This window comes from Littorina saxatilis, linkage group LG8 (assembly GCF_037325665.1).
Source record: "Littorina saxatilis isolate snail1 linkage group LG8, US_GU_Lsax_2.0, whole genome shotgun sequence".
Taxonomy (NCBI): Eukaryota; Metazoa; Mollusca; class Gastropoda; order Littorinimorpha; family Littorinidae; genus Littorina; species Littorina saxatilis.
Genome location: NC_090252.1, coordinates 72999537 through 73071625, shown reverse-complemented (window position 1 = coordinate 73071625; position 72089 = coordinate 72999537). Strand labels below are relative to the sequence as shown.

Genomic DNA, 72089 nt, shown 5'->3' with positions numbered 1-72089 from the left:
TTATTGAAACAATCCCAGTGCACTAAGGGATTTATAGAGCAAATCTCGAAAATAGTTATTGAACTCAGCGCGCTATGCGCTTCGTTCAATAATGAATTTTCTCGATTTGCTCTATAAATCCCTTAGTGCACTGGGATGTCTCAATAACTTTAATTATATTGATTGCAACAATAAATATCGAACAGGTTCACCAGAGGATTACAACACGCTTATCTAAACCATACTGACTCACCTGTTTCAATGTTGAGATCGACCAATGCAAAGGACACATTGACTGTTGACTTTGATGACTAGTAAACGCTTAGCAACAGAATGGCTGAGCTACCGTCCTTTCCTCTATAATGACTCCTTTCCCTTCCCCTCCTCTGTCTGTGTGTATCTGTCTTATTGTCTCTGTCTCTGTCTCTGTCGGTCTCTGAGATGACTCCTTTCCCTTCCCCTCCTCTGTCGTATTGTCTTATAGTCTTATTATTTGTGTTTCTGCATGTTTCTCTCTGTGTCTCTGTCTCTCTCTGTGACAAGAAATGAACTTTGTCCAAACACTTCAGGACCCTACGTGAAGTATGTTACACTGCACTTGAGATTGCCACAAGTTCTCAAACGTCGTATAGTTGTGTTCTTTTATTCTACGTCGCCCGTCTTCGCAGCAACAGAAAACAACTCGTCAAATTGAGTTCGAGGATTTATTCAGCATTCAATACATACAACTGCACAACGTAGCAGAACTCAAATAGAAGCTTTTTTAACATTCAAATCGCGCTGGCATATATAGTAAATACTCAATCTCGAGAATATTCCAGACCGAACACGATACAACTACATTATACGAGCCGTGCATGGACTAAACTAGCGACATTCTCTTATGACGTACATCAAAAGCGCCGACACACTTAATCCGAACGAACGCCACGAACTCACGACTAAAACAGCATGGTAAACAACTTGTTTTGACAGGACTAGAAAGTTCACCTGCATTCTCGTCCAAGCATAAATATTGTGTTTACAAAATATAATATCGGTACTTTCCCACAAAGTACAAATAAGTCAACTACATGCAACACACAAAACTGAACCAAAGCTCAGCAACGGCAGCGTTTCCTAACATTACCCCCAACACCAGAAGAAATTTACCTAATTTCTTTCAATCATTGAAACGCTACCTGTACACATATTATGTATACATAACAGATTGAAATCCAGGTATGTACATTAGTCTGTTGGAGAATGAACACCGTTTTACTCAAATACTCGGCTGAGAAAATCTGCTCCAACATTGTCTGAACCTTTGATCGATTCCACTCGCATATCAAAGTTCTGCAAGTACATCACCCACCTCATGATACGATTATTCACAAACTTCGCAGAGTTCAGGTAGGTGAGGGGTTTATGATCAGTCTGAAGCACGAATTTCACCCCTTGGAGGTAGAGTTCAAATTTCTTGATTCCCCACACGATGGCTAAACACTCTTTCTCCATGGTCGAGTAGTTCTTCTCGGCTCCTGACAGCTTCTTGCTGGCATAGCTGACCGGAAACGGTTTACCTCCATGCTCTTGCATCAGCATGGCGCCGATCCCTTCGTCCGATGCGTCTGTACGCAAGATGAACTCTTTGGCAGTATCAGGAAGGCGTAGCACCGGGTCTCGTGACATCAGGTCGCGCACGGTCTGGTATGCCTTCTCCTGAGCTGGTCCCCAAAGTATTCGGTTGGGGCATCCTTTTCGGGTCATGTCCGACAAAGGCGCCGTTATGGCGGCGAAGTTTGGAATGAACTCTCTGTAGTACCCAGCCAATCCAAGGAAGGATCGCACCTGCTTCTTGGTTTCAGGACGTGGCGCATTGAGGATCTTGGTGACGTTTTCCAACAAAAGCCCCTTTTGACCTTCCTTCAGTGAATGACCTTTGAAGTCAACGTTGTCGGTCCCCAAAATGCACTTGCTGGGTCTCACGGTCAGATTAGCTTTTGTCAGGCGGGAAAACAGTTCCTTCAAATTCTCCAGATGCTCCGTAAAGGTCTCCGTGTGGACTAGCAGATCATCCCAGTAGTACACAACATTCTTCATTCCTTTGAGCATTTTTCGCATTCCCCTCTTCAGGGTAGCACCACTGTTCACCATGCCAAAAGGCATCCGCAGGCACTCATACGTTCCGTCTGGAGTTGCAAAGGCGGTCTTTGGTATGTCCTCTTCGCGCACAGGAATCTGCCAATATCCCTTGCTGAGATCGATCTTTGAGAAGATCTTACTGCCAGTCAACCGTCGGAACAGATCAGCCGCCGTCGGCATTGGTTCAGGGTCAAACACGGTGATCTTATTCACTTTCCTGAAGTCAATGCATACCCTGTTTGTACCGTCTTTCTTCTTGACAACAACAACGGGAGATGAGTAAGGGGATGATGACTCACGGATGACCCCCATCTTCAACATGCTGTCGATGTCCTTCTTCAAGGATTCCCGAGCCTGAAACGGGATAGGGTATGGTTTTGAACGAACAGGAACGTCAGATGTGAGGTGGACTTCATGTTCGACCAAGGACGTAGAGCCTGGAACATCAGAGAACCTATGGGTGAAGTCGCCCATAAAATCATGCAGCTCCTTCTGCTGGTCTTCTGTCAGGTCAGGTCCTAACTTGACGTCATCCACTCCCTCTTTCTTGTGGAGGTCTCCCAACTCCAGTAGTTCCTCACCGTCGAACTCGTCTAGTTCAGCTGGTTCTTCCGCACTTGCTGTGACCTGTACTGCTTCCGGAAGTCTCTCCACATACAGTTTCAGGAGGTTAGCGTGGTAGATCTTGGACTTCTTGCCGACATTCACCTTGCAGTCGTTGATCCCTACCACGGCCTCAACCTCGTATGGGGCTTTCCACTGCATCAGTAGTTTGTTGTGATCAGTGGGAAGCAGTATCAGCACTTTGTTACCTGGTGTAAACTTCCTGTTTACGGCTTTGCGGTCGTAGTAGTGCTTTCCGCTATCCTGAGACTTTCTCAAGTTTTCTCTCGCAATCTCGAGAGTCTCCTCCAGTTTCTCTCGCAACTCGAACACGTACTGGTAACTGTTCTTCACTTCAGGTGTGTCCACATCTTTCGTCCACAATTCCTTTAGTATCTGCATCGGGCCTCTCACGGTCCGCCCGTACATCAGCTCGAACGGGGAGAATCCAGTGGACTCTTGTGGCACCTCCCTGTATGCAAACAGCAAGGCATTGATGTAGCGATGCCACTGCCTTGGCTGCTCACTGCATAGTTTCTTCAGCGTGGACTTCAGCGTCGCATTGAATTTTTCGACCAGCCCATTGCACATCGGGTGATAGGGTGTCGTAGTCAAGTGACGAATGCTCAGCAGCCTGTTGACCTCTTCCATGCATTCAGAGACAAACTGTGTCCCCAGGTCTGTGAGGATCTCTTCAGGAACCCCAATTCTGCTGAAAATGTCCACAAGTGCCTCGGCAACAGTCTCGGTGTCAATTTTCTTCAGAGGCACGGCTTCTGGGTACCTGGTTGCATAGTCTACCAGGGTCAGTACCCAACGATGACCCGCTTCACTTGGCGGTTTGATCTCGCCGATGAGGTCAATGGCCACCCTCTTGAAAGGTCGGTCGATCAAAGGCATCTTCTGCAACGGTACTTTCGGGACCCTTCCTCGAGGTATGGTTTTCTGGCAAATATCGCACGATCGGCAGAATCGAGTCACATCTGCATGCAGTCCTGGCCAGTAAAACGCAGCCTGGATTCTGTCCGATGTCTTCTTGACACCCAGGTGACCTCCCATAATAGAGTCATGGGCCACCTCCATCACCTGGCGCCTAAGTGGTTGAGGCACCAGAACTTGACGTAATGGCTTCCCACCGTTGACTCTCGCGTGCTGGAACACTCTGTACAGGATCTTGGCCTTCACTTCAAATTGCACAGTGCCTTCGCCCTTAGTCATCTCCTTGACAGGACGACTCCTGTACTTTGTCAAGGTCAAATCAGCTTCCTGTAGCTGAATCAGCCGATCCCTGTCCACGACGGCAGTTCCAGAACTGTTGGTGACCCTGAGTGGCGTAGTTGTTTTGTCCTTCTTTGCCTGGGCTCTGGTCGTCACAGCGCTTACAACCTGCGGCTGGTCGCGGCGATGCACAGTTGCTCTGTCATCTCGTAACAGTTCGCTGATATCTTCATTCGCGAATGGCAGTGGGTCTTCCTCCTCAACAGCAGGCTGAGCTGCGCCCATTCTCCATTCGACATCAGGGTCATCAGGACGTCTCGCACCCCCAATGTTCCCAATTAATAGATCGTACAAGGGCTTCTTCAGGCAGACGGCCTCAACTTCTCCGGTGAAGTATGGAGTATCGATCTGGATTTTTACCACTGGTGCCCTCACGCATTTGCTGTCAGCCATGAGCGTCCACTTGAAGTCACCAGTGAACTTCTCTGTTGGCACCAGATCCTCTTTGACAATGACTCCATTGCAGCCCGAATCTCTGAGAACAGTCACTTCCTGCTTCTCAACAAATCCCTTCGACACGGGCATGTTCGACACTGACACAGCTGCGCTGGCGACGACAGAGATTGACTTGCCATTGGCGAGTAGAAGCTGGCCATCAGAAATACATTCTTCCACGTCCGATGGTGTAGCCACTTGCTCGGCAGCCCTTGGAAGTATGACGCTGCTCGCACATACTTGTTGGTTCGAGCCACTCGTTTGCCTCTTGTCGTAATATCTCCGTCGATGTTCTTGCGCTTTGTCATTGACATGTCCGTTATTTTTCTTTTGGGGACAGTTGGCGACTCGGTGGCCCTTGGCATTGCAATGGAAACACGTTATGTTCTGCCCTTCATTGGATGATGGTGCGGACTCAGTTTGTCCCTTGGCAGGTTGGTTTCCCTGGTTCCCGCTCTTCTGGAAAGGTTTTGATGACTTTGACGTCCCCAGGGTCCTTCCATGAGCAATGAGATAACGCTCAGCAGCATCAGTAATGTCCTTCAAACCCCGCAGTTTTTGCTCTTCCAAGCGGGTCGCCAGGTCCTTCGGGCAGGCATTAAGGAACTGCTCCTTCACGATCAAGTCCCGCAGACTCTCGTATGACTGCTCTTCACCTGATAACTCCACCCACTTCTGCAGGTATGACGACAGGCGCTCCACAAACTGGCTCGGTGTCTCTCCAGACAATGGCTGGCATTCGCGGAAGCGTTGACGGTAGCCCCTTTCAGTGAAGTTGTAGCAACGCAACAGAGCTTCCTTCAGTACATCATAGTCTCTGGCGTCATCGTTTGAGAGTCTAGTGTAGACCTCAAGTGCTGCCCCAGTCAAATGTGCGCTGAGTTGAATCGCCCAGTCGTCGCGCTGCCATCTAGCACTCTCAGCGAACCTCTCGAATCTTGCAAGGTAGCAGTCGATCTGGTCCTTCCCGTCAGTGAATGCTGGAAGTTTCGGTGCCCTGTGTAACATTTGCTGCTGGTTATCTCTTTGGCGTGGTGCCTCGTGCTCATTTTGAACACGCACCATTTCTGTCTGAAGCTCTAAGCGCTTCGTCTCCATTTCTATCTGGAGCTCCAAGCGTTTCAGCTCAATTTGCCTTTCTTCACGCTGTGCTTCTCTTTCTCTTTCTTCACGCTCACGCTGCGCTTGTCGTTCTTCACGCTCACGCTGCGCTTGTCTTTCTTCACGATGCGCTTGTCTTTCTTTTTCTTCTCGCTCACGCTGCGCTTGTCTTTCTTTTTCTTCTCGCTCACGCTGCGCTTGTCTTTCTTCACGCTGCGCCAGCAGTCGTGTCTGGGACTCGACGAACTCCGTCAACTGCTTGCCTTTTAGTCCCAGTTCAATTCCTTTTGCCCAGAACTTAGCCATTCTGGTCTTTTCCGGTGCGTTCGTCTGTATTCTTTCACAGCCCCGAACGTAGACGAATGTAGTCTTCTAAAGAACACAGTCTCTACTGCACCTCCGATGCTTCTCTCGTCGCTGTTCACCTTCGTAGACGCAGGCTGCCACCCTCCTCGTCTAACGTGACGGCGCACTCTGCTCACGATACGTACACGACGTACCTCAGTCGTATTTCGTAGTATTAATGCACTAGCTCCGCGACGAAGTCCGTCTCGTCCAAACGGCAGCTAACCTCTGTAATCCCGATACACTCCGGCGTCGCTCACCGTATCGAGCTGCGGCGATTACCAAACTCTTCCCACAGTCACACCGAATCCACGGTTCCGTAGTCTCAATACTGATAATCCTACGGCAAACTAGCAGCACAAACGTTTTTAAGACCAGATATACGTCTTTTCTCATGAAGTATAAATAAACATCTGTTGTCGCTAGAATGGTTGTTAAAACCAACAACCGGTGCTTTTTAACAATGTATTATTATTTTTATATACACTGATTCTTTCGAATGCAGTGTATGTCAATGGGCATGGCACTTACAACTTTGTTGCGTCAGTGCAATCTACTCTATAATTCTTAACTCATGTCAAATGAACTTACATTTTTCATTTAAGCAATGTATTGTATGCAAATTAATGATATGTTCTTACTTTCATTTCTATTATAATCATGTAGCAGTAGTTTGTTTTCTTTACTTGCTTATTCTTTAGCAATTTTAGACTAGTCCCTCTTTAGGGCGAGGGCCAGATGTAAAAAAGCAGATCACTGCTTACTCTATTACCCTCGTAAAATAAAGAATTGTTCTTGTTCTTGTTCTTGTTCTCTTTCTCTCTCTTTCTCTCTCTCTCTTTCTCTCTCTCTCTTTCTCTCTCTTTCTCTCTCTCTCTTTCTCTCTCTCTCTCTCTATTTCTCTCTCTTTCTCTCTCTCTCACACTCTCTCTCTTTCCTCTCTCCATATCTCTCTCTCTCTTTATTTCTCTCTCTCTCACACTCTCTCTCTTTCTCTCTCTCTGTTACTCTCTTTCTCTTTCTCTCTCTCTGTCTTTCATACTCTCTTTCTCTTTCTCTCTCTCTCTCTCTCTCTCTCTCTCTCTCTCTCTCTCTCTCTCTCTCTCTCTCTCTCTCTCTCTCTCTCTCTCTCTCTCTCTTGAACATGAAGTAAAATTATGAACGTTAGCATGCGTAACAAGGAGAATATTATACACTATTTATCAACAGGCAAATCAATAATGAACAGAAATCCTCTTCTCAACAAATTGCACACATTTTAGATACAAAAAACAGAAACATGTATTTCGTTATTAAGGTGCAGATTCGGTACAATGATGTGCAATAACCATATATTCTTCAAATCGGCTGCTTACAACGGGAAAACAAATCTTTGAATATATGGGCCATAAATAATTTATAATAATAATAATAATAATAATAAGAACATTTATATAGCGCTAAATCAAAAACTTTCGTTAAAAAGGCTTGCTCTAAGCGCTTGACATCTAAACTAAAACGTCATTCACACTCTTTACAATGATGTACAAGAACTTCATGTCACACTCTTTCATTCAGTATAGCACCATTCACACAGTTGTTATTCTGTACAAGACAATAAGTTAGTCTAACATTTAGAATGTTCATAAGATGAAAACAAGAGAAAACCAGACTGATTAAAACAACTGCTTAGTGCTAACAAAGCATGAATCTTAATGATAACGTAATACATGTTTAACTGTTAAGACCATAAAAAAACCTATATGCTAAAATAACTTCGAACTTTTAAGAACTTCTTATAAGATACACAGCACATCTAGATAAACACCAGAATGATAAAACAAAAGGCAACTCGTTAAAACTATTAAATGCATCAATGTCTAAAACACGAAAGACTCAAATATAAGATACACAATTCTCTAAAATTGTTTATTAAAACTGAAACCGACCTGCTCAAAGTAAACCATACCCACCCCCTCCCTACCCACCCCCAACCCTCCTCCTACACTAAATACTAATTATTTCTACTCTTAACTTCCCAACTACACGTTATCCATAAACTATGCACAGGAACATGTGTGTCAGCATTATGTGGCACCGACATGACTTGTGCATATCTAGCCTACAGCTAAGGGTTAAAGTTAAAGGACTACTGCAGTGAAAAATTATATTTATAATAATTTAAAACAAAAGACAAAAATAACAAGCTGAATAGAGATGGAACCGTTACAGAACAGGATGGCAAAATGTTGCGACTTTAGGAGTTGTGTTTCAGGAAGAGGTGAGTTTTGAGTGCTCGCTTGAATGACTGTACTGACTGAGAGTGGCGAATGTGAGAGGGGAGAGAGTTCCATTGAGTAGATGCGCAAAATGCAAAAGTGCGTTGTCCATATGCTTTTGATTTTGTGTGTGGGATGACTAGGGTGCGGCTATCAGAAGAGGAGCGGAGTTGTCTAGCAGGAGTGTATACAGTGAGAAGTTCAGAGAAATAAGCAGGAGACGAGGCAGAGAAGAAGTGAAAGCAGAGAGTGGACAGTTTGTATTCAATGCGGGCTTGGATGGGTAACCAGTGGAGTGTGCGGCGAAGTGGTGTGACATGATCTTTTTTTCGTGCTTTGAGGATCAGGCGTGCTGCAGAATTTTGAACTTTCTGTAGTTTGTGCAGGAGGTAGAGTGGACAGCCAGAGAGAAGAGAGTTACAGTAGTCAAGTTTAGAAAGAACAAGAGAGCAGACTAGAGTGTTTGTAGTTTGAACGGACAGAGTATGGCGGATGGTTGCGATCTTGCGGAGTTCAAAGTATGCGGACCTACAGATGTTGGAGATGTGCTTGTTGAGTGTCATGTCTGAGGAGATGGTGAAGCCGAGGTTTCTAGCTGAAGAAGAGAAAGAGATGTCGGTATTGCCTACTTGGACAGACGAAGGTTGAGAATTTGGGAACTTAGTGGACTTTTTCATGCACAGAAGTGCCTCTGTCTTATCATCATTTAGTTTTAACTTATTTTCTACCATCCATGACTTAACATCTAAGATACAGGTCTGAATGGTCTGGATGGCGGCATGTGTCTCAGCGGGGGAACTAGGCTTATACAACTGGGTATCATCAGCAAAAGACTGGTTTGAAACGGAATGATTTTGAATGAGGGCAGACAAGGGTTTGGTATACATAATGAAGAGGACGGGGCCAAGTACAGAGCCTTGAGGGACACCGAAAACAAGGGGGGCTGGGGCTGATCTCTGGCCATCGACAAGCACAGCCTGAGTTCTGTCCGTAAGGTAGGACTCAAACCATGCCAGCGCTGGACCAGAGATGCCATACAAGGTCTGGAGCCTGCTCAGCAGTGTGACATGATCTATTGTGTCAAACGCTGCCGAGAGGTCCAGTAGGGTGAGCACAGACACATCACCACCATCCAGAGCAGACAGAATGTCGTTGGTCACCTTGAGCAGGGCAGTCTCAGTACAGTGAGAAGGACGGTATGCTGACTGAGAATGCGAGATCAGATCATGAGTGTTCAAATACACTAACAGCTGCTTTAAAACTACTTTCTCAATGATCTTTGACAAAAATGAAAGGTTAGAAACAGGGCGGTAGTTCTTTAAGACATTTACATCGAGATTGGATTTCTTAAGGAGCGGTTTCACAAGTGCAGTTTTGAACAATGATGGAAAAACACCAGACAACAGGCTATCATTAACAATCTGGGTGAGAACAGGCAACAGAAGATCAAGGTTTTCAACAAGTAATGGTGTGGGCAATGCATCAAGTGGACAAGTTGTAGGTTTGGATTTCAAAATAATCTCTCTAAGGTCCTTCTCACTGACTTTCTGGAATGCTAAAAACGTACAGGCAGGGGAAGCATCAACATGAGTGGGTGCAGCAGAATTAACAGCTAGCGTGTCAAGTTCTGATCTAATATCAGCTACTTTCTGGATGAAAAAATCACTAAAAACATCAGGCAGCTCACTAACAGGAAATACAGTGGGGAGTGGGGACACCTTAGTGCGGCCAGTCAAGCGGTTGCAAATATCAAACAGTTTCTTGCTAGAAGAACAAGTGGCAATCTGAGTCTGCAGAAAAAGTGTCTTAGCGGAGTGTACGATCTTGGTTACAACGTTCTTGGTGTAGTTAAAAATCTGCTTATGTACAGTGAGACCCGTCTGAAGGCACTTGCGCTCGGCACGCCTACGCTCACACTTTGCATCACGCAGTTCCTCACTAATAGCAGGATACCACGGTGCTGACTTGGACGGACGGACACGGCGACGCAAACTGGGAGCATGGACATCTAGAGCGGCACTGGATTGCTGGGAGGCAAGTCTTCAGGAATTTGGCAATGAATTTCAAAGAACTGAACCTGCAGTATCAAAGACAACTCGGGGTATCGGGGTGACTAATGTATTGGAATGTATTGGAATGTTAACTCTTACCAGTTTACTCCCTTGACATATACCTTATTCTAAGGACAAACCCTTTAATGCACTCAAAATAACAACACTAACCGTTTATTGATTTAATTATCGTTGCATGTTGACAGATGTTTAAAACGATCATTACTTTGCTTGCTATGAACATGGTTTTCATGATATATTGTTGGTAAGCATGTGCTCTGTTTGCCATTGTTGCAAACTTTCGTGATTGCCAGTCAGGAATCGTCGCAAGCTGATATTTCAGCACAGCTGTGACATTTGAGACGCCAGATGCAGAAGACATTATCATTCTTGTCCAAAGTTTTTGAAAAGGTAGTTTTGAAGCAGCTGTTGTCATATTTGAACACCCATGATTTGATCTCGCATTCTCAGTCCGCTTATCGCCCTTCTCAATGTACTGAAACAGCCCTACTTAAAGTAATCAGTGACATTTTGTCTGCTCTGGATAGTGGTGATGTGTCAGTGCTTACCTTACTTGACCTTTCTGCAGCGTTCGACACGATTGACCATGTCACGCTTCTCCACAGACTTCAGACTCTGTACGGCATCTCCGGTCCACCGCTGGCATGGCTTGAGTCATATCTCATTGGCAGGACTCAGGCTGTGCTTGTCGATGGCCAGATGTCTGCTCCAGCCCCACTTTCTTTCGGCGTTCCTGAAGGTTCAGTACTCGGTCCCATCCTTTTCATCATGTACACTAAGCCCCTCTCCACACTGATTCAAAACCATTCTGTTTTAAATCAGTCTTTTGCTGATGACACCCAGCTGTATAAACCCAGTCCCCCTGCAGAGACACATTCCGCCATCCAGACCATTCAGACATGCATCACTGATGTTAAATCTTGGATGGTCGATAACAAACTTAAGCTGAATGATGATAAGACTGAAGTCTTACTGTGCAAAAAGAAGAACACTACATTTCCCTCTCCCCAACCTGTTTCTGTTCAAATAGGCAACACCGACATTCTTTTCTCACCATCAGCTAGAAACCTTGGATTCACCCTTTCATCTGACATGACCCTTAACAAACATATATCTTTAGTCTGTATATAGAGCAGCCTATTTTGAGCTTCGTAAGATCAGCACCATTCGCCACACACTCTCCTCTCAAACAACTAACACTCTTGTCTGTGCCTTTGTTCTTTCTAAACTTGACTACTGCAACTCTCTTCTCTCTGGCTGTCCTCTGTACCTCCTGCATAAACTACAAAAAGTCCAAAACTCGGCAGCACGCCTCATTCTGAAAGCACGAAAACGAGATCTGGCAACACCACTTCTTCACACACTGCACTGGTTACCTATTCAAGCCCGCATTGACTACAAACTGTCCACCCTCTGCTTTAACTTCTTTTCTGGCTCGTCTCCTGCTTACTTCTCTGAACTCCTCACCGTCTATTCTCCAGCAAGACAACTCCGTGCCTCTTCTGACTGTCGCATCCTTACCATTCCACACACCAAAACCAAAACATACGGACAACGCACTTTCACTTTCTGCGCACCCACACAATGGAATCCTCTCCCCTTTCACATCCGCCACTCTCAGTCACCCCAAGCATTCAAACGAGCACTTAAAACACGCCTCTTCATGAAATACAACCCCTGATTTTGTTTTCTCAGTCAATCAGTAGGCTACATGTAGTGTATTTGTTGTTTTAGTGATAATGTGATAATGTATTCACACATCTAGGGCTGTTTTCAGTTTTGTTGATAACATGTTTTGTTTGATTAAAGGAAAATTCCAAGGTTTAGGGTCACTTTTGATATGTTGACCCTCTTAATTCATCAACCACAAATGCGTGTCTAAAAATGAACACAGAAATCCAAAAAGTATACTTTGACTCGTTTTTTGGTTGTTCTGAATCGTTCCATCGCGCGCGCAGTCTTGGCTCATGACCTTGTGCACATACGTGTGCTACGTCACGAGCCTTGAACAACAAACATGGCCGGCTCAAGCAGCGAGGAAGACAAGTGGAATACGGACCGGTTTTCAGCCAGCCTGAGGTTTTAGCGTGCCCGTTTGAGCCTCTTCGTCGTCAAAATGCTGGCGAGGCCACAAGGAACTGCTTGAAACAGAGCCAGCATAAGCGGCAATACGAAATGGTATGTGATTCTCTTTGTTGTGATGTTGACACACTACTAGTCCGTAGTCGCTACCTCTTGCATGCTAGATCGAAGTCAGGTGTGTTTTTCACAGATCAGTTGATGTGCTTCCACAGATCTGTAAGCATGTAAAGATTATTGATTTATGCTATTATTTCAGGCATCTGGTGTTGTTTATTTTCCTATCTTTAATCAAGGATTTCGTCCTTGAACTGCCCAGTTTAGAATAAATGTTTCCACAGTGATGTTCACACGCGACTATCCTTATTTTCTCTTGGAATTCTGAGTAATTTTTCAGTCACACAACAAAACATGTAGACAGCAAGTTAACATTGCGCAAAGTCTGTTTCTTGCGGACAAAACTGCAATTATCCTGGTATTTTTATTTGCGACAGTAAGACACTACATGACATCGACACCACTAAACAGTGAAACTTTTTTGAAATGGCGGTGGGCTGCTTTCATGTGCTAATACTAATAGTGATCCTGACATTTTTCTTGCGAAACGGTCAAAGGGAAGTAATAAATTAATTTAGTTTTTTTAAACGAGCACACGTGATTTCCGATCTCAAACTAGATCTGAAATTATAAGATTTTCTGAGCAATGGCGAAACGCTGATGGCTAGTGATATCGCAAGCCGTTTTGGAAGCAAATAAGCACTGTCGGACATGTGCTGAAACACGATTACAGCAGTTCAAACTTTTTGATCATTGATTTTTAGGAGTACGCAATGTCGGACAGTCACACTACAAAAAGACAATGCGTTAGTGCATAGATCGGTATTCTCAAACGTCACGAACAGACAGTACGTTACTACTATACGATTTTACTGTATTAACAAAACCTCACAGTCCCATTAAAAATGTGTGGTGTGTGCCGAAAAGCAACCATATGAGATTCAGTCAGTGGGACCCTGAATCTACCTGGGGTTAAATCGGGTTATTGACTCTCATTGCATGAATTTTTAAACTGAATATATACATTACATGTACCACTGTTCGTGTTGTTTTTGTGATCCAGTGCAATTTCTGTGTATACCTTAGAATCTCAAGGTAATTTTTGAACGGGGCATACAGATGATACATGTTGCCATGATCACAGAGTGATACGTGTATTTTGCTTATCAGGTGTCAGTGCAGAAACTCCAAGAGGGAACGAAATTCAAATATCTGGAAAACCTGGATGAGGAGATAGACAGCCTAACAGCACATCCTCCTATGTTTGCTCGGACATCTACTACCTTCAAACTGCATACTATGCGTACACACAGGAATATGGACGACTCAACATTGATCAAAATGGGTAAGTAACACAACACAAACAGATGATTTCCATTATGATAGATTTATTTATCTGAAAGTAAAATTGACAACAGAGTGTACAATTTGTTTTCAAATACGAACATATCACATTGGGTTAAAAAAAAAAACCACCATCATATATCATTAAAACTATTCTTTATTTCTAAACACATACATATCAGCATAGTTTATTCATGTAAACATCCTCATTTCGGTTCCCAGTCTATCTGAAATCAAGGTAAGATATATGCCCAAAAAAATAGCGATCACACAGTGCTTCAGCATGAATTTGAAAACCTGCTCTACGTCACATAGACACAGTGTGTCTTATGATTCTATCCATCCTCTCCAAACAAACTCGTACACGTTTTCTCTTGTACGAATGTCTTAAAAGCTCAAACTAAGCTGCTGTTTTATTCTGTCTTGCTTTGCAGGAAATACAGGCACGTCGCTTACGCATAACAGGCAGCTGGTGCGCTAGCGAGTGGGGTTTCTCGGCAGGAGCATCAGAGTACCATTACCAACCTGTGCAGTCAAAACAATCAGAAATACTTTCCCAAACGGATGAAGAGTGGGGTTCAAACTCCCTGAGCTACAGAAGGCTGAAATATGCTTTTACAAATCGTGTGACTGTGTTGAACAGATTCCTGCATGGTTTGAAGATGATACTGGGTTGTCACGTGGTCCGGTACATGGTTCACATTCTGCAACATTTTGTTCCAGACTTTTTCCACTGTTGGTCTACTCCTGCATCGGGTAGTCAGTCCATGAGCCGGTCAGCATAGCCTGTGTCCAGTATTGTCCGTTTGCCTGTTGTCTGAAACATGGTTGTTTGGAAGTAACTAACGATCTCTGCACACATTTTAACATGTGAATAAGAACAGAAAAAGTTTGTCAAAAGTATGTACATAGTTTAATTTGCATTTACTTAAAGGCCAGACTTTCTTCTCGTTCATTATTTCTTCATAAAGATTCTGAAAATTAACAAAATGTTTCCCCCTATCAAGGCCCCCTAACTTTTTTTTTAAATGCAGGTCGGTTTGTTGTCATCTATGCATTACTACCTCTTGCCACCCGTGCGGTCATTGCCACCAGGTATCTCAACAATCAAACCGTCTATACAGGCTTAAAGGCACGTCCTTTTTCAAAACAGGATTGCTCACTACACAGATCTGCGAAGACTTTTACAGAAAAAAATCTCTTGACTTGAACATATACCAGGAATAAACATCCTGACTGGTTTTTGGAGCTGCCGGGATTTTTTTAGGGAATGTTTTACACGTGTGGCGTTAAAGAAATTAATTCATAAAATTCTACATTCCCAAAGAGAGTACCCATACAGAGTGTTCAGTTCTGGTATTTTTCAAAACGGAAGGATGGCCATATCCCATGTAAAAGCCTGGTAAGATTTGAGATTTTGAACTCAATCGTTTACACGGGAAGGGCTGTCCATTTAAGAGGACGCATCCATGCCTGGATGAGAAATACACTGATAACACAGAAAAAGCACGAGTTTAACCTGCATATTCACAAAACTGGTTCAGAGGCCCGGTAAAGGGAACACATGTTAGTTATTTTAAGAGAACATCACGAAGACCTAATTATTAAATTAAAGCTTTTCTGCACGAATGTACATCTTCTATGAATTATATTCTAAAACGCCACATGTGTAATTCATTCCACACACAAAATCCAGCTCCAAGAAGCAGTGAGGCTGTTGATTATTGGTATGTGTTCAAGTCGACAGATGATTTTTCCTGTGTAAACTGAGCCTTGGCAGATCTGATATAGTGAGCAAAGACCTGCATTTTTTTTAAACGTGTTCAGAGGCCTTGAAATGGTAAAACATATTGTTTATTTCAAGTAGTCTTTATGAAGAAAAAATTAACAATAAGGAAGGCAAATGGGTTGAAATGCAAATTAGATTCCTTTTGACGATTTTTTTATGTTCTTCTTCATGTGTTACATTATGCGAACGTAGATCGCAAGATATTTTCGAAAAAATTCATAGATAAGCCAATCTGCAAACGGACACAAATTCACAATATTTATGAAGCCAATAAATTTGACTCAAGAACAAAGCTTATGTGTTTGAGGTGATGTGCATGGGTATGAATGTTGAATGAGTCCGTCAAAGATACCCTCCATGTCGCCTTTATACAGTGGAACCTACCATTAAAATTATACCACCTTAAATTACCTTGCTCTTTCAAATGTACTGCTTAAACTTCTTGAACATGCAACTCTTGCTGTCTACCATAAAGACCATCAGGTCAACAACATACTCGTGAATGTTTTGTTTTGGTCTATAAGTATAATTAAAAATTTCAGAAAATATCCTTTTTTTATATTTTTTATTCGGAAGCATATTAACTTTATTTGAAACTACTTCGACAGATATAGTTTTGCAGGTTGACGGGAGGTGAGTTACGAAAGAAATTCAATCCATATGTCGCTCAGCACAGAAAGCATAAACGATTAACATGAGTAGAAATGAACTTGTACATACTTGTTTTCATAATGTATTATTTGGATGGTATCTGTCAAAGACACTTTCTCGTTTTTTTGCAAAGCTAGAATAAGGCACTAATTTTCAAAACAAAACAAAAATCTTACGATGAATGGCACGTTGGTTTTCTCCTGTGGTGATTCTGGACGGTAGGAACAGGACTGGTCAACAGTTGCGTTGTGATCACGGAGAACCGGGAAATCTGAAATGGTCACGGTGTCAGTGTCTAGTGACCTGTTCTGACCAGTGGCCGTGAGTGATGATGAAAGGTCTGGAAGTAAAAGAAGAGAGAAAATGAGTGTGAGTATAAATCAATTCGAAAGTATGCTTCTGATCTATACAGTACACTGAACATTTAGACACCCTCTGGAAGTCGTCTGGATGTGTATCCATGTTGTAGCAATTAGACTGGTTTTGCGTCTCTCAGTCAATGCAGAAAGATTAATTCCCTGCACAATTCGTAATCTTCTTGTCTCTAGCATGCAGGTGTCTGTTTACCTTATCGGGTGCACATCCACCAAAAGTTTAGATCTGGTAAAAATAGCATTAAACCATGATTCCAGCAAACGCTGCCAATTTCATGAATTGATATCAGGGGATAGTTTGCGACAGAATAGAATAGATAACGTGACACACACATTGTCTTACGTGTCCACAACCCTGACTACTGTTTACTCTTACTCTTAGCTCAGCTCAGACCGTTCTGTAAGTTGTAACTCTGTAGATCTTGTCTGTGGCGCATCTGTACTCCAGCGAATATCAGCTGGACCCAGACACACTGTTCTGCACCAATTCGTATTCGCTGCGCAGCAAAACAATGTTTACGTATGCATGAAAATAAAAGCATGTACTCTCAGTCTGACCTTCAACGTATTCCTTCTTGTGAGATAATCCGCTGTTCGTATGTCGCCTCGGAGTTTCGATGGCTCGTCGTAATACTGCCCTCTCCAGACTTTTATGAAGGGAAGACACTGCCAGGGGTCAAAACATGTGTTTCAGGGATGAAACGCCAACTTTTGTGCTGCAGAAAAATGGCGAAATCTGTGTCCAGAAAGTGCCCGACACTTTGAAATCTGCACGCTTGTGCTGCACACATCTCTTCCATTTCCACAAGAGACTCAGAGTTTTATGAGGGAAAGTGTGCTATGAAATGCCTGGGGACATTGACGAGTTGTTGCAGTTTGCGGCTGCTCTCCACCGAGGCATTCTTTTCGGGCATACAGTGGTGACTTTTCTGTGTGAAAATCAAGCTGTACTAGTGGTAGAATCAACACAATAACTTGTGACGTCACATTGCACCGACGTCACAATGCACCGAAAACCACGTGACCACTACTTGACCCCAGGCGCCTTGTCTTGGTTAGCCCCGCAACACTAAATCTTCAACTACAACAACAACAATTTTTTTTCAATTTTTAAAATATTTTTCCAGAGATGTTTGTAACATTTGGCATTCGATTTTCAAGTTTTTGGGCATATTTAAAAACCTTGGACTTTTCCTTTAATTATTTAGCTGGTATTTCCTTGTTTTACTACCTATTTTATTCATGTTTTTATTACTTAGTGGAAGAATTTTTTGTGTAATGTATGTTTGATGGTGTATGCTTTTAATTAAGCGTTGTTGACTATGAATGAATGTAGATGTAAATGCTTGTATAACTGTGTTTTAATTTTAAATGTGTCAAGCGCAAAGAGCATAATTGTAAAGTTATGATGTTGCGCTATATAAATGCTCATTAATTATTATTTAAGTTATTGAGACATCCCAGTGCACTAAGGGATTTATAGAGCAAATCGAGAAAATTCATTATTGAACGAAGCGCATAGCGCTGAGTTCAATAATTATTTTCGTGATTTGCTCTATAAATCCCTTAGTGCACTGGGATTGTTTCAATAACGATATTGTCAGTACCGCCATAGAAAAAAGAAGATTCCAAACGCACATTTTGCAATGCGCATTTGAATAGGCATAACTGTGTGGTCAGGTCGTGCACAGTAAAGATCTACTTTTGTGTGGGGTGTCTCAAGTGTGTCGTGCTTTCGTCACACGCATTTTAATTTCTGTTGGTAAATTCCAGTGTAGCGTTAATCTGAACAGTGATGATCTTTCAGAGAGACCTCATTTGAACTCGGAGAAAGGCTCTTCATTATTTGCGATTCGAAACCTCCAGTCGAGCTTCGACGGATTGACTATGCGGAGTGACTCCCCTTGAATTGACTCAAAGCGGGACTCGACGGTTCGCACATTTTCAAAACAAATGTGGCACATTTCTCGTGTTCTATCTTCGCTCATCGGGGAGTCTGATACTAAACATGAACGGTAAGAATGCTCTGAACCCTACACGTATTATATCCCCATCGTTTTTTCGTTCACATTTGCCCAACATGTTAATTTGCTGAGCGGGGTTAATGTCGTCTGCTAGGCTACCTGCCAACCTGGGCAATGGAACGACTGCAGTCTGCACTGAGTCTGTACGCATGAGGCAGGCTGCTAATAAATCTTATATATGGTAAGAACGTTCTGAACCTTACACGTTTTCGATTACGATTGTTCTTGCTTTGAAATAATAATTCTGAAACCATTCATTTACTGAACTGATGTAGTCGTATTTCTGTGTTGTCTGCTACAGAGTCGATCGAGTCAGTCTTCCAAACTGGTCTAGCTGGTACGTTATCGGAATAACACTTGTGTTTTCTGTTAGCCGCTGGGAATTGTATACTAACTCATCATTTGGTAATGTGGATGATAAGCTACATGCCACTAACACGGCATATGAGAAGAATCTATGCAAGTCGGCGAAAATTAGATGAAACACAGCGGCTTCTATTTTTTTAGATCACTGGCACTGGCACAGGCACATGCAATCTGTCAGAAAAAAACCCACTTCTGCTTTAATTGAGAAGCAGGGAATTTATGGTCATTTGGTATTGTGGAGAATATAAGCTACATGTCATTAATTAATTCTGAGGATGAGAGCACAGTCTTGCTTAGGCAAAGGGCGCAAGAATACGCTCTGTGGAAAAGTTAGCGCACTCCAAGAGTGCGCTAACAGTTTTAGCGCATCGCCATTAGCCAATCAACTGGTTCACATCAGTCATGTGACACCAGTACTTACTGACAATTATTATTATTATTATTATTATCCAAGCGGAGCGCGGGCGGAGCCCGCGCGTAGCGAGGTAGTTTTTTTTTTCATCTCCCAGCACTGAAAATTTTTTTGCCAAGTGGTGTCTGTCTGTGAACATTGTTCTAGAATTCATCTTTTAGCACAATATTAGCGACACTGTTTGGACAATTCTATTAAAATTAGGCGTACAAACTGATTTTGTTTCGGGGAATCCTCTCAGAGGATCAGAATTTTCATATAATATCATCGGAAGCTGTTACAACGGGAAAATGTGAAACTTTTGTCACTTTTTAACATGGAATTTCATCTTTGAGCGTTTCAAGCGGACTTTAATAAAATAGTTATTTGCGAATTAAGCAGCGGAAGACACTCACCGGTTCAACATGTGTATGGTCATTAAACCTCAAAACATTTCAGTAAGTGGTTTAGACAAACACCTCCGACATGTGAGGGTGACTGGTTTGTAGCTGAAGAGGTTTTTTTCTAAAGTGTGTTCTAAATACAAATGACGTACTGGTAATGATGTAATGAGTTGTTCTAATCTTGTTCTTGGAACTCTTGCTGTTCCAAGCTTGTTCTTAGCAAGTCTTGGTGACGAGAACAAAGACTATCAATGAAATCTTTAGAAATAACCTCTGACAACGACGACGATGACGACGACGACGACGATAACAACAACAACAACAAATGACATCGACGACGACGACGACAACAACAACAACAACAACAACAACAACAACAAAAACAACAACACGAGAACAACAACAATCACGACAACGAACATGACAACAACAACACCAACAACTACGACGACAACTACAACGACTGGGTTATGATGACATCACCAATGATTTAAAGGCCGTTAAAAAATCGTTAAATCCTATTTCTTCACTGATTCTTATGAAATTTTAAAGGTAGGTTTGTTGTCCCCAACTTATTTTCACTCCATACTTTTCCAGAAGAAAAACATAATTTTGGCAGTTAAAAACCGTTAAATTTCAATTCTTCATCGATATTTATGAAATTTTGTGGGTAGGTTCGTTGTCCCCAACTGATTTTCACTCTATACTTTTCCAGAAGAAAGACATAATTTTGGCAGTTAAAAAACGTTAAATTTCAATTCTTCACCTATCTTTATGAAATTTAGTGGGTGGGTCCGTTGTCCCAAACTGAATTTTAAGACATACTTTTCCAGACAAAAAACCTTATTTTTGGCAGTTAAAAACCGTTAAATCTCAATTCTTCATCGATATTTATGAAATTTTGTGGGTAGGTTCGTTGTCCCCAACTGATTTTCACTCCATACTTTTCCAGAAGAAAAACATAATTTTGGCAGTTAAAAACCGTTACATTTAAATTTTCACCTATCTTTATGAAATTTAGTGGGTGGGTCCGTTGTCCCAAACTGAATTTCAAGACAAACTATTCCAGTCAAAAAAACTTATTTTTGGCAGTTAAAAACCGTTAAGTCTCAATTCTACACCGATATTTATGACATTTTGTGGGTAGGTTTGTTGTCAGATTTGACATGATGGCAGAATTGAAAGTGTGAGATATCCTGATGTTTCACAATTTATGCTGCATAATTCAGCCCCATAGGCGCTTGAATTTTAGGTGGAGTTGGGTTTTTTTTCAGCCCAAACTAGTAACCCCCACATGGTTTTCATGTCCCTTTCTGAGAGACTTCAAGAAGTTTCAATTTGACGTCATGATTAGCCTGCCGCATTAGCAAGTATGAAAACACGTCATCGATGACACATTTTAAGACAGAGAGAGAGAGAGAGAGAGAGAGAGAGAGAGAGAGAGAGAGAGAGAGAGAGAGAGAGAGAGAGAGAGAGAGAGAGAGAGAGAGAGAGAGAGAGAGAGAATCATGTACACACAGATGGACGACTTCGCTTGGGGTATGTACTGCCCGGCAGTACACATCTACTTTATTATTATTATTATTATTATTATTATTATTATTATTATCATTATTATTATTATTATTATGTAAGTAATTGTTTTGCTTCATACATCATTTAAACAAAAAAGAAGGTGACTTCAGTTGAATGATTTGCAGGTCATGATAATCATAACCAGTCAAAGAACAGTGATTTGAAAGGAGTCATTTAGGTTTCTTCTGTGCTGACTATTTACGAGTTTCATTGTGGTTGTATTTGCAGAATATTCAGACCAAGATTGATTGTGTACGTTGACAAATAATTGTCGTGCATGCAAACTTCCAATGTTTGTAATGTTTTACAGTGAGACTGTGTTATATATTCTGTTAGGAAACGCTGCCGTTGCTGAGCTTTGGTTCAGTTTTGTGTGTTGCATGTAGTTGACTTATTTGTACTTTGTGGGAAAGTACCGATATTATATTTTGTAAACACAATATTTATGCTTGGACGAGAATGCAGGTGAACTTTCTAGTCCTGTCAAAACAAGTTGTTTACCATGCTGTTTTAGTCGTGAGTTCGTGGCGTTCGTTCGGATTAAGTGTGTCGGCGCTTTTGATGTACGTCATAAGAGAATGTCGCTAGTTTAGTCCATGCACGGCTCGTATAATGTAGTTGTATCGTGTTCGGTCTGGAATATTCTCGAGATTGAGTATTTACTATATATGCCAGCGCGATTTGAATGTTAAAAAAGCTTCTATTTGAGTTCTGCTACGTTGTGCAGTTGAAGAGTGTTCCAGAGACTGCTACCTGAATAGACTAAACTAGATTTGAATAGGTCAATCCTAGGCAGAGGCATGTTCAGTCTCATCAATTGGCGTGAAGTTTTTAACGTGAATTTGGAAAATATGGTTTGAGGTACACATCCATGAATAATTTTATGCATAAGGGTACCTTTATTATAACTTAGCCTTGCCTTCAGAGGAAGAATGCCTAAGTTCATGTAGTCTAACTCAGATAGGGTTGTTTTCTTTAATAAGACTACTTTAAGCGCTCGTTTATGTAATCTAATTAGTGGTTTGAATGAATTTTCACTTGCCGAGTCCCACAAGGTAGACGCGTAGTCAATAACAGACTGAATATGAGCAGAGAGAGAGAGAGAGAGAGAGAGCGAGAGAGAGAGAGAGAGAGAGAAGGAGAAAGAGAGAGAGAGAGAGAGAGAGAGAGAGAGAGAGAGAGAGAGAAAAAGAGAGAGAGAGCTTGCTGTAAGTGTGTGGTAATTATATCTGGGTATCATTTCTGTGTATCAAGTTGGAGGAGTTCGTGAAAGGTTTCCAGTTGTCAACACAAGACTGCAGGGATGTGATGCATCATATTGAGAAGCAGATGGACAGTTGCCACACCAACAATGATGTTTATCCTAGACCTCTTATACAGAACGAAGGTAAGTTGATGTACATACTATGATACTCGACTGTTTCAAGGCATTGCGGAGGGTAATTACTCCTTCAACATAAAATCAAAAATTATTAATGAAAAAAAAACAGATTCCTATGAATGGTCTGGTATTGTCTACTTTTAACTTACATCTTAACACAGAATGCAATAGTTTTAAAGAGTTATTGTGGTGACGTTTACGCTGTATATAGACCAATCTTTGTGTGCATGAATAATTTGTTTTTAGTTTAAAAATTGCTGTCCGTTTTTAGCCGATTGTAGCAAAAGCATATTTGATAGTTGTTGCCATCATAATCATCATCGTCAGCAACAGCAGCAGCAGTGTGTTCATAGCCGCAAACATGAGGCAAAGTATACGCACTTCAATCGGTCATTCTTTTAAGAGAAAAATATGCCAACAATATGTGTTGTGTAAATTAAAATGCTTAACCTAAATAGAACCTGATTTAGAGGCTCTTAAAATGTATGTTGCAGTTACCGTGAATTCTGCTTTTCTGGTGGTTGACCTTGGCAGTGGCAATTTAAAGATTCAACTCGTCAAGTTTAAAGCTAGGAAGAAAACTGATGTACGTTATGAACACTACACCATGCCACAGCAAGCTCGACTAAGCACAAGAATACAGGTGACTGCATTTTACTTTGGTTAGATTTGTTGTTTTTTACTAGAGTGAAATTGTTTTTGTTGTTTCACGTGTTCAGGCTATTTGTTTCCTTTGAAACCTGAATCTTTACTTTTCATCTCGTTTCGTCATTTTGTAACACATGGATATTGACTACTGCCGAGTGTTTTAAATATTGGCTACAACGCCTGTGAGCAAAGGTGAACAAAGTGCAGGAACAAAAGTTTGGTTTAGAATTATAAAACAAAACCACAAATATAGTTTTGAAGCTGGTTTCCTGTGTCTTTTTCAGCTCTTTGGGTTCATTGCAGACTGCGTCAGGAAATTTGTCAAAGCCCATGACATGTTGGGCAAGAAGTATCGAGTGGCTTTCGTCTTCTCCTTCCCATGCAAACATAGTTCAGATTGGTCCTATGCTTGCCTCACCAAGTGGACCAAAGAATTTCACTGTAGGGGATTTGACAACAAGGATCTGAGGGAGCTACTCCAGCAATCTTTGCCGGAAGACAACATGGTGATTCCTCCAAACACCCAATACCACACGCACACAATCTCTCTCTCTCTCTCTCTCTCTCTCTCTCTCTCTCTCTCTGTCTCTCTCTGTCTCTCTCTCTCTCTGTCTCTGTCTCTCTCTGTCTCTCTGTCTCTCTCATCAGAAATTGTGAAAGAAACAATTGAAAGTCAGCAGAGACTTTCTTCCGAGATTTGTTAAAATCTCTTAGCAGAGAAAGAGAGAGAGAAAAAAGTATCCCTTCACAGACAGCCTATTGGGAGCATCAGACCCTCCTCAAGGGGGACCGAGATTTACAATGCAAAGTCCCTTTGTGGGGGACGTATCACAAGGAAATCTAGTCCTGAGGAGGACCATTGTTTTTGTACCTAGACCAGACACGTGTTTCGACACTATTGTGTCTCATCAGTGGTCAGGTGGTACTGATGGCGAGAGTTGTCAACCCATGGTATCCAACTAAGAAGCAAACCACTCTCTGAATGGTAGCTTCTGTTGGCATGGGAGACTACCCTCATCTGACAACCCCAAGGGGATATCTGTGAAGGGAAACACTTTGATTTAAGGCCAAAGTGTGGAATTGATATTTATTAAGAAAGAATTTAGAAATTTAGACAAGTTTTAACCAAGAAATTAGGTTAAAACAAGGGAGGTAACTCTGTACCAGCCTGCAGATCCAGAAATGGATACGCGAACAAGTTAGGTTACAACACGAGTGGGTTTTTATATGGCTTGTATTTTCAGTCAAGACCCAGCGGGAATATCAAAGGGACTCACGATCCTCTGGCGAGTGAGTCCCTTGATATTCATCCGCCAGAGGCTCATGAGTCCCTTGATATTCATCCGCTGGGTCTTGACTGAAATACAAGCCATATAAAAAATCACGAGTGTTGTATTAAACCTGTACATAATCTAAAAGACAAAGTGTGACGGAAACATCAAGCTTTAGTTGTCTGTTCAGATGAGGCACCTCTGCACATACCTTATTCTAAATGCACGTCTGTTGATCTATGTCAAGTCGGTGCATAATGGTGGCTTGGTTGTCCCCGTCAGTTGAAAGCCTCTTACACAGATTTCACTGAATACCTAGTGGTTACACACGCATCTCCTGATATCTTGGACACCTTCATCGTCTATAGGGCCTACTGCGCCGCAGAAGAACTGGAAATACTCGCAAAATGCATTAAATAGCTTGTCCAGAGAACAATCGCAGTCGATGATGTACCGATAAGGGCGTGTGTACCGAGCACGCCTTTAACTTCACTATGAGTTATTTCTAATATGCTGACTGTTAGCAAATGATAACAGGCATGTCGAGAACAAAGATATCAAGCATGAGCCTTTTAGGCGAATGCTGATATCGTATGTGAGACATGACTGTTATCATTTGCTAACAGTCCGCATATTAGAAATAACGGTTTTATTACCGTTTAATTCGACCAAAACAAATTTCGAAGCGACCCCGCGAATTAGACAGAACAGCCACAATGGGAACTTGAGCGCTCCTACCTGATTATGCCTGTCAGTCAAAGAAGACATAGGATTTTATTGCAACCATGTGCAGTACATAGAGATTACACAACGTCATCGAGTGAGGGACCGAAAAATATTGAAACTCGAGGATGATTTTTTTGTGGTATCAACCGAGACCGTAGGTCGAGGTTGATACCACACAAAAAAATCATCCGAGAGTTTCAATATTTTTTGGTCCATCACAAGATGACGTTTGTGTAATTTGTGTATACAATGATCAACGACAAAGACAAAAATTAAAACAAAAACAACACGAACTCTTTTCCATCGAGGAATGGTGGAAGGAAAATAGTGTGGCGTGTCTTTGGTTTTAGTGGCTTACAAAATGGTATTCGTGAATAAAGTTTCGATTCTTTTATTTTGATTTTGAAAGAAAAAATTAGAGCCGACACAATGCAAACCTGGAAATCACGGTAGAAGCCACTTTCGCGTTCAGTTTGCTTGATCAAGAACTTGTGCGACAGCCAATGTGTAACCAGGAAGTGACGTATCTTTAGCTACACTTGACGTCATTTCAACCTTTTAGAGAGAGAGAGAGAGAGAGAGAGAGAGAGAGAGAGAGAGAGAGAGAGAGAGAGAGAGAGAGAGAGAGAGAACACGCATAGTTGATTAACGCACATTTATTGCAATGAAACAAACAAGAACACGAACACTTTCTTTGCTTGAAATATAAATTCGTTCCAGTTTATCTTGGATTCTTGTCATTGGGCCTCATCAACTTAGGAGTAAAAAAAAGAAGAAAAAAACAACCACACACACGTACACAACTTAATGTAACTGAATGGAATTTGGTGCTCTGCAACTGAAGGCGAAGAAGAAACTCATTGCGGCATTGTGAAATTGAAATTGAAAACTCCTCCATGAATGGGCGCATCAAAGGTCACTGCTGGCTGGCGGAGTGTGTTTCCGCCTGAGGCCGAGGCACTGGAATCTGCGTCATCAGTAGTTGACGTCATAGCTCCCAACTTTGAGACTGTGCAAGTGCGCGTGGTTGACAGAATTCGGGAAACTTGCAGTTGCTGGTTGTCGGACATTTTCGCGTAACTGAGTACAGACTGAATGTTTTTATGTCCTGATTTCTCCATTATATGGGTTGGGGGAACTCCAGAATCATTGAGCTTCTGTAGCAGCGTCTTCCTCGCCGAGGTACCCGAGATTCGTTTACTTGTGGTGGAAGATATCTCGGACGCGGCCGCCATTTCTTTCATCAAACTGCCGATTGTGTTCACTCCCATCGGCATTGCACGAAACCATTGTTTGCCTGGTTTCGGATCATGGACGCATGTGAGGTAGAACGGATAGTTGGAGCCGCATGTTTCTGCAGGGCGAAGAGAGGCATATTTCTCGAAGATCTTCACAGGGCACCGCTCAGGGTTTTCAACATCTTCATACGCTCGCGGTTTTGCCCTGACATCCTGCCTGGAGACCCCTGTTCTTGTTTTCGTGGTTCGCTCGTTGAATTCCAAGAAGCGGTGGCCACTGCTGTCCATCTGAACAGTTACGTCGGACCAGCACATCTGGCGATGTTCGGTTCTTGCCCGCATTCCAAAGTGGAGGCAGTTCAACCACCACAGGGTGTTGATTATGGCTCTTGGTGTGGACACTCCCAACTGACCAGAGTCCCACAGTGTTTCCACCTCTTCGTCCGTTAGTGCACACGCTCTTTGAGGTAAGTTTCCTTTCCCTGCTGATTTCAGCTTTTTTTGTTTGCTTTTTGCAACTGCTCGAACGTTTTCAAACAGCGTATCATTGCTGGAAAAAATCTTGCCTTTTCCGTTCGCTGCCATGTGCCGATCGACGGCGGACAGAAATCCTCGAATCGTACCTGGTTCATATTCATCTCCATCTTCGCGTTTCACCGTTGTAAGAAACTTGACAAGAATGTTTGCAACAAGTTTTGGATCCTCAATTTTCGCTATATCAGCTGATCTCATCTGTTTTGCAAACTCTTCGGTTTGAAGAATGAAATCTGAAATCAGCCGTATCACATGTTCAGTTTTTCTTTTGGTGTTGGCGTTTTATGTATCGGTGATGAGAGCGTTCACATCGTCATCAGTCACTTTCTCGAATCTCCTTTTTTTGGGCGCAGCGGCCATTAAATTCTCGTCCTCTTCATTGAAGTCTTCTAAGAAAAAGTCGCTTATCAAATCAAAATCGCCGTCCATCTTGACGAACGAACGTTGGCGTGTGAATACACAACCGGAAATAGATCTAGATCTAAATTGATCTCTATGACCCGTGCCTTGATACCATTGAGATCATAGGAGATGCACAGCAGTGCCGATACCAGGTTTCTTTAGCTTCACTTTAAAATGATATCAGAACGATAGTTATTCACTTGAAAGTGAACACAGGAGAGTTGTATACACTAGGGACATGTTTTGGCCAGAGTACAATCAATCAATCCATACACGCCCTTCCAAGTATCGCTTGCAATCTCAGTCGCACACACGCTCACGCACGCCCGCATACATTCCCCACACAAAACCCACAACAGCACACACGCACAAGCATGCTCCTCCTTAACAGAACGTGTTTAACCATCAATTGTACATATGCGTAAAATAAACAGTATAGAAGTATCAGTAAGAATTTTATATGTATCAGACATCAGTTATGACGACAATAACTAAAATCACAAATCCTTAATAATTTTAAAACCAAAACATTTATTACAATACTACACTGGGTAGGTGAACTTTAAGAAATAAGGTATTTAAAGGCTTGACGGCTGTGTCTCACAACAAAATACCAGGACATAAACCTTGAGTAAAGGCTCAATCTTAGCTAAGAACGGCAGTTAGAGGACTTAAGGAGCCAGGACACGCACTGCACTTGGATAAAAACTGTCTCTGAAACGCGTGGTGCGTGTCCTGATCGAGCGAAAACGCCTGCCCGAGGGTAGGGGCCGGAACAACTTGTAAGCAGGGTGCGAGTTGTCTGCCAGAATCTTTTTGACCTTCTGAGCGCTTCGGGATGTGTATATGGAGGCAATGGAGGGAAGCTCACAACCCACAATCTTGGAAGCTGTTCGTACAACTCTGCTTAGGTTGATCTGCTCTGCCTCAGTAGCCCTACTGAACCAGACAGTGATGGAAAAAGACAAGATGCTTTCAATCGTAGCCCTATAGAACTGGATTAAGATTTCTTGCTTCAAGCCGAATTTTTTTAACTGGCGTAGAAAGTAAATGCGCTGCTGGGCCTTTTTGATTATTTGATTTGAGTTTAGCTCCAACGTGAGGGTAAGAAAGAGTGGTGCCCAGAAATTTGAAGTGTTCGACAGTGTCGACATTTTGATTTTTGATTGATAGAGGAGTCAGAGGGGTCTTTTTTTTCCTGAAATCTACAATCATTTCTTTAGTCTTTTGAACATTAAGTTGTAGGTTGTGAGCATCGCACCAGTCGACCATAGCCCTAATCTCTTCTCTATAAGCAGACTCGTCAGAGTTGCGAATTAGTCCCTCAATAGTTGTGTCATCAGAAAACTTTAAAAATAAGACAGAATCATGGTTTGAAACGCAGTCATTAGTAAAAAGGGTGAACAAAAGAGGTGACAGCACGCAGCCTTGTGGAGCACCTGTGTTCAGTGTGAGTGGGGCAGAGAACATGTTATTAATCTTGACAACCTGAGTTCTATTTAACAGAAAGTCTAGTGTCCATTTACACAATGTATCAGGAACCTTGAGTTTTTGCAACTTTTCAAACAGCTGGTATGGCACAATGGTGTTGAATGCAGAGCTGAAGTCCAGAAAAAGTATGCGGGCATACGAGTTGGCAGATTCAAGGTGCTGAAGGACTGAGTGCAATGCTAAAGCTACTGCGTCGTCCACAGATCTATTGGTCCGATAAGCAAATTGTAGCGGGTCTAATACATGGTCGGTAGCTGTCTTAATGTACTTCAGTACAAACCGTTCAAAGACTTTCATCACCACTGACGTCAGAGCAACGGGTCTGTAATCGTTCAACGATGACACCGTACTCTTCTTTGGAACAGGAATGATGGTGGACAATTTAAAACAGGTTGGGACTTTGCACTGTTGTAAAGAGTCGTTAAAAATATCAGTAAAAACTGGGGCAAGCTGATCAACACAGTTCTTTAGAGTTGCTGTAGAGACACTACGGAGATTTAAGAAACAGCACGTTTCGTTTTGCAGCTCGTTTCGTTTGGTGAATGAGTCACCCCGCGAAACGGAACGTGTAACGAGACGGCATAGGCCGCAGACAAGATTTAGATGTATTCACGTTTCGTTTCGGAATGAAAGGCCGGGCATGGCAGGATATGATCCGCTGACTGGGCATGGCATAATTTCAACTCCACGAGTCAATAAAGGATTGACATACTCGCATTGCACGCACAAGAGCTTCACATTTTTCAATTCATGCACCTGATCACATACGAAGCCAGAATAAAAATTCGATGCGATGACCTACTTCTGCTTCGCCATTTGCTTTCTCACCATGAAGTTGGATAAATGTACCAGGATCAGCACCCTTCAAAATATTTCAGTTCACAACAGTTGTCTACCTCCAATGAACACATTCTCAGCGCTGAAAGACTGTGAAAGGGTTGATGAATCTAGCAATGCATAAAATGGCCAACAAATAAAACTGTTAGTGTGCAAAAATACTCACAAAAGTTGACGAAATATTGTTCGTTTTTTGGGGGTGGAAAACGTGACTGCGTTTTGACGTTCCACGTTCCGTTTCAGTTGACCTTCACCTTTCCAGCGAGAGACCCCCGAAATAATGACGTTTACCACAACTTCAAAACGAAACGTTGGGACGTTTCGTTTCTTAAATCTCCGTATTGTCGGGGCCAGCTGCCTTCCTCGCGTTTTGCTTCTTAAAAAGAGATCGCACTTCCGGTTCTACCACAACAAACGGTGGAGGGTGAGTAGCATCCGATCTGACCAGCGGGTCAGGAACTGGGTTGGTGTTCAGCCTGTCGAACCTTGCGTAAAAGTTATTTAGCTTATCGGGGAGAGAGGGGTCGTCCGGGCGGGTCGTCGGTTTGTGCTTATATTGCGTGATAGCTTGTAGCCCTTGCCAGACTTCCCTGGTGTTATTTGCCGAGAATTTCAGCTCAAGCTTCTTGCCGTACTGTCGCTTTGATTTCCTGATTGCCTTGTCCGCCTCTGGTTCTGGTTCTGGTATAGTACGTCGCAGGAGCCAAGTTGGCTATATATGCGACGGGACTGGTGGGCGCAGCGGCCTAAAAAGAGGAGGAGGGAGGAAAGCTTTCTTGAAAGCCAGTTTATTACCTCCATAAGCCTCGTCTCTAATGCACAGCTTATTGTCAATGTCTTTAGAAAACCAGGGCTTTGCGTTGCCATACACTGTAACAGATTTAGTAGGAATGCACAATTCTTCACAAAAACTGATGTAGGAGGTTACAGTGTCTGTATATTCGTCGAGATCAGAACAGGCTTCTTTAAACACAGACCAGTCCGTACAGTCGAAGCAACCTTTAAGGGACTCAACCGCATCAGATGTCCACTTCTTCACAGACTTCTTGACAGGTTTCACTGTCTGTAGCTTCTGTTTGTATGTAGGGAGAAGGAACACTACGTTGTGGTCTGAGCGACCCAAAGGCGCACGTGCAGCGGAGCGATAGGCGCCTGGAATAGTACTGTAACAATGGTCCAGAGTTTTATTCTCACGGGTGGGACAAGTTACTTGTTGCTTGTATTTTGGAAGGACGGTCCTCAAATTAGTATGGTTGAAGTCGCCAAGAACCAGCACTGTAGCGTCGGGGTTTTTTTTTTTTTTTTTTTTTTTTTTCGACCTCAGTTGCATGCAAGGCTGCTTCAACCCATCTTTTTTGCCTCTTTCGTCTTTTTTTTTTTTTTTTTTTTTTTTTTTCTTTCTTTCTTTTTGGGCGGTGAGCATATCCTTCTTCATTGGTCTTTTTTTTTAATGAAATTTTAATTTTGTTTTCTTTTACATTACAGGTTACATTTCCATTAGATTACTTTTTAATTCAACAACAATTTAACTAATGTCTGCGTGTATGTGCGTGTGTGTGTGTGTGTGTGTGTGTGTTGTGTGTGTGTGTGTGTGTGTGAGTGTGTGTGTGTTGTTGTTGTTGTTCCCATATTTCTGTTATATAATACATTTTCAGCGGGACAATACATAACAGGTTAATTAATCCAACGCTCGATAGACAAAGGCGAGAATTTACAAATTACCAATTACAGTACTAGTTTTCAGCACAGCATCATACAGCGCATAAATAAATAACTTTACATTAACAGCACAATACTACTAGTTATCTATATTCTTATACACAGTTCAATTTTACTAGAAATTTCGAACTCGAGCTTGGTTCTGAAATAAGATCTTCATGTTAGTTTTTGGATTTCCGTACTTAAACTGGCTTATGCACATTTTCGATATCAATATAAGGTGATTAATTATGAAGGTTTTCTCTCTGGGGATGTCACGTGTGAAATACCCAAAAAGAGCCTCTTCGCAGCTTAACTTTATATTTTTGCCTGTACATTTAAATATGTACCCTTGACATTCCTGCCATATGGGTTGCACTGCTCTACACTGCCAAAAAAAGTGCTCGATGAAGTCGGTTTCGTTACAATACTGACAAAGATTTGTTTGACGAATTCCCATCTTATGTAGCAAAATATTGGTGGGATATATATTGTGTAAAATTTTCCAATGCAATAGACGAAGACGGGTTTCTGTCGAGCATTCGTTAGCTAATTTCCAGTGTTTATCTTCTAATGTAATATTTAATTTGTTCGACCAAAATCCAGCTGAGCTTGGCTCCTTTATCTCATAATTTAACATCTTTAGGCGAATTTGGCGTGGAGATAATTGTATAAATGGCATATGATCAGAACGGGCCTGACCCGTATCACGCAATAATAGAGCTTTAATGGCAGTCTGTATTGCATTATATTCAAATAGGCGAGACTGTTTATATCCAGTTCGTTCACATATTTCCTCAAAAGAGCACATGTCGTTATCGTTAAAAACATCTTTAACAACGCATATTTTAGCCTTTATCCAGTCATTCATGTATAGCGTTTGCTTCCTGTACCTTATATTTGTATTATTCCATAAGGTTTGATTGCGTACACTTATCTGCTGTTCATTACTGCTTATTTCTTTGATCTTGTGTTTATTGTTTAGCCAGGTGATAAAAGCTTGTTTCCAGAAATATTGCTTTATGGCACCTAGTCCTTTAAAATTTTCTGCACTCACATTTGAGCGCAGACAGCATAAGCGTTCGCCCAGATTTAAAAAGGATGCTAATGGAATCTGTTGCCACTTTGCGTTACTTCCGTCCAGCAGCCTCATAATCCATGAAATTAGAAATGATGTTTGTACATCTTTGACATTAATCATTTTCAGACCTCCAAGATTTGTCTCTTGGCACATTACTTTTCTATTAACTTTTTCATAAGCTCTTTTGTTTGAATATTTTTTCTTCCAGATAAATCGGAATAGAGATGAATTTAGCTTATTGAGGAAGTTTTCTGTGGCACATAGAGATTGCAGTGCGTAAGTAAACTGTGACAACATTAATGTTTTGACTATACAAATTTTCCCCATTATACTTAGGTTTCTTTTCGACCATGTTGCTATTAATGAATTTACTTTATGTAGTTTAGGTTCCCAGTTTTCTTCTATGTTGGAGGCTGGGACAGAGTTGTTGAAATGAATTCCTAAGATTTTGATTTGTTTTTTCCAAATAATATTACATGGTCGGTCAGCAGAAAATTTATTTATACCAAGCCACATTGCTTCTGTCTTTTGATCATTCATTGCTAACCCTGAAAATTTTGAAAACTGAGTTATAAGATGTAATACGTTTCTTAGGTCTTTCTCATCTTGTAGGAAGAAACTAATGTCGTCAGCATACATAAGTAGTTTAAGAATTTCACCATGTCTATCAGAATTCCTTGGCAGTTTAATCCCTTTAACATCTTGATCTGCACGGATTTTGATTGCTAACACTTCGAGGGCCAGAACAAAGGCTAATGGCGAAAATGGACATCCTTGTCTTATTCCAGCATCACATGGGAATGGACTCGAGATCGTCGGGGTTGTTGTTTTCAGCAGCAGTTATTCTCGTGACCTGGGTCAGCCAATCAGAGTAATACTCCTGACGTGATGAATATTCACAGATCAAATGTGTTTGACACACAACAATCTCAGTCACAACTGAGATAAACCATGTCAGTTCAACATGCGTTTCGGTTGCTTCGCTTTTCTTGTTGAATAGAGAGCGACAGATTTAGAACCGACTCAAGACGGATGGGAAATGACTTAACGCGAGTGACGCAATTTCACTTGATTTTCCGAACTTAGGTAATTTAGATTTCAAGTGAGCGGGTCGGCATTTCACACTCAGAGGGTGGGCGGTGCCGTAACGCACCCACCGACAAAACTCGCTTATCGGTATTTTTGTAGATAAAAAGAGTATATCTGACAGCATTTGAAGTGTCATTCTGTAGAATAAATCACGCTGATATTGTTGATTTAAATTTTTAATTTGTTTTGTCAATTTTTAGCTTGATAAACAAAAAGGGTTCCTACCTGAACGTCATAACATTTAACAGGTCACCTAGAATCCGTCCTGATTGGTCAAAAAGCCATATGGGGCACTGAATTGGAAATAAAAGAGCATAGCCTGAACATAGCAGTGCTGGTCGGACGGACTGGGTTTTTAACAATTGCTAGTTTGACTTCTGTTTTAGTTGAGAGAGCCGCACCAAAGAGCACACACACTCAAACATACGGCTTGTCATGTTGATCACAAGAGAGAAATAGAACAGCGAATAGAAGGAAACATAACAGATTAGGTCCCCAGAATATGGCGCGATGGACGACAGACCTCATGAAATCTATGACGCTGTGATGATAGTCTCAGCAAGTTGAGACTAATACTCAGCTATAGCACTGAACAACTCTCGCGCAAGTTCTCAAAAGCGTGGTAATCCCTTGCACATCCGGTCGACAGGTACACGTGCATTTTGGAATGTCAAGGACGACAGAAAGTAGAGCCAGCTATGTAACCTCTTTATTCCTCCTTTCTTCAGTTATTCATAGAAAAAAGGAGTTTTGTGCTAAAGTTTGATCGAATCCTATTCACTTAATCATTCTACCTGCGCAGGCGATTGATTAATGCGCGGTTGTATAGTTCCCTGAAAATCATTCAATTCTGTAAACACTGCATGTCAGTTTCCCTGTTTTGGATTAAAATCAAGTACACAGTTATGTTGTTATTCTGCTGTGGCGGTAAAGGCAAATATTGTGAGTTCTGTTCATGGTTTGGTATAAGGAAATTTTCTTTCGTCGAATGGGACTAGCAGACGAACTTTTGCACCCGTGTTCCAACGTTAAAAACTGTATGAAGTTCAGTTTTCTGGGGCAAAATAATGTATGAAACCGCTGTATGTTCTTTAAATTGATGAGATGTGTGCACTTGGTTGCGTGTGATCTGTTTATAAAATGAAATATTGTCGAAAACTAACCGTCGGATTGCAGTCTTTTGTCCAAGCAACTCAGTTCAGAAAATGTGGAAGGGGAACTACTCTTATCGCTAGACATAGTACGAGAGTTACTTGCCTTGGAAGTTTGCTGTTTCGTACATTAGAGCGTTCGGAACTTTTCAATCGCTAAAGTAGTTCCCTCAAAGTCTAGCTCATCAACCTGTGAGCTATCGAGGATTCAGGCCCGTTGTTGGGTAAGTGATTTTGGTTGTTGGGTAAGTTACCGAAAAATAACTAGCCCTACACGTTTACAGAGAGAAAGAAGCAGAGGGGGGAATAAACTGTATTTCGTGCACCCTTATTTATCCACTATTTTATGTGTTATAAAAGTGCAATAGTTACATCATAGAATAGTTACATCATAGATGTAACAAGAGAACAATGGAAATACAAGAAATAAACCTAGAGTACATTTACAGAGACACAGAAGGGAGGTCATGGAATATATATATATATACAACTCCTGTAATGCAACAGAGGAGTGGATTAAATCTAGCTGATTATTTTTAGACAAGTGAGAAATTATAACGAAATACTTTACACCCAAAAATCACACGTGGATTATTCGAAGTTTGAATAAAGAGGGCTAAAAAATAATCAATACTAGAATTTATTTTTAGAACATGACATCATTTGAAACCTAGACGATTGGACCCTGTTGCGGAAGAATACAAGTTTGACTCAAACTGTAACAACAATGGCTGCTGCGAGCGACAGTTTTTATTTGAATTTCGATTTCAATGATTGGGATTTCACCGAATTAACTTCAGTGGAATCAAGGGACATTTTTGATGACCCGGCTGCTGCACCGGCACCAAACAAACGGCGATTCAGCGCGGTATCTGACAGTGATGTCACCAAACTGCTGAAGGACAGCGAAAACAAAAACACGATGAAAAAAACCGATTCGGATGTGCGCCTTCTTCGGAAGTTTATTAATGAACAATATCCAGACTTTCAAAACACCAATCTGAGCGACATTGACCATGAACAAAACTGTAAGAATTCTTATTTCGTCGCTCAGGATTTTGAATCAGGATTTTGTTGTCGGGATTGATCTAAGCGGTTGCCGATGAAGAGTACTAGAGTTGTGCGCCTTGAATCACTGTCTCTCTCTCTCTCTCTCTCTCTCTCTCTCTCTCTCTCTCTCTCTCTCTCTCTCTCTCTCTCTCTCTCTCTCTCTCTCTCTCTCTCTCTCTCTCTCTCTCTCTCTCTATCACCGCTTCGGCCAACTCATAATCTTCACTCAGCACTTTTCACCCCAGCAGATTATGTGTATTCTTTGTTGTTTTCTTTATGTCTTCAATGTTAAAATGTATGTAGATCGTTAGCTAAACGTGAGTTCAACTTTTGATACCCTCACAAGTAAAGTTTGTGTCAGAATCGAGGGGACTATTTGAATGACGCGCATTTGACACTCTGAGTGATTAGGCTGAAATGAAATTGCCTACAAAATGTCTGCATGACTGCATGTTCGACCCGTGTTGTTCGTTGTGTAAATAACTTAAACAATGACGACAACTAGTTGATTACTGGAAAATAAACCCTCGTTAGTATGCAGCCGCCTGGTAATTCACTCGTGTGCTCCGCACTTTCGTGAATTACCAAGCGGCTGCAAATACCCACTCGTGGTTTATTTTCCAGTAATCAACTTGTGGTCATTGTTTAAGCTCTATATATCCATCTATCTATTTATAAATGTCACACAAAATGAATATTTGGTATTTGCTTCTAAGTCGCAACGTTAAACCGCTAGTGTAGTCTAAAACAGACAAACTGCAAACATTTCAAAATGAAAACACTCATCTTAAGAGAACTTATCACCATAATGACGCATTGGTCGATATTCTGAATGTTCTGTACTGAATTGTAGAAATGTTAAACTAACCAGGTTATGTTGCTTTTTTTGCATCATAGTTAAAAAGTACAACCTGCTGAGCGTTTCCTCCTGGTATAATGTTCTGCACAGTCATGCGTCCTGGATGTGAAGATCGTTGTTAACGATGCTGTCGGTGCACTAGTCGCTGCTGCTTATGATGACCCCAGCTGCAAGCTTTCCCTCGTCGTGGGGAACGGATTTTACAGCTGTTACATCAACGAACAGAGGGGCAATGGAACGCAAATGGTAAACATTGGACGTCTTGCAAGACATAGATATGTTTCTATTTTTGCTGCCAATGTGCGCAGACTCAATGATGGTCATGATAACAGATGCAATCGCTAAGTAAATGGGGGAGTTGCAGAGTACTCACAGTCTGTCCCCGAATACTGCTCTACACACAAAACTCATCCGCAAAACTGTAGCTGATGAATACAGTGTTCGATCTTCTCTCTTAAAACCCAACAGCACCCGTGCTTCATTGATGTACGAGTTTTGGGACGTTTACTGTAAATGTTTAAAATTTTATCTATGATTAATGCTTGGAGCCTATTTTCTGTAATTTGTTTTTTCATTTTCTTTTTTTCCATTTGGAACGAACCTGCTCACACAAATACCTGAGCAGATTGATTTGGAAAGGTCAATATTTATTCAGAATGAAGAAGCTGAGACTGCAATACAGGAAGCTAAGACTGCAATACAGGATAAGCCGATCGCTGGTACCTAAAACTAGGTGCAACGATTTTTGTTCAATTGATAGATAAATAAATTACCAAGCAAACACACAGACATATCATCGACTTACTTGATAAAGAACTTGCTGGTAATAAACACGGGAAAAATTCAACAAAATAGAAACTTGATGATGCTTGTGCGTTGCAATTGAATCATTTAATCAATTTATAATAAGAATTATGCACAGGATAATATGCTGTTTATGTAGTAAATGTATGCTTTACTGCAGGAATTCGTGAAAGCGGAGATGGGGGCACTAAGTGTAGGCGATGATCTTGCCCGCTTCACAACCGAATACGACAAAGAGCTCGACATGTTTTCAACGAACCCGGGTGAACAGATGTATGGGGATTATTTTTCTTATTTTAATTATTGTTAGGCCAAAAAATATTTAGTTTTTTTACGGTATCCCGACCGACCCTATTTTTTCGCGCGACCCTAGACTTTTTTTTGGCATTTGGAAAAAAAAGAAGTGTTTTTTTGCAAAATAGCTTAAAAATATGTTTTTTTGGAGAAAAAAAATAAGAAAAAATTCATGACCTACCGACCCTATTTTGTTTGCCTATGTTACCGTAAACAGACTTTTTTGGGGGGGCCTTAGTGTGACTATGATAAGCCTTGTATATTGAATTCCAATTAATAGCAGTGTTGCCATTCTTGCCTAATTTTTGTGACACGCTTTTCCTACTTGCGCAGGTATCAATTGCGTTAGAGTATATCACACGAAGATTGGGCGTTCATTGTGATGCAATGGGTCTGTGGACTTGTTTCAACATGTTACATTATACGCACAAGCAAATATCACTTTGATTATTGTTCGGCGGAATTCCAGCATGTGTGTGTGAGTGTGTGTTTGTGCGTGAGTACGTGCGTGCGTGCGTGCATGCTTGCGCACGTGTGTTGTTGCGCGCGTGCGTGCGTGGGTGTGTGTATTTGGAAGTGGCACAGTTTTCTTGAAGCATTTGTTATCAAAGAAACTGTCACGAGTAAGATGGTTGGCTTGTGTGAAACAAATTCATGATTTTGACACAGAAATACAATAAGTATTGCAAGTGATATGTTTACTTTTACAAGGTAACATAACTTATATGCTCGTATAATATTGGGTTTCCGACACAATTGTGTAATTTAACATGTCGAGAATGATTGCCTCATTGTTTGTGTATTTCAGTCTGGAGAAGATGGTCAGCATCATGTACCTTGGGGAGATCTTGAGGCTGGTCCTTGTAAAAATGTCAGAGGAAGGCCTGCTGTTCATCGGCAAGTTTGAATCTTCCAAGTTAAAGGAGAGAGGAAGTATTGATGCCGACGATGTCTCCCTGATAGAGAGGTGAGAATGAATTTTTTCGTGGCAAAAATAATCCCTTCTGACGAGAACGGCGATACTATATTTTGTTCGCTTGTTGACATCATCTGTGGTCTGGGTGGCTGAGTGGTAAACGCACTTGCCTCGGAAGCGAGAGGTTGCGAGTTCGACCCTGGGTCAGGGCGTTAGCAATTTTCTCCCCCCTTTCCTAACCTAGGTGGTGGGTTCAAGTGCTAGTCTTTCGGATGAGACAAAAAACCGAGGTCCCGAGTTCGACCCTGGGTCAGGGCGTTAGCAATTTTCTCCCCCCTTTCCTAACCTAGGTGGTGGGTTCAAGTGCTAGTCTTTCGGATGAGACGAAAAACCGAGGTCCCTTCGTGTACACTACATTGGGGTGTGCACGTTAAAGATCCCACGATTGACAAAAGGGTCTTTCCTGGCAAAATTGTATAGGCATAGATAAAAATGTCCACCAAATACCCGTGTGACTTGGAATAATAGGCCGTGAAAGGTGAATGCTCGCCCTAATAGGCTTGAGGTTTGCTGGCCGATGTGAATGCGTGATATATTGTGTAAAAAATTCCATCTCACACGGCATAAATAAATCCCTGCGCCTTGAATCCGTGGTTGAGATATGTGCGCGATATAAATTGCATAAAATAAAAAATTAAAATAAAATCATCATTGAAGCTGTTCCAATTCTTTTTGTGCTTGTTGATAATGATTTCATTATTACAACAGCTACATTTGATTTTGTTTTTTTTTCAGCGACACGACTGGAAATCACTCTTTCACTAGATTTGTGTTGGGGAAGTTAAATCTGCAAGATTGCTCGGAAGAGGACTCAAGGATTGTTCGTCACGTGTGTGGAGTCGTCTCTGAACGTGGAGCTTTTCTCGCTGCTGCCGGTACGCTATGTGCTCACAATGTGATAACTTGGTCACTGTGGATGTTGAATTATTACAATTATAATGTACCTAATATCAGATGATTGGGTTTCGCTGATAACATGTGTGCATTTACGTATGAAAACACATGCACAAGCAAGTAATAGCACTGCATCAATAAAATTAAAACGATAAATATGTATTTTAACAATCGTAAGTAAACGGTCAAGCAAGTAGACATTCACACGCAAATCATTAAGCAAACCAGCATAAGGAAAACAAAACGTGTTTGTCATCTTTTGCCAGTCTGTAGACGAATTCTAAAGTTGATCATCGACAACTAGTGTTTTTATTTTGTTGTCAAATGTAAGGCCAGGAAAAGAAATCCTGTTTTTCATGACCTAAATTTTGATAACACAATTCTGCACGATTCATTTACTCATAAACATCTGGGTGTTGTCTTGCAAAACGACTGTAAATGGGAAGCACATGTTCAATCCATTATTGCGACATTCAGACCTCGAGGAGCGTGTTTGAGATCGTTAAATTATTTATAAGACCTTCATAATGCCTTTGTTTGATTATGGTGATACACTATGGGATACTTGCACTAATGCCATTGCAGAAGAACTTGAAAATTTACATTTGGACGCCATTAGAACAATAATTGGCGCTGTGCGAGGCACTAGCCACTCAAAACTGTATGCTGAATCTGGATTTACCTCGTTGAAAGAAAGGCGCCGAAGGCACAAATTAATTTTGTTTCATAAAATGATTAATAACAAAACACCCCATTATTTCAATTTAAGACTCCCGCCTTTGGTATCTGAGTCAAACCCATATCACAGACGACGACCTCTAAATCGCAAGATGCCACCATTTAAAACGGAATTGTATCGATCATCCTTTGTTCCATCTGCAACATACTTTTGGAACACACTACCAGAATATGTCCAACAAAGTGACTCACTGAGTTATTTAAAACGTTTTCTTGCCAGGGACGATGTTATTCCCCCAGCACACTTTTACGGAGAGACTCGAGACCTAGAAACTTTACATTGTAAGCTGAGATTAACGATTAGTGATTTGAAACATCATTTAGTTATCCGTCATTTAAGTAACGATAGTGAATGTGAATGCGGCACTGGTGCAGAAACAGTTGACCACTATTTTTTTGAATGCCCAACTTATTTGCAAGATCGCCAGGATACCATTTATACGCTTCACAATCGTTTTATTAAATTTAGACAAACACAGATTCTCTCTCTCTCTCTCTCTCTCTCTCTCTCTCTCTCTCTCTCTCTCTCTCTCTCTCTCTCTCTCTCTCTCTCTCTCTCTCTCTCTCTCTCTCTCTCTCTCTCTCTCTCTCTCTCTCTCTCTCTCTCTCTCTCTCTCTCTCTCTCTCTCTCTCTCTCTCTTTCTCTCCCTTTCTCTCTCTCTCTATTTCTCTCTCTCTCTCCCTCTTTCTCTCTCTCTTTCTCTCTATTGGTTTAAACAAAACTTTATTCAATTTTAATCATGACAAGAACAATGCATGGATGATCACATACTCAAGCATATAATGCTTATTTTAAGCAATCATAGTAATTACAAAACAAAGGTTAGCATGATGGCGGAATAAATACATTAGCTCATTACAGAAAACGAAAAAAACACCAAAAGACAAAACAGATACACAAACAAGCAGAAAATGGGAAGGGGTTGGTGATACAGGAGGTGGGGAAAGGGCAGCTAGCTAGTAGCTAGCTTATTCCACCCCCCCCCCCCCCCCCCCCCCCCGTGAAGCCTCCCCTCCCCCGGTCTGAATACTTGTCCCCAAATAATTGTTCTTGATTTGTTTAATCGCCGATTATTATCCTTTACGCATTCTTCTGGTTAGATGTGTATGTGTGTTTACTTTATTTTCTTTGGTGTTTTCTCACCCTCTTTTCGTCTTTTCTTTTCTCTCCTAAATTTGGTAAATATTTTGAGTAAAGTTTACGGATTGTTGTTATTTACTGTGTATAAGGGCTTGTCTGCCATGTTCGTATTGTAAATGTGTTTGAAGACACCACTATAAGCCGTAGGCTTGTTGTTGTCTTCACCCTATATGTCGATGTACATTTCCTGAACATGTAAATATGAATAAACATTGTTTAAACCAAATGTAAGGCCGACCTACACAAATAAAAGGCACAGAATGAAACGCTTGCAAGATGTATACCGTTTAAACATAAAATACAACTTTGAGAAGCACACTGAAATAAAGCCAGAAAAAAGTCTTAACAGTCTAAAGCCAAATTAAAGCACAACAGTAAGGCTGGTGAAAACGGGTTATGTAAAGCAGCCAAAGAAGCTTTCTTTCTCAAGTTCAATGTTACCCGATTCTAACACGAATGCATGACTATGTCCATTATCACGTGTATCATTTACCTGTACCACACAATAAACTGTCTTATATAATACTGTCTATGTAATACAGCAGTTATCTACTGAACAGTCTGATATCCTGCGGGCTAGGACATTTTCTGTTGCAAAATACAGTGCCAAACAGCGTCATGCACATTGTCAATGTTTTATTTAGTACAATGTCACAAATTCAGACTTCAGATCTAATGCATAATTATGTGCCCATGCCTCATCAGGGTATACATTATGTACGGTCTGTGTATGTCCCTGTGCAGGTCTGGCAGCGTTAATCAATCGCATGGACCAGCCTGATATGACAGTCGTAGCTGACGGTCCGTCTCTGAACATCTATCATCCTCGCTTTTATGGCCTGATGCAAGCAAGGACCGAAGAGTTGGTTAAACCAGAAAACAAGGTGAGCAATATATATGCTTTTTTTCTTGTTAGAGAAACAGATTCTGCTTCAGTCTGATCTATTTCGGATTCGTCTTTGTCGACCATGGTTGGAGGCCCTGTCGTTCACAATAAGCAACTTGCATCGATTTTGTCATTATATTGACAGTGTGGTGTTAAGGAAACAACGAAGTAAAGGTATTCATGATTTGATTTTAAGTCATTCAGTCAAATAAAGTTGTGTGTGTTGTTAAACCTTGACCGTGAAACACATTCACACTTCTGGCATTATACTTGTCCTTTTTCTGTTCACACGTACATTATCAACAGATTGTTATGCCACTTCAATCTTGCAAAGTTTCCGTTGTAGATCATTTAAGGAATGTATTTTTCTCCACACACATTTGAGCAAAATACATAATTATGCATAAATACAAACTTGCGGTTTAAAAAAAATATCATCTTGAGTGCATCTGATTGAATTAATGTTTCTCATGTTGCAGTTCAAAATCGTATGTTTGCAAAACGCAAGCGCCATCGGAGCTGCACGTGTAGCAGAAGCCCTTCCACGACCGCCACCTTTCCCTTAGTATGCCTGGTGGCCCTTCCACGACCGCCACCTTTCCCTTAGTATGCCTGGTGTGTGCGTGTAGCAGAAGCCCTTCCTCGACCGCCACCTTTCCCTTAGTATGCCTGGTGTGTGCGTGTAGCAGAAGCCCTTCCACGACCGCCACCTTTCCCTTAATATGCCTGGTGTGTGCGTGTAGCAGAAGCCTTTCCACGACCGCCACCTTTCCCTTAGTATGCCTGGTGTGTGCGTGTAGCAGAAGCCCTTCCACGACCGCCACCTTTCCCTTAGTATGCCTGGTGTGTGCGTGTAGCAGAAGCCCTTCCACGACCGCCACCTTTCCCTTAGTATGCCTGGTGGCCCTTCCACGACCGCCACCTTTCCCTTAGTATGCCTGGTGGCTCTTCAACGACCGCCACCTTTCCCTTAGCATGCCTGGTGGCCCTTCCACGACCGCCACCTTTCCCTTAGCATGCCTGGTGGCTCTTCCACGACCGCCACCTTTCCCTTAGTATGCCTGGTGTGTGCGTGTAGCAGAAGCCCTTCCACGACCGCCACCTTTCCCTTAGTATGCCTGGTGTGTGCGTGTAGCAGAAGCCCTTCCACGACCGCCACCTTTCCCTTAGTATGCCTGGTGTGTGCGTGTAGCAGAAGCCCTTCCACGACCGCCACCTTTCCCTTAGCATGCCTGGTGTGTGCGTGTAGCAGAAGCCCTTCCACGACCGCCACCTTTCCCTTAGCATGCCTGGTGTGTGCGTGTAGCAGAAGCCCTTCCACGACCGCCATCTTTCCCTTAGTATGCCTGGTGTGTGCGTGTAGCAGAAGCCATTCCACGACCGCCACCTTTCCCTTAGTATGCCTGGTGTGTGCGTGTAGCAGAAGTCCTTCCACGACCGCCACCTTTCCCTTAGTATGCCTGGTGTGTGCGTGTAGCAGAAGCCCTTCCACGACCTCCACCTTTCCCTTAGTATGCCTGGTGTGCGCGTGTGTCTCACAGTCAGTAAAAGCGACCAGTAGGTTTTACAAAGTTTCCAAAAACAATGTGTGGTTTTTCTGTTCAATATTTGTGTTTTTGTGTTACTTTATTGTTTACCAACACGGGATAATGGGTGCCCGTCTTGATTTTAGAAAAAGCCGTATAGTCGTACTATATTATGTCTGTGTAAGCTACACGACGGTAGCGTAGATGACGGGCGCTTGCATTTCACCTCACGACAGAGCCAGGAGTCACCGGAAGGCCCTGCCAATATTTGTTTCGTAGTATGCTCCTGTGGCTGTGAAAATCATATCAACATTTGGAGTATTTATTTGTTTCTCGTTTGCAAGAAAAAGCCGGTAACGTAGATGACGGTTATAGAATCCCCAAGTCTATGTTTTCTCTTAGTTGCCTCTTCCTTAGACTCAGACGCTCCTTGGTTTAAACATAAGTTTATTTTAAAAAGGTTACAATCATGACATGTATTCAAAGTTCACAGAAACAGCAACAAGCTAGAAGCTTATAGTGGTGTTCCTGCATGACAGTACAACATAAGGCGGTAACGGCTGAACAATTTGTCTCAATAAACCAAATCTATTAATAACGTAATAAACGTTGCATAATGATTATAAAGAAAGACAGTAAAAGGAAGGAAGGAGGGAAAGAAGATGAATAAAAGAAGAGGGATGGGTAGGAGATGTGCAGAAGTTAAAGTTGTTGTCCGGCTTGTAGAGCATTTATTCTGGTTTGCCCAAAGCGGCCTGAACGTTCAATGAACGAGTGTACGGTGGAAAAAATGTTCCTGTTCAAATCTAAAGAATACTGTCTGTCTCCGTTTAAAAGGTGGGGGAGGTGAATTATGTGATTAGGGAGGGTATGTATAGTTTCTTGACGTGCTTCGCGATAATTTGGACAATCGAATATGAAGTGTTTTACGGATTCGGACGGGAATCCGCAGTCACAAGATGCATCTGTAGCAACGTGACGTCTCACTAGATCGTTATTAAGATCACTTATATATAACCTGAGCTTACAGTGAATTATTTGTGACATGCGATCTCCAGAATAAAAATAACACGGCGGACTTAAATCGTTTTTTGACAAAAAGTGCTTAAATTCACTTGGGGAATCACTAAGTTTTATATAGTCTGGTAAATAATTCCCGAGTCGTGTAGTAGATGGGAGAAATGTGTTTCTGTATAATTCAGTTTTAAACGATGAAACTTTCCTGTCTAGAGGTCTGCGCCGGTGATATGGGTTATTAGTTGATATCAATGGTGGCAATATCCCAAATAAGTAGTTTGGCACCTTGCGGTGAACGATCTTGTAAAATAATATTAATTTATGACGTTTACGCCTCTCTAGTAATGAAATAAAGCCTGACTCATCGTACAATTTTTCAGGATGGCTTGTACCGCGGACTGCTCCAACAATGGTTCGAATTGCATCTAAGTGAATACTTTCGAGCTCGGTGGCTAACTCCTTAGGGCAGTTATCCCAGAGAACATCAGCATAATCAAAATGTGGCAATATGAAGGATTTGTACATTATTTCTAAAGCTTTTCTGCCTAGTCTATATTTATACGATCGCAAGCAAGCTACCAGTGTACGGCATTTTGCTATAACAGATTTAATATGTAACTCCCACTTACCGTTATTCTGAATAATAATACCAAGATGTTTATGACTTTCAGTTTCTTGTAAAATTGTGCCACCGAAGTTTAAAGGGATGTAATATGGATTTATTTTTCTGCTTATATTCAGAAGTTTTGTTTTACTTTGATTAAATTTTCCTTTCCACTGTCTAGCCCACTGGTCGATTTTATCAAGATCTGAGTTAAACATATATGTTCGCTCCTTAGCCCTGTACATACACTAAACATTTTTCTCGTGTGTAAAATGGCCCCCAAAATGGGATCAAATCGTATTCCCGGAAGAAGTTTTGCGCCTTTTTCCCCGGACAATTAGTTTTAGCCATGATGTTGACGCACAAGGACTTCTTCATGCACAAAAACATGACTGCACAGCAACAGCACTGGCGGCCGACACATTTAAAGTGATAGTGTATGTGATCAGAAAGAGCTTGGTTTTTATTTTTTAAATATATTTATGTTCTTTAAAAGTACACCCGGATAGTCACGTAGATGACGTATTGACAGTATTTATTGCACTCAGAACTAAGAGATACAAGTAATTCACATGTATTGGTGTGCCGCTGTAAGCTCAACAGTTTACCTGTTACATCTTGTAGTATTAGCTGCAGGACCCCCAGACAACGAACAACTGAAATGGTCGTATCTTATATTGACATTGTGCGTGCGTGTGTGTTTGTGTGCGTGTGTGTTGGCATTGTCGTTATCTTCTGCGCGATGGACTGTTCCTTTCTTCGATTCTGTGTTCATTGCAATTGATTAAAGTTTCAAAACGTTTAGTGATATTTGCTTTTTGTTTCCATTAGTTTTAGTCTACTATCATCTTGGATAAAAGGTATGTATTTCATTATATAGACTTACGCCGTTGTTTTGTATATATGCTGACGTTTCCTATGTGTGTTATAGAGAAATGAGAGTTATACTTTCATGCAAGTGATGGTTATAATCAAAAATACGAAAAAGCAACAGAGAGAGAGAGAGAGAGAGAGAGAGAGAGAGAGAGAGAGAGAGAGATAGATATATAGAGAGACAGACAGACAGAGAGAGAGACACAGAGAGAGACAGAGAGAGACAGAGAGAGACAGATGACCAGTCTCTACCTAGCTGCCATTAAACGGAAAGCTGTCAAAATTGTCTGTGATCCGATCCATCCTCTCAACCCTTGATTTGAAATTCTCCCTTCAGGTAAACGTTATAAGGTCCCTTTGGCACACACAAAACAGTTTAAAAAGTCATTCCTTACTTCCGCAATCACCATTTTAAATTCTTCTCGCAACACGTAGAGGCTGGTCAGCAGGGAAAAAACAAAAAATGTGTGAAGGTGTGTGTGTGTGTGTGTGTGTGTGTGTGTGTGTGTGTGTGTGTGTGTGTGTGTGTGTGTGTGTGTGTGTAGAAGAAGAAAACGATAAACACAAGAAAAACAACATAAAAAAGAAGAACAAATAGAAAGGGAGGGTGAAAACCACTTCCTAACTCAAGCTTCATAACACTGACTGTAAAACTCAACACTGGGTATTTTCATTTCTCAATCATTATCAAAGTCGATCCTAAAACTAAAAGGGACATTATATTCACCATCCAAAAACGATGTGATTAAAATACTTTCAGAAAAGGTAGAGCAAAGGAAATCCTAAAATCTCAAACTCGAGTCACTTCACACATTGTTCAGCTACAAGGAGGGCAAAGTCCAGCCAATTAGTCGCCGTCTTGGCCGGATGTTTTGGCGAGAGGGGGAACTAGAACAAAGGCCCATCTGTGGCCAGTCAGATGTCTTGGCTTGCAAAGTTTACCCCAGCAATAGATGTGAAAACGAGTAATTAACTCGCCTGGTACTAAAGTTGTACTAAGGAATAGAGGAAAACTCCAATCTGGCTGTACTAAAGTGTGCACGTTAAGATGACCTACTTTCTCAACTCAGCGCAGGGGCTATATGTACTGTATTCCATCGTGTACACTATTAAGGCATTTACAGAAGAAACAAAAGAAATACGAAAAAATGTATGTACCCTACGCTTTTCTTCACATATATATATATATATATATATATATCTCTATCTCTGCTAAGAGATTTTAACAAATCTCGAAGAAAGTCTCTGCTGACTTTCAATTGTTTCTTTCACAATTTCTGATGTTTTATAATGTGGTCACCGTGAAAGTTGCATCGCCTTTAAAGCGATCCAATTGAATAAAGCAGAAAACTTCTTCTTTACCAAGTCCTGTGTTGAACAGCAGTGAAAAGTTGACCGCTTTTCCTGTTTAACCTTTTCAAAATTAGATCTAACTTGTTCGCGTATCCATTTCTGGATCTGCAGGCTGGTACAGAGTTACCTCCCTTTAGGCTTTTTCAAATTTCACTTGTTTTAACCTAATTTCTTGGTTAAAACTTGTCTAAATTTCTAAATTCTTTCTTAATAAATATCAATTTTACACTTTGGCCTTAAATCAAAGTGTTTCCCTTCACAGATATCCTCTTGGGGTTGTCAGATGAGGGTAGTCTCCCATGCCAACAGAAGCTACCATTCAGAGAATGGTTTGCTTCTTAGTTGGATACCATGGGTTGACAACTCTCGCCATCAGTACCACCTGACCACTGATGAGACACAATAGTGTCGAAACACGTGTCTGGTCTAGGTACAAATACAATGGTCCTCCTCAGGACTAGATTACCTTGCGATACGTCCCCCACAAAGGGACTTTGCTCTGTAAATCTTGGTCCCCCTTGAGGAGGGTCTGATGCTCCCAATAGGCTGTCTGTGAAGGGATACTTAATTCTCTCTCTATCTCTGCTAAGAGATTTTAACAAATCTCGAAGAAAGTCTCTGCTGACTTTCAATTGTTTCTTTCACAATTTCTGATGTTTTATAATGTGGTCACCGTGAAAGTTGCATCGCCTTTAAAGCGATCCAATTGAATAAAGCAGAAAACTTCTTCTTTACCAAGTCCTGTGTTGAACAGCAGTGAAAAGTTGACCGCTTTTCCTGTTTAACCTTTTCAAAATTAGATCTAACTTGTTCGCGTATCCATTTCTGGATCTGCAGGCTGGTACAGAGTTACCTCCCTTTAGGCTTTTTCAAATTTCACTTGTTTTAACCTAATTTCTTGGTTAAAACTTGTCTAAATTTCTAAATTCTTTCTTAATAAATATCAATTTTACACTTTGGCCTTAAATCAAAGTGTTTCCCTTCACAGATATCCTCTTGGGGTTGTCAGATGAGGGTAGTCTCCCATGCCAACAGAAGCTACCATTCAGAGAATGGTTTGCTTCTTAGTTGGATACCATGGGTTGACAACTCTCGCCATCAGTACCACCTGACCACTGATGAGACACAATAGTGTCGAAACACGTGTCTGGTCTAGGTACAAATACAATGGTCCTCCTCAGGACTAGATTACCTTGCGATACGTCCCCCACAAAGGGACTTTGCTCTGTAAATCTTGGTCCCCCTTGAGGAGGGTCTGATGCTCCCAATAGGCTGTCTGTGAAGGGATACTTAATTCTCTCTCTATCTCTGCTAAGAGATTTTAACAAATCTCGAAGAAAGTCTCTGCTGACTTTCAATTGTTTCTTTCACAATTTCTGATGTTTTATATATATATATATATATAACGCAACTGTGACCAGCTGCCTTGCAAGCCAGTGAACGTTCATTCACAGTACATCAAAACAACATTCCGGTTGAAACCATGGGACACCCTATAGTTAACCACACACAAACGCGACATACTTTTAACAGAAAAAAATCCTGTCGTTACAGATTTTGTGATAACAAGAACAACAAAAGCAAAAACAACAATATCAACGACAACAATACCAACACCAAGAAGAAGAAGAACAACAACAACCTCAACCTCAACCTCAAAAGCTTGTTTTCGTTAAAATTGCAGTCATAAACACATGTACAAGTCGATGTTTCTTATAGATTGATTAACTCGACATCGATATTGGTCAGTTAAGTTTGGCAGACATCTGCATATGAAACAAAATTGAGTCAGAGTGCATCAGCTTGTACACAAATACAAAATAAAACAATGGTAGGGGAAAAAGAGCTGACACAAACACAGCCCTGGAAGAGAATAGCTGTGTCTTGTCTCATATCAGTTAATGCAACATACAAAACATGAAAGAGTTACAATTAAAATATGTGCAGGTTTAAATGGCTATCGCTAATTTTTATTTATGTTTTTATGTACATTCACGTGCTCACGGATACAAGGATATACCACGTGGCACAGGTCCTAGGAATCGCACTGGGCGTGTGCGTGCACTCTATTACAACTAACCCCCTCCCCGGTTAAAAACAATAACTATACACACTTAAATTAGTTGTTTTTTCTCCAACAAAACGATTAAAAATTGTAACATAGGCAATGAAGCATTTAGGATGGTAAGTAGCCATCTCACAATCATAATAAGGTATCCAAATCACTCATTCAATACAAGCTAGATACAAAAGTCAATAATTTTCATGAACAAGTACATAGCAGAATCAAGTTTCACTGGCAAATACCTCGATTTGTCTCACATCGCAGTAAACCATTCGCAGTCTACAATGCATGCAGCATGTCTCCTTCCGAGATGAGTAAACTAGTCTGCACCCAACCTCACTTACTAACAGACACTGGGCTATTGAAGACCACTTCCACCAAAAGTAGATTCCATAGAACGCAACTATAACACTTGAAAGTAGATTGTCTGAACGTCCTGCCCTCTTCCTATCAGAACAGCAACTCAATTTGCTTTGCAACAATATATATCTTCCATGTGTATGTCACGATAATACACTCTATAAAGCTAATACTACTCTTCTCAGCATTACATCAATCAATCAATCAATATGAAGCTTATATAGCGCGTATTCCGTGGGTACAGTTCTAAGCGCTTACATGATCCATCAACTCAAATTCTAGCGTACTCATATGACATAACCAATGAATTGACATTTACAAATGCAAAAATAAGATATTAACATTCATACATATATATACTCATGCATTTACAAAACTGTGACAAATTGTCTTGGCTATGTACATCCGCCAAACTTGTTGAAAAATGACAAATTGTCCATAATATTAAACATCTATTATTAATCAATGAACAATTCATCAACAAAATTGTTTGAACTACAAAACTGAAGTTCAATCCCTAAGTATAGGACATAACGTAAAACAGCTTTGTACAAACTACGAGAAAAAACTATAGTGTTTTAAAAAGCTTACACGACCATTTTTTCTTTCATAATGTGTTTCACCAAACAAATATATACAGCACTTTCAGACAGGGATAAGCCATTACAGTCTGAATCAATTTAGAAAATATCCGTACTCCTTTCTAAGCCTTTAGAATCGACCAGCGATATGTTCAGACTATTGCAAGGGATAATAGCATTCTTCCACAAAACACATACCAAAAGCAACATCTTGTCTGTTTTGTTGCTGTTGTGGGTTTGAGTATGTGCTCTTTTGGCTGAGTTGGTGTTCGTCAAGAAAATAGTTTGGCTTTTCAAGTTCACGTATGGATTCAAGTAGAAGATTGTTATCCCTTACAATAGTCCGGATACATCACAGGATGGTTTAAATGATCTACATGGAAAGACAAGTATTATAAGCCCAATATAAAGATTGTCCAGTGCGAAGTACTTGTGCATAATTATAACTGCACTTTCCCAGTTTTGTCATTGGGAGGCTCAACGGTTACAGGTTTGACGTTTTTTCTCGTCTTTTTCTTGAACGTGATTCGCTCTTTTGCGTACATCACAGGCTCGGAAGAAGACGATGAGTTGTAGCCCTCTTCTCTGTTCGTCGCAGTGGTCAAAGCTTCCAGGGTTGAGGCAACGGGGTGCAGGTAGTCTTCAGGCAGGGAGCTGTCAGACGAAGGACAGGCGATGTGATGCAGGCAGTCATCTGACATGCTGCTGTCTGACACAGATGCCAGGGTGCTGTTTGATTTACCTACAACAAAACCCCGTATACTCACGCGTTAACGAGGATTTCAGCAGCCATTATCGCTGACGATATGTGCGTTGGCATCTTATTTTCAGTGATAACGATGAACGTGAAATACTGTGGTCCAGAATTGTTTATTGCTCAGCTCTTTTAAATAATGACAGCATTACGTAATTAATAATTGATTGATTGATTGATTGATTGGGTTTTCTGTTACTAAACTTAAAGTATTTAACATCTGGTGCTTGCTAAACTCTATGAACATACACTCTGTAATTAAAAAAGCACACGATTGACTTATTTAAAAAAAAGAAAAATACGAAAATGATCAATCATTTAATGAATATCAAATTCAATAATAAACAAGAAGAGCAAACGCTCGATCGAGTCACTTTCGCAGTTCTGAATATTATATGAGGCATCAGATGGACAGGAAGAAATTGCTATTCACAACACAATGAGTCACGTTCACATAAAATTTGAGCCCGGTCACTTTTATAGTTTCCGAGAAAAGCCCAACGTTAAGTTGTGTGTTGCCGAACAGAAAAGGCTAGTTATCTCCCTTGTTTTTCTGATAACGTTCGTAAAAGGCTACAGATGTAAATACTTTGATGTAAAGAATAATCCTACAAAGTTTCAATCACATCCGATGAACTTTGTCAAAGATATAAAATGTCTAATTTTTCCTTTGACGCTGACCTGTGACCTTGAAAAAGGTCAAAGGTCAACGAAACCATCGTTAAAGTGTAGAGGTCATTGGAGGTCACGACTAAACAAAATATGAGCCCGATCGCTTTGATAGTTTCCGAGAAAAGTCCAACGTTAAGGTGGTGTCTACGGACGGCCGGCGGCCGGCCGGACAGACTAACACTGACCGATTACATAGAGTCACTTTTTCTCAAGTGACTCAATAAACGGTTAATGTAAATAGTTCAATAAATTATCACAAGCAAATGCATTTATATCGTCACTAGAGAAAATTAAGCCAATGAATAATGTACACAAATGTACACAAATCAAATGATTAATGAATAACCAAATTAAAGGATAACTAATTAATTAACAGACTGAACATAATAAATTTATACAGAAAGAAAGAATAAAAGAAAGAAAGAAAGAAAGAAAGCAAAATCCTAATTCATTACAACAAATACATTTACATGTAAACAATCAATAAATCATATGAGTTCATGTTTATACCAGTATCGGTGTCATCAGGAATCTCCACATAGTCATGACCCAGTACACTGACAAAGGATTCCCTGTCATCCTGTGCTGCATGTAACATCACAGCGCCACCTGCCGGACGTCTCACGTTATGAGGGGCGGGAGGTGGTGGGGGCAGTGTTCGTAGTCTACCTGGTAGTAGAACAAAAATAAATGAGCTTACTAAAATCAACAGAGACAGAATGATACAAGCAAATCTGAATTTTTTTTTAGATGCCTTTTACTGGTGACATGCAAGTATAAAAAAGAGAAGAAAGAAAGAAAAGACACATACACCAACACACACACATTGGACCACGCACGCACGCACACACACACACACACACACATACACGCACCCACACACACACACACACACACACACACACACACACACACACACACACACACACACACATTGGACCACGCACGCACGCACACACACACACACACACACATACACGCACCCACACACACACACACACACACACACACACACACACACACACACACACACACACACACACACACACATTTGGAAAATGAACCATCAAATCGAATGTCCTAAACAGAGCGAATTTTTTTCAAATTTCAATTGTCGACGTTATTATTGTGGCGGAGGAGCCGTAGTTGAAAAAACTAGCATTAGATAAAATAAATGATTAAGGGTTCGGGACTGCCATGGCATACAGAGTTCCCTCTGTCATGCTATCGCTGGCCCCAACCTTTAAAACGAAGTATAATTGGTTTGGAAACCAAGGTAGAACGAGATCGATAGACGATGCAAGCGAGGTAATATCACTTTCGGTTTCCGTCTCGGTCGGCCATTTTGGACGGTCCCGATGTTGTCTTTCAGTAAAGATTCATAAACATTGGGAAAAGGTGTCAGTTGATTGGATAAACGGTAGACATGTGGATGAACGTTGTTTGAAATACGTTTTCAAGTCATTAAAAAAAAAGTTGTCAACGAAGATAGTTGTCAACTTTGTCGGACAACGCGATAGACATAGCGACTCGTCGCCATGGCAATAACGTCGACCGCTTGTCGATCAGTCAGCTAACTTGGAGAAACAGAATTCATAAAGTAGAGGGGAGACAAGGTTTCTTTGATGAAGATATTGTTGTAGGTTGCTTAAATATAGCGAACAGTTATTAAAAGAGCTCTTGTTGTGATCAGCAAGTGTAAAGATAAAGGAAAAAGGGCGGACTATATTGTCCGCGTAATGTTTTGAAAGTAGTGCGGTTAATGTTCTTTTTCGGTCAGCCAATCTGCCTCTGGTTCCGTGTGTTTGTTTACGTTGCCATGCAGATTGGTATCACGACAGTGGAGAATGAAGTTCAGACACGCATTGCATTAGAAGAGGTTTTAAGATAGAATAGAATGGGTTAGAATAAGGACATAGACTGAGGACGCTAGATTAGGGATTAGAATAGGGAGAGAGAAGAAACAAGGTAGACTGGATCAAGATTTAGAATAGGGACAAGAAGAGGAGACCTTGCATTTTTCGATGGCATAGCGTAGAACAAACATAGCATTAACAGAAATTAGAGCGTCGTGTTCATTTTCCAAAGGTAGGTCAAAATAGGAGTAGACAGTTTTAAAGGATAACCTTGCATGCTGCAGGTTCGTTTGCCTTAAACGTCCGTAGAGGTTTAAAAGATAGATATGAGAAAACACCGTTGCTAGTTAGAAAATAAACACCCGGACTGTTCGAGTATCTGGTGACACTTGACTGAACGGTCATAAAATTAGCTAGTTAGGTGGGGAATTAAACATTAGATGACCTGCGCAAACTCAGATAAGCTCCTTCGGGTGTCCCGTCTGTTTTGCGTATGGTACTTCAAAAAGGGGAAAAACATAATGTAGGTGTTAGGAACAAATCACTTCGGTAACGAGCGGGGTTTCGCCGTCTGGTTCTTACCGAAGTCAAATTAGAGAAAGTAGAGGTAATAGACCATCCTTAAACCATTTCCATTAAGGAAGAACTGTTCTTCCACGAAAAGGCCCAAGAATTCAAATAGGTGTTAGAAGTTGTTCCTTAGTTAGTCAGTCAGTCATTAAAAGATCCTGTATTGGACAAAAAGTAGCTAGTTCGCCATGCAGAGTCTCGCTTTAGAATAGGATTATCTGGGGATGGGAGAATAGGTGACTTCATTATTTTGTACTGTGTTTCGCTTTTGATAATTGACTAATAAAAAGGCGACCCGGGATTTTGTATCAGATTGTAACTTTGATAACATTGTATGCCATGTATTTGTTTGTATTAAATTACCCGCTTTTCTAGTTATGTGTTTTATAAACAGTTTCGTAGAAAAATAACCACAGGATTGAGGAATGGGCTCCATTTATTCGTCTGAGTGATAGTTCATGTTGTGTAGAAGTCGTCATTTTCTTCTCGTGAATCTATTTTTTTTAGAGGCAAGCCAAGCCGGCTATTTGAGGTAAAAGAGGGTAGTAAGCAGCAGACAGATTTAGACGTACAGGCACTAGGGCATAAAACACAACGCGAGGCAAAGTTAGACATCAGGGTAAGAGTTATAAAAAAGTGCACGCACTGACAGTCATATCTGCAACGCCGAACATAAGAATAGATGTTAGTTTTCTGAGTAAATAACATACTCGATCTGTTCCTACCTACAATTTTACGGTTTTCTGCCGGTTAACGATGTAACTATACTGTTCAAAAAAAGAAACGCATAGCTTGTAATATTTGGTTAATTTAGTTATTTGGCTACAAGGATATCCACCAAACTGCAGAAAATGTTTATCTGGTCGTCGACCTTTCGTCCATTGCCACAAGTGAGCTCTGCACGTGACGCATGCGTTATCAGTGGCTACAATGTCAAAATTGCTCATTTGGCATGACCACTCGTCATGCTTCAGTGTAATCTCGTGAAACTCGGGGAATATTGAGCTCTCACCATGTCTTCCAAAACCCATAAAAGCGGATTGTTCGCCACAAAGAAATCAGACGACAATTCAGCGACGAAAGATGGCCCGATTGAGCAGAGAAGACCGCCAAATTGCATTGGGTCGTTTACAAGCAGGCCAAAGTCAAAGTGCAATCGCCAGGCACTTCCACGTGTCCCAGAGCACCATCAGTAGACTGTGGGTCAGGTTTCAAGCCACTGGCTCCGTTGCTGACTTGCCACGAGCGGGAAGACCAAGGGCGACAACTGCTGCTCACGACCGCTTCATACGGCTCCGCCACCTCCGGAATCGTTTCCTGTCGGCCTCATCTTCTGTCCAGGCTCTCCCCGGGCCACACCGATTATCGGACCAGACCGTGCGGAACCGCCTGCATGAAGCTGGTTTGAGAGCTCGCAGACCTCACAGAGGAGCTGTCCTCACCCGCCGCCATCGCCAGAACCGAGTGCAGTGGGGCAACCAGCACCTTCGCTGGACCGTCCGGAATCACTGGAGACACGTGTGGTTCAGCGACGAGTCCTACTTCCTGCTCCAGCGACATGATGGTCGGAGGAGGGTCTACCGGAGAGTAAACGAACGTTACGCGCCCAACTGTGTGGATGAGGCACCCGTTCATGGTGGTGGAGGCGTCATGGTGTGGGGGGCGATCAATACCGCTGGAAGGAGCACCCTGGTGCACGTCCAAGGGCGCATAACTGCCCAGCGATACGTGGAGGAAATTCTGCGCCCACACGCCCTTCCTCTTCTGGCTGACCAGGATGCCATATTCCAGCAGGACAACGCTCGCCCGCACACAGCACGACTCACCACCCAGTTCCTCACCGACCACCATGTCCAGGTGCTTCCCTGGCCATCCATGTCGCCAGACATGAACCCGATAGAACACCTCTGGGATGAATTGGACAGACGTGTGCGCAGGCGAGAAGAAGCGCCGGCAAATCACCGCGATCTATTGCAGGCACTTCAGGAGGAGTGGGACACCATCCCACAGCAAGATATCCGGCATCTGATCCAGTCCATGCCCAGAAGGTGCCGGGCAGTTGTTGCTGCTCAAGGCAGTCACACCCCCACAGACTTGACAGCCTCGGCACCCAATCGTATTGATTGACTGATTGATTTGAAGATGCAAATGAACTGTGTGTGCATTCACAAATTTCAAAAAAATAATCTAAATATTGGATTTTCTGTTAATTTTTTCGAAAAATAAAACAAATTTGGCAAGTAGCAACTATGCGTTTCTTTTTTTGAACAGTATAGATTAAACACATCATCAATAGGAAAACTGCTACATTATCATTGATTGGGTCAATTCTCCCAAAATGTGATCACTCTGCTTCTGCTTTCATTCTTTGCACACATTCATTTTATTCGTTTAGCTTCATTGATTTGGCTGACGCATCCCGGAAGGAGGTCATGGGTTCGAACCCCGGCCGGGTCATACCAAAGACTTTAAAATTGGCAATCTAGTGGCTGCTCCGCCTGGCGTCTGGCATTATGGGGTTAGTGCTAGGACTGGTTGGTCCGGTGTCAGAATAATGTGACTGGGTGAGATATGAAGCCTGTGCTGCGACTTCTGTCTTGTGTGTGGCGCACGTTATATGTCAAAGCAGCACCGCCCTGATATGGCCCTTCGTTGTCGGCTGGGCGTTAAGCAAACAAACAAACAAACAAACAAAAACGCATCCCGAAAGAAATCCTCTATCAATTTATGTTTTTCCTTCATGGCAATGACCCCCAAGCTCAAGCTCACGGGACACTGGTCAAATGTGAATCACTGCGCCGCATCTGCCGGTAATTCAATGTGTAAATTGCTCATGTTCATCGGGAATTGAACACCAGTAATCTGGCCAATCACAAAACCTGTTGAATTACAATTAGCTTTTAATAACTGCGGACATAACAACTTACCTCTTTTCCAAAATAGAATTCCCATGCAGATGGAAAGGACCGTGACAATCAGCAACACCAAGCCAACAAGTACGAACAGCCACACCAGCATTCCTGTTTGGTGTGTAGTGTCAGGATTAGTTACAACTCAAATTCCAACAAAACATCACCCCATCAATCCAAACATGAGGCAATAAGTTGGTCAATCAGTTCAAAAGTCAAAGAAAATGAGCAAGCATACGTGACTAATAATATATATATGAAAAGCCCAGTCAAAAACTTGGTTAGTCATGTTTCAAATTAAATAAGAGATTGAGCCCACATCTGTGCAAATGCTGTCACGACATTTTACTCTTTCTGTTTTCTAAACCTGGCCAAAAAATTATTGCAGCAATTTTCGCACGTTCAGAAATGCGTTAAACCACAATCCATTTTAATTGAACTTTATATGCTGGAAAAGGTCATTATGTCTATTGTTCATATCATTTGTTCGATCGGTGGTACTTTCTAAAGGCATCCTGTCAAACAAGGTCACCCCTAAAATCGACCTGACAAAAACCAATGCTCCGTATTTTAAAATCTGCAACAAATCAGCACGTGCACTTACCAACCACTTCTGACTACCATTGGAAAGGCCATTCAATTTCCTGTTCAGAGCATTTGTTTCATGCACCTTACGTCTTTAGTATTTGTGTAGCCTTTCCTTTTGTCAAAGGCGGTAGGTGTCAACCGTTTCAGAGGCCAAAAAAGGCACGTTTTGCGGCCAACTTTGAGGGGTCTTAATAATAATAATAATATGAGAAATTTATAGAGCGCTTTACGTTCTCTAAGCGCTTTACAGTGAAAAAACGTACATATACATGCAAAGCAAAGCAAAAACCGCAGCATTCAGCACACAAGTGAACAACGAAACACTACATCAATACAAGCTGCAAGCATACTAACACAGGCAAAGCATTCAAACATTCGAACACCTGATCAAAAATGCACCATGCTGAAATAAAATTAATCAAAATACTGTGTGAAGAAGTGTGTTTTAAGGTTTGATTTGAACGAACAAAAAGTTTGGCAGTGTCGAATAGAGTAAGGGAGAGAGTTCCACGCAACGGCTGCAGAGTGGGAGAAGGCTCTCTGACCGTGCTGTTTGCGACTAAAAAGAAGATAGACGGAATATTCTAGTGTCTACAGAGGAGCGGAGGGATCGTGAGGGTGTATAGAGTGTGAACAGGTCAGACAGGTAGGATGGGGCTGAGCCAGATATTATTTTGTAGCAGATACAGCAGCACTTATATTGGATTCTCAGCTCTACAGGGAGCCAATGAAGTTTCTTAAGCAAGGGGGAACAGGACTGGGACTGAGGGGCTTTGCAGACAAGCCGGGCTGCAGAATTTTGAATGCGCTGCAAAGAGCCATATCTGCTCAAGTTCTCAATGAATTGCTTTGAACATTTCAGAAGTTATGACCAATAGGCTGACCAGAATCTCTATTGATTTTTGTGAACGTGTATACTAAGCGTGTCGTATTACGTAACTTTTCCAAAATTCTTATTAATTCAGGGTTTAAAGACAAAACATCGTGACTTTGCATGATAAGCAAAACATGGTTAGGGCAAATGGTGACAAAGTTTCAGACAGATTTGAGTGCTGGTTTACATTTGCTGGAGATGGGAACACGCAAAAAACATTTATCTATCACCGTCAATGGTATCGTATACAGCCGCCGGAGAGACTAACAGTCCTGGGCCTGTGCTTGGCTGTGGTTATTTTTAGCCAGAGCACAGTGTTCCGTGCGATACACGCTTTGGTGATTTGATGGTTGTGAGAGTGTGCGGCGGGCGCGCAGTAGTGTGTGTGTGTGTGTGGGTGTGTGTGTGTGTGTGTGACTAAATGTTTTTACATAGAGGGGGAATCGAGACGAGGGTCGTGGTGTATGTGTGTGTGTATGTGTGTGTGTGTGTGCGTGTCATTCTGTGTGTGTGTGTAGAGCGATTCAGACTAAACTACTGGATTGATCTTTATGAAATTTGACATGAGAGTTCCTGGGAATGCTATCCCCGGATATTTTGTTCATTTTTTCGATAAATGTCTTTGATGACGTCATATCCGGCTTTTTGTAAAAGTTTAGGCGGCACTGTCACACCCTCATTTTTCAATCAAAGTGATTGAAATTTTGGCCAAGCAATTTTCGACAAAGGCCGGACTTCGGTATTGCTTTTCAGCTTGGTGGCTTAAAAATCAATTAATGACTGTGGTCATTAAAAATCTGAAAATTGTAATTAACATTATTCTTTTTATAAAACGATCCAAATTTACGTTCATCTTATTCTTCATCATTTTCTGATTCCAAAAACATATAAATATGTTATATTTGGATTAAAAACAAGGTCTGAAAATTAAAATTATAAAAATTATGATTAAAATAAAATGTCCGAAATCGATTTGAAAAACAACTTCATCTTATTCCTTGTCGGTTCCTGATTCCAAAAACATATAGATATGATATGTTTGGAAAACACGCTCAGAAAGTTAAAACGAAGAGAGGTACAGAAAAGCGTGCTATCCCGCTCGGCGCGACCATTACCGCACTATTCTGGTTTGTTGATTTCACTGCCTTTGCCACGAGCGGTGGACTGACGAAACTACGAGTATGCGGTCTTGGTGAAAATATGCAGTGCGTTCAGTTTTATTCTGTGAGTTCAACAGCTTGACTAAATGTAGTAATTTCGCCTTTGGCGACTTGTTTATTACTTCTTTAATTGATATTCGAACATTTTTAAAACGTATTGTAACGGGATGAGATTCTGTCTCTGTCTGTATGTCTGTCTGCCTGTCTGTCTGTCTGTCTGTCTCTGTCTCTGTCTCTCTCTCTCTTTGTCTCTAATTCTTGGACTGGACACTGTTGTTTTATGGTCGGTCTAAGCGTAGTGCCATTCCTTGCAAGAGACTGTCATGGTTTCGTATGGTGCGCCAAATTGATATTACTATCGTTAACTGTTATATAGGGTTTTGAAACTATCGTTAACTGTTATACAGAGTTTTGAAACTATCGTTAACTGTTATGTAGAGTTTCGAAACTATCGTTATCTGTTATATAGAGTTTCAGAAACTCTATATAACAGCTAACGATAGTTTTATCAAAACGGCGCGTCGGTATCGTTCCCAAATGGGAAAACCCTGAAACTGCCATTGCAAAACTTTTTGCTACGAAATGTACATTTTAACTAGAAACACAATTTAAAAAAACTACAACATTAGTTATTGACCGTTCTTCTGTTGTCGTCTTCTCAAATCATTGTTGAGTTTGTTTAATATTAGCTTTATCATATCATTTGTACTTTCGGCCGTACCGTTTTCCACGTGTGCGGTTTGAAGACGGTAGGCCTACTGAATATTCGCGGAAAAGACCATGACAGACGCACTACACAAAACAGTGGGTTTTTTTCAAAACAAACACAAAACAACGTGTTTCCCGAGTGACATCCCCCACGACGCGTTTTGGAAAACACTGCATGCTTTCGCATCGTGTTTTGGGTACTGGACGGGTCAACCTGACACTGACCGTTGCCCACTGCATGCATGCCAGCCGTATGTGTACAAACTGACCCGCACACAGCGCGGTAGCTAGAACGGGTCAAGCTGACACTGACCAATATTTCTGTGAAAACAGGAAGCGTGCTAGCTGTAACGAAGATTTGATTACTTGATTAAACGAAGCAGCGAAATGATGGACTTATCAGACGACAGTTAGTTGAATATGATCTACTAAATGTTGTAGTAATTTAGTGCAAATTCGCTCGAACGAAACGTTCAGCGGCAGCCATTTTGCCGGCATCGAAACATCCGACCACGCCTTCGCTATTTTTAGAAACTCTACATAACAGTTAACGATAGTAATATCACTTGCGCGCACCATGCCGCCGTTTTGCGAAACCCTCGTTATCTGTTATTCATAGTTTTAGCAATAGCGCGCACAAACGCGCTATTGATATAACTCTAAATAACAGTTAACGATAGTTTCGAAACTCTATTTAACAGTTAACGATAGTTTCGAAACTCTATATAACAGTTAACGATAGTTTCAAAACCCTTTATAACTGTTAACGATAGTAATATCAATTTGGCGCACCATAGTTTCGCACCCTTTTTCTCACGTACGGTCCTTATCGCTGCCAACGCTAGTTATGTTTCTCGCACGTGAGATATCGCAGGTGCCGGGGCGTTTCCGTGGTAGAGGTCGTTTGTTGCCCTGTGCTTTCTCTGGTATCATTATTTAAGAGACTTGTAGGATCAGCAAAAAGGACTAATGCTCATGAATATGCATGGCGTATTGATAATGATTATTGCATTGTTTAAATTCACATTGTTCATAAGGGTTGAAGAGAATAATAGTCTGCATAAGTTATGTGACGTTTTGATACATATATTTGTATAGTTTGTTTTTGAAGAGAAATTGGGAATTTTCTTTGGAATGAAGGGACTATGTTTTAGGCGTATTACTTTGATAAGTAATTTGTTCCTGATATCCTCGTTTGTGGCGCGAATATCTTTTTTTGTTTTCCTGACTCCGAAACCATAAAGACGTTTTTGCTAATTTTGTTCCCAGAGATTGGTGATTTTGTAACTTGTGTTCTGCACAAGAAGGTACGTTTACATTTTATTTGTGATTTTATAGATGTTTTGTTGTTAGTTTAAAAGTATCTATTTTGTATGCATTCTTATTTTTATAATTACGAAATATTGAATTTTGTGTTGAAAGAATTATTGATTCTCTTTATTAAACGCAATCAGGATCTTAAGAAATGTATGTTTGATAGTTCCTGCCCGTATCACATACAAAATCAACACTCTCACCTACAAATGCCTCCATGGTCTCGCCCCTGCCTATCTCTCCGACTCTCTCTCTCTCTATGTCCCTTCACGAGCACTCAGATCATCTGCCGACTCCATCAAGCTCAACATCCCCCACACCAAACTCAAAACAGCAGGTCAACGCTCATTTTCTTTCCAAGCACCTAGCCAATGGAACACATTACCTCTCCCCCTCCGTCAACAACAGTCCCTCGAATCATTCAAATCTGCACTCAAGACATTCCTTTTTTCCAAATAATCCATGCATTCTACACTGCCCACCCCATCCCACCCTGAATAACTGTACATATTGTAATGGTTGATGGTGTGTGTGTGTTAGTGACTTTAAGTCTCCGTGTGTGTGAATGAGTGTATGTGCGCCTTGAGTCGCCGGTTGGTGAGATATGTGCGCGTTATAAATATTCGTATTATTATTATTATTAGTTGTTCAGGGATACTTTGGATTTTTCTAGTTTGATTGTGTAAAGATATTGTTTAGAATTGGTTTATTATAAAAAGTGGTCTGATAGGTTACGGATAGCTATTTTATTATTGTGATTGATAAAAACGTGTGTCGAATTATATGATAGCGAGCTGTATGAATTGTATGGAAGTTACACGAAGGTCCAAATTGCATGAAAAGATGAGTTTTCCCTATTACGCATAAAATTCTGTTTTGAATGAATAATTAGTGAGAACAGCGCCCACGGCGTGGCCCTATTTTCCTTTTTCCCCTTTCCCTTCCCCTGTGTCTGCTAGGGTCTGGCAGTAAACGCACAGCGCGCGCCGCGCGCGCCAGAGTCTTGACAGGTACCTTCGGGATGTACCGTGCAATAGCTGATTAATTGTTCAAGAGTATCCCCCCTTCCCTTCCTTCCTCTTCCCTTGTCCTTCGTTCCTTCCCCCTTCTCCTTATCACGCTCAGTTAGGAGGCGGAACCGATTAAAATGTTTAGGTATACACACAGGCGATGATGATAATAAATACCCCTCTTCCCTCTGATTGGACACTGTGCTTGTATACCTTGTTGATGAAACTTGTGTTTGTGAAATGAGTTCACTGATTAGACAAGCTATTTGTTTACAGTCAGATCATGGTGTAGCCTGAGAGATGCTGAACATAAGATGTCGACCGTGATCGAGAGGAAATTATTCTCAGGTGTGTGGGAAAATCTTGCTTTTGATTTCAAGTAGATAACTGCAAACGAAGATGTTGTCTTGGTGTTTGTCAACATGTTTTCAGTAGTGCTATTGTCATTCTTAGTCATGTTTTCTCATTTTAATTACTCTCACATCTACAATATTGTGTCTGTTCTCTATGTTTGACATTGTGTGTGTGTAATCCATGCGGTTACCTATTTTTTGTTTGCTGTTTACGTAGTCAAGGTTTACTTGTTGATTTACCATGATTCCTTGATCTATTGTACTTTTTTGGTTGATTAATTGTATTCTCTTTTTAGAAAACTTGAAACTGCTTTTGGTAATTTTTGTAATACGTTGCATGCTCGAATATATCCTTGTAGTTCGTAGTACTTATTATTCTATTATAATCTTTACAGGTTTGTCCGGTTGGTTTTCGTAGAACGAATAAACAAGAGTGCAACATAACAACTGCATCCGTTTTGATGTTGAGCGAATCCCTCTAAAGTATCATTAGATTAAACCCTCCCATGGGCGAGGGCTGGATGTAAAAAAGCACCTGTTTGCTTATGCCATTACCCTCGTAAATAAAGAATTTGTCATTGTCATTGTCATTGTCATTGTTTGTCATTGTCATTGTCTCTCTCTCTCTCTCTCTCTCTCTCTCTCTCTCTCTGTCCCAAGGACATTGGTTTTTGTCAGGTCGATGTTTGGGGTGACCTTGTTTTACAGGCTGCCACGGGATGCCTTTACAAAGTACCACCGATCAAACAAATGATATGAACAGTAGACATATTTACCTTTTCCAGCATATAAAGTTCAATTAAAATGGATTGTGGTTAAACCCTTTTCTGAACGTGTAAAAATTGTTGCAATAATTGTTTGGCCAAGTTTAGATTTAGTTGGCACATAATTACTTTATTGTCCACAAGTTCTTTCTTCAACTTTCTTTTTTCTTTTGGTTTGAGTGGAAGGATAGATATTAACATAGAAATAATGATTCATATACATGTCTTGTGAACATGACCTGGATGTCGTATGAATTCCAAATTATAAAGTGTGGCAGCATAGATAAGAAGAAGGTCACACCCAAGAAATATGTGTAAGTATCAATTGGTGTTAAATCACAATCATTGGAAATGTAATCACTTTACAACATATTCTTTCAAACAAATTAGTTTAAAATACATGTTTCTTTTAGATGTTTGTTCACAAAGTACTACACAATTAAATACGAATTATGAAATGTTTATCTTCTAGCGGGGTTTGTGTTTTGCCACATATACATTATTACCTGGCGCAGGCGGCACAGTGGTAGGGATGCCAGTGGTGGGACTGGAGCTGGAGTGAGGTGCTGAAAAAAGTATATGGTAGGTTATACTTTTTCTTGACAGTGATCAAGTATACCAGCAAATTATACAAATTGTAGAACACACACACACACACACACACACACACACACACACACACACACACACACACACACACGCACACACACAAACACACACACACACACACACTTCTATTCTAAATATCACAGTGCTAACAGAATATGGGAGTGAAAGTAACATTTGAAATACAACTACCACAGCACTTTTCAATAATCTGCCAATCAAAGGAGCGCCCGGGTATAATACTGACCCGTTTTGAAAAATTGCTCTGAGGAAATCTGCAAGTCCTGGCTTTGATAGTCCGAAACCCCGCGCATGTTCTCTGTCACTGCATTAACGAAGACTAAAGGTTGACCCAGTTGAAAACAATCGATCATAATGCTTCTTTGTTGTTGAAAGATCGGTATGTTAATTCCTTCTGAACTGTTCGTGCATGTTTTATTAACGTTAACTATCGTTACCTAAGTTATAAACATTCCAAAATCTTTGTTGTTGCATGAATAAGACAAATCTTACCATGAGCTGTGTCCCCGGATGTCAACGTCGCAGCTGCACTTGTTGAAGGAATTCCTGGGCCAAGATAATGTATTAGACAATAAAGTAAGCTCCATTCTCACCAAGTGACTGGAGGACGATACGAACAATTTGATACAGAACAAAAGGAGTCAGACATGAACACTACCTGCATTTCATCTCATGGTAAACATTTATCTCCCAGGAGATTGATTGAGATTCAAGAACAGCAGTTTCCATGTGAGACTAAACTGGAGAAGTTGGAATATAAAGGTTGAAACACGCCCCACCTTGCGATAGACAATAAAGGTTGAAACACGCCCCACCTTGCCATAGACAATAAAGGTTGAAACACGCCCCACCTTGCCATGGACAATAAAGGTTGAAACACGCCCCACCTTGCGATAGACAATAAAGTGGGTACATGCGCAAATAATTGCTGTTTCTGTGTGTGAAAAAAGTTTCTTTTATCACTTTGTCTAAACCGAGCAAAAACATTATTGCACCCATGTTCGTACCCCAACTGTCATTTCATTCAAACTTTGGTACCCCTCAAAATGGACGCAAAAACCTATTAATATTATCTACTGCGCGCTCCACACCTGCATCAGTAGAAATGACATTACACAAGAGACACGCAAGAGAGCAAAACAAAACAACCTGTTCTGGATAGATAATTCTTCTTCTTCTTCGTCGTTCGCTCAGGGATAGATAATTGATTTGGCTTCCCCTTGTATGTAAAGGTCGCTAAGTTAAGCCTATTCTGAATGTTTGTCCATTTCTTATTGGTACCTGACGTTTTTGGCAGGACGATTTTTGGAGGTACCCTTACTTCGGCGGTGGTCACGTGATATCTATAACAGGAATCTTTGATCCGAAAAATGTGCCATATAGCCAAGTAAAGGGCCGTTAATGGCATATAACCTTTTAATGAAATGACACGGGAATGAATGTTTTAGTTGGGGTACGAACATGGGTGCAATAATGTTTTTGCTCAGTTTAGTTGGAAAGTACCAACTGGGCCCTGGTAGACTATAATTTCTTCACTTGAATTTTTGTTTAATTTGAAACAATAGTAAATGTAAAACTAAGATCTGAACAGAAAAACAATGGCGACTGTGCATCTACCAGTGATCAATAAACTTCCAATATTTTAACCTATGGTTTGTTAACAAGCTTTATGAGCTCGGCAAAAACATTATTGCACCCATTTTTTTACCTCAACTAAAACATTCATTCCTGTGTCAATTCATTCAAACGTTCTGTGTCATTAAAGGATCTTCACTTGGCTGTTTGGCAAACTTTTTGGATGAACGATTTTAAGGCGTAAGGGTCACCCAGAATTTGGAAAAAAATCGTTTTTCAGATATACTAAATTATGATGTTGCCAAAAGCTAACAATTATATCTCCATTTTCATGTGCAGTTTACATTTTGTCTCTAGTATACATAGTTTTCTTGCAATAAGTGCTCAAAGTAGGTTGGTGGGAATACCGACCCCAGTAGCGCAGTGGTTAGCGCATCGGGCTGCGGGCCGGGAGTTCGTGGGTTCGAAACCCATCAGGGTCATGTGGGTTTTTCGGGCTACGGTCGGCTCCTACCCAGAGTGGAAGTGCTATGGTTCCTATGGGCAGGCTTGAATCACACAGCCGAGTGTCATTCACTTAACGAATGCGACTTTGAGGGTGCTCAGGTTCTGTTTACCTGATCAACACCGCAGGTGCGGCAGTTCTCGGGCCTGGTTGACACCAGGATATATTATGACAGTAAGCGTAGAGTGCTGCCCTGTCACGTAGTCTCAAACCAAATTGGAAATCCATATCATCATCATTATAATCATCCTCATCTTATTAATCATCCAAAATTATAAAATGTCCTTGCTCTTGTGGCCCTTCATGCCCGGAGCTCCTCTCATGGTGACCTTGGTCTCATTGTTCCTGTTTCATCCTTCCCTGAATAGTACTTCTGCTGTCAGGCTTCAACGTGTGACGTTCTGGGGGGTCGACGGAGGGACGTGGGGGCGGTTTGCTCTCTGGAGGAGACGCTCACTCAGTCTGGCTCCGCGACTTAGCAGTCAATGTCGTTAGTAGGGGGCATAGTAGGTAGTGGGCTGAGTCCGTTAGCTCGGGACAGACCCACTACTGAACACCGTCGAAGTGACTCAGCAGAAGTGCAGTGTCAACTTCCGAGGGTAGCCTACCGCAACGACCCGACATCCCTCCCTGGAGCGTCTGTAAAATCGACAAGTCTGGCAGCGGAACGAAATTCAGAGGTGGATGGGGCAGCGAATGCAGGGACGGAGCGGTGTGAGAGTACATCGGAACAAGGAACAAGTGTAAGGGGAAAAAAATAAAATAACAAATAAAGGTTGGTGGGAATTAAAAATCACTTTAAGATGGCCGAAATATTTAAAATTACAACAATCCTATTTGTGCTGAGCTTCTGGAAAATAATAAGCCTAACCTGTCTCCCTGGTTTACAACAACCGTACAACGACTGCTCCCTACAGTTGACGGCAAGATGGCGGCTTTCGTGCATTGAAAGTAAATTTCGAAGCGAATTATCGAGCCTACTGTGAAAAGAGTCAACTTTTTTGAGAAAATCATCATGTCTGAAGGAAAGTATTGCCCTTCTAGGCCTAAAAAGCGTCGTTTTCATGGAAACAGATTCACACGGAAAACTCCTGAATTGAACAATGCCGGTGATGCATCGACACATGGTGTGGTGCAGACGAACGACGAACAGACGTTCCCCCCCACCCCAACTGCTCCAACTCAAAGTGCCACGCCCCTTTCGAGATCTGCACAAAAAATCAAGGGTCTGTTGAATGAAATTATCGGTTCTGATGATGAATTTGATTCCAAAAACTGCTCAGAACAGTCTGACACAGATGATGAATCAGACAGTAGCTCAAGTGAAGATAGTTTTGATTCTGATCTCTTGATGACCCCCCCTAAAGGACATAGACTGATAGATGTTGAACTGTTTGCTGTTTTATGTGGTGAAAGTTCGCGCGAAATCACAGAGCAGCTACACTGTCTGCATGATCAACTTTTTTAAATATTCACCTATTCCATTGAAACTTTGCACATCAAATGTTCACTTGACTGGCTATATTTTGTTCTAAAATGAAGCTGATAATCAGAAAAATAGAATTTTTTTGATTGTGTGATATATCATAATAATATATAGAATTATAGTATTCTTTTGCTAATGCTACTAAAAGCAAAATTTCCAACAAAACAGAAAGCTTTTAGAACATAATGTAGGTAATGATGCTTTAAATATGAGTGCCAATTTATTTTTCAATTGGACACATACTTTTTCCCCAAGAGTGCATTGGAAGAAAACTACCAAACATCAAGCCAATTCATTGATTGCAAGTGACTGAATAAAAAAATAACAGTTTTGGTCCGACAATCTGGGTGAGTCTTACGCCTTAACAGGGGTCACGTGACCGCCGCCCAAATAAGGGTACCCTTAAAATTAATTTGACAAAAATGTAAGGTCCCAATTAACAAGCTGACAACAATTCAAAATAGGCAAAATGTGCAGCTTGTTTCTTACTCTTTTTTTTTTTTTACACATTTTTACATGCGAGCAAAAAGGCAAATCAATTAAATTTGTGGGACAGGTAGTTTTGTTTCTCTATTTCTTGTGTTATGTTTTTTCTACTGACGCATGAGGGATAAAACAGGGAGTTTTGTGTGATTGCTTTGACACTTTCAGGATCTCATGTCTGTACACACAAGACATACTTTGTTCCGAAAAATGTTTTTAAACATAGATATTTGGGTTTACATTAAAACAAATCATGATGCCACAGATTCATTTAAGTACGACCACAAGTTGACATTTCCTAGTCTTGTAAACACGATCGAATTTGTTGGGATGATTACTGTGCTACAGTAATGTCCAGTCACGCATGTTTTGAAAGGCACACAGTGATAATCGAAGAGATCATACACAAGTCAAACTTTTGCAGTACTGGTAAGTCCTCGAACCTGTTACAGGTTTAAACTCATTTTCCGGAAGTTTGCATAACATCCCAACACATATCTGTAATTATTTAATTGTACCGAGAACGTCTCGTACGTAGGCATGAAACCCTAACAGTGTCAAAACAATCCACTGGGTCCTTACTGATATACAGTGTAAACTGCTTATAAGACAGGCCAGTGGACTTTTTGGGGGCTTTCTTTTATCTGATGTTTTTCTTATCCGGAAACCTCGGATATACTAAATATTAATGCAATTTATTTCTTATATCCAAGGATTCTCTTTGTACATCATATTTCGGGAAAAGCAGTGTGAGTGTGTGTATATACGTAGGCTGTTCCATAATTATTTAGAATCTCAGAAACGGAAACACATATCAACAATCTAACCAGGCCATTTTCTGGACCAATCCTTCCCCAGCCGACACCCAACTGGCCATCCTCTCAAATGTTCTCATTCAGGCTTGGGACCACTTGACATTAGCTATACCTGGTATGGCCCTCGTGAAGGCTAGGACAGAGTCTTCAGGGATCTCTAACCGTGTTTCCGCGGCTATTTCTTAAAATTCGAGAACAGGCCGAACTAGCATGGGGAGATGTCAAGAAAATAGGGTGGATGCGACAACAGCAGTGCTCCCTTTTGTGCCAAGAAATCTGTTGTCGAAAAGGCAGTATACACAGATGCGTTGTCATGTTACACCATAAGCCCCTGAATACCCGTGTTTGGACGGTGTTTGTGCCAAGCCTCGAATATTTCCGACCATTAGTGGTGGACACAGCAGTCAGACGTGATTGTATGCCTGTCCTCAAGAGTCACAGTGTTTAAATACCTTGATCTAGCGACAAAAAATGCTAGGGCTTCTTGTTATTTGAACTTGGCAGGGGTTGGGTCACCTGGTTAAACACCCGAACAGACGACAGTACAGTTGTTTGGTTTCAGATTGGAACTAATTAACCCAGGTTTTCTCACCACTGACGATATTCCATGTTGATTTGGACAAGCCATTGCTGATTTTTTTCAAGTATTGTCAGGCAACACTCCGCCCTACCCCTCTTTTTCCCGTCACTGGGTTCATGTGATACCCAACCGGCAAATCGCTTTGGGGCCATTAAAAATTTGTGTAAGATCTTTTCAAATGCAGAGCTCTTAATGCCTAGGGCATATTGCATCTCCCTGAATATAATTAAGTGATCTTTTCTTATTATCTGTTCAACAGCGCCAATGTTTTCGAGGATAACGGATGAAATGAGTAGACCAGGGTGGGTATCATTTTTGAGCCTCAGTCTACCCGGTTTGAAATTGCTGTACCAGTTTTACACCACGGCTCTACAAAGAGCGTTCATCCTAAAACATTTCATCACACTTTCATACAAATCGGCCTCTTTTAACCCTTAGTTTGTAGTTATTGTAAGTTATCGGTCCAAAATCGCGAATTTAAGCTTCATGACCAATTTCATACATTCCCAGCCAGCAAAATTATGCAGTCGCCAAATAATGCGTTCCAACTGCGAAAGACGCACTCGATACGCGCGCGTTTTTGCAAATCGAAATCAGTGCGTGACGAATTCGTTTTCCCTCAGATAACGAAGACCATACGCGCCCCCAGCGCACACTTATGCAACATGAAGACTAAGTATGCGCTCTCACGCAGACGTCACGATTGCTTTACGCAGTCACGCAGGTGACACAACTACTTTACGCACTCTCCACGCAGATGTTACAATTGGTTTACGCACTCTCCACGCAGATGTTACAATTGGTTTACGCACTCCCACGAAGTTGACACGACTACTTTACGCACTCTCACAACTACTTTACTTTACGAAATCTCATGCAGGCCACACAATTGCTTTACAAATTACACACTCTCACATAAACAAACAAAATAATTTGCAGTCCACAACATTTTATTAATGAAAACAAAGGTCAAGTGTTCATTTGATCAAAAATAATATTAACCCTTACAAACTTTCCAATAATTGAGAAAAAAACATTGTATACAAATGAAGGACATTTGACCCTGACATATGGCTGTGAACCGTAGGCACATATTTAAGGGGTTACTTGTGTGTTCAAATCGCTCGTCAGAAACATTACACATTTTGTGCACAGGTTCATCTAAGCAATATGGACACATCTGTGCAAAGAAAAAAGGGGGTCGACGTATTAACTTTTTTTTTATAATTTTTTTACTGGGGGTTGTCAAGTACGATTTTGCGAAAAACACTGCGATTTTTAACATGATCCCAACTGACATATTTAGCTCTACAAATAATAAATGAGACATTAGTTTGTGTATATAAATGAATGGAGAGTATAACTTTATCATAAAACGGTACTTATCAACGTGCATTTTCAGAAAATGATCGAGGTTTATCGAGGGCGTACACATAAAATTATCACTCCTTTAGTAGTAAAAACGTATTTAAAAAAAATTCGCGTGTGAGAAACATTACACATTTTGTGCACAGGTTCCTCTAAGCAATATGGACACATCTGTGCAAAGAAAAAAGGGGGTCGACGTATTAATTTTTTTTTTAGATTTTTTTTACCGGGGGTTGTCAAGTACGATTTTGCGAAAAACACTGCGATTCTCAAGGGGTTACTTGTGTGTTCAAATCGCGTG

At 41.2% G+C, this 72089-nt stretch overlaps 1 protein-coding gene and 1 long non-coding RNA gene across 3 annotated transcripts; both read left to right on the top strand.

Annotated features, from left to right (window-relative positions):
• Positions 1-12104: 12104 nt before the first annotated feature.
• On the top strand, positions 12105-15757 carry LOC138974309 (uncharacterized). Its single transcript, XR_011458391.1, has 3 exons — positions 12105-12373; positions 13502-13676; positions 14110-15757. It is a non-coding gene; the product is annotated as an uncharacterized lncRNA (long non-coding RNA).
• A 6720-nt stretch (positions 15758-22477) lies between these two features.
• LOC138974313 (hexokinase type 2-like) lies at positions 22478-45042 on the top strand. Of its 2 annotated transcripts, XR_011458396.1 has the most exons (10): positions 22478-22636; positions 23125-23273; positions 23563-23784; positions 36796-36951; positions 37670-37782; positions 38612-38770; positions 39515-39654; positions 42297-42436; positions 42918-43057; positions 43302-45042. XR_011458396.1 is itself a non-coding variant. In XM_070347024.1 (9 exons), exons 1-9 carry the CDS (start codon positions 22558-22560, stop codon positions 43002-43004), a joined length of 1245 nt encoding a protein of 414 aa, XP_070203125.1. In that variant the 5' UTR covers positions 22478-22557; the 3' UTR covers positions 43005-45042. The 2 variants fall into 2 exon arrangements, 1 of the variants encoding a protein (XP_070203125.1); XM_070347024.1 differs by having other exon boundaries at positions 42918-45042.
• Positions 45043-72089: the final 27047 nt, after the last annotated feature.

What these genes read in the sequence shown, in the direction of transcription:
- LOC138974313 (XM_070347024.1), top strand. Translation starts at nt 22,558, where the DNA reads ATGCATCATATTGAGAAGCAGATGGACAGTTGCCACACCAACAATGAT. An exon ending in ACCTCTTATACAGAACGAAG is followed by an intron (nt 22,637 to 23,124) that starts GTAAGTTGATGT and finishes TGTATGTTGCAG; the next exon opens with TTACCGTGAATTCTGCTTTT. An exon ending in TGGTTAAACCAGAAAACAAG is followed by an intron (nt 42,437 to 42,917) that starts GTGAGCAATATA and finishes CTCATGTTGCAG; the next exon opens with TTCAAAATCGTATGTTTGCA.